Source organism: Sciurus carolinensis, chromosome X (genome assembly GCF_902686445.1).
Source record: "Sciurus carolinensis chromosome X, mSciCar1.2, whole genome shotgun sequence".
Lineage (NCBI taxonomy): Eukaryota > Metazoa > Chordata > Mammalia > Rodentia > Sciuridae > Sciurus > Sciurus carolinensis.
In genome coordinates, this window is record NC_062232.1 from 108,903,189 (window position 1) to 108,975,277 (window position 72,089).

Sequence of the window (72,089 nt, forward strand, 5' to 3'; positions counted from 1 at the left end):
AATGGAGCTCACCAGAAATATTAATCCAAAATGGCAAACAATCCTAAAATCATTGCTTACAAGATAACAGAGTCAGCAATGCAATTTCTCCTAAAGTTAATACTAGCACATGGTCAACATTCAACAAGTATTAATTGAATGTGAAATAAATAAAAGGATCATTTCATTTAAAGGAAACATGACATTTGTGGTTATTCAAACTCCTTCTTTTGTCTATACCTGCTTGGCAGAGGGGCAGTGGATTATGCTAGAGAGCTCTCTGAACTGGAAGGAAGTGCATCTTCGCTCTGGTCTTGGCTATACTAGTAATTCTTTCTGCGACCTTGGATAAGTCATTGCACTTAATCTGAAAATAGCACACACATGAGAGCACAAACAAGCAATATGGACTATATGATCAATATGTTCCTTTCAGCTCTGTCGTTCAACATGGCCTGTATTTTATGACAAATAACTATCGTGTCTCTTATTTGGACATGAAACTAATTCTTTCAGCCAAGTTGAACAGCCAAATAGCTGTTGATATATAGCCAAATAGACAGTCACTAGCTGAAAAGAGAAAGAAATGTGGGTTTGAAGAAAGTATAAGGGCATGGAATGTGAAGATAATTCTGCTCCATGTTATAGAGATGTAAAACCACTTCTAAATCAAGGATCCCCTCATTTCCTGGCCCATGATGGAATGTGAGCTCTAAATTCTAACTTATTAATGGATTAAAAACCACCTAATACTAGAATAAAAATATTCGAAGGTCTTGGACAGACAAGTCATAGAAGAAATAAAAATGGTAATACAGGGAAGAGAAGAAGTGAAGAAAATGTAAATTCATGATTAATCAAAGAAATATAAACCACATGGAACTGAGATATGTTTACAGCTATCAAATTACTGTACCAAATGTTTACATTAGATGGACTGAAGCAGGTTCTGATACATTGATGGCAGAACACACTGAGACAGCTTTTCTGTAAAGCAATTTGACCATATTTACCAAGAACTTTTAAAATAGCATTCTCTTTGACACAATAATTCCACTTCTAGTAATCTATCCTAAGGAAGTTCATCACAGCATTATTTATAATAATGAAAAATTGGAAACTCTTTAATATCAGATTCTAGGAGGAAGGTTATGAATGTTTTGTGGAATCATTAAGAAGTACTTTCAAATAACTTTAAACAACATGGAAAATACTAAGCAAAAAAGCAGATTTACAAAACTATATTTTATAGTTGAATTCCACTTATGTTTAAATGTATACATGCCAAAAAAAGACTAGGAAGAAACACACCAAAGCATTAACAGTGATTACTATATCTTGGTGATGAGTTTATAGATTATTTTTTTTAAATATCCTTACTTTTCCTGTACTTTCCCAATGTTCAACAATGAGCATATTCTACTTTTAAAATTTTAAATAGCACATTACAAGTGTGAGGAGAGAGACATGTGCATTTTTTTCTGACTAAATTTTACAAATATTTTGAGTGAGAAAGGAATCTCTCTGAGGGTTGGCAGCATAGGTCATTGGTAGAATGCTTGCCTAGCATGCACCAAGCCCTGGGTTTGATCCCCAGCACCACCAAACTGGAAAAAAAAAAAAAAGATAATCTGGTCCAATAGTTCTCAACCCTCGCAGTCCCAATGCTCCCTTGCTAGTTAACAGTATTTTAAATGCACCCTTTACCCCACCCCAAAATGAACTTCACAGTTAATATAACCCGATTATACGTATAATTTCAAGAATACCAATGTAATGTACAGTTATCTCTCGGTATCCATGAGGAATTTGCTCCATTGTTCCTTCCACACCCCAAGAATATCAAAGTCCATAGATACTCACATAAAATGGCATAGTATTTGTATAGGAATTATCCACATCCTCCTGTATGTTTTAAATCATATCTAGATTACTTCTGTTATCTAATACAATGTAAATGCTACATGAATCATTGTTATACTGTATTGTTTAGGGAATAATGACATGGAAAAATGTTTGAATATTTTCCACCCAAGGTTAATTGAATCTATGGATGCAGAACCCACAGATATGGAGGGCTGACTGTACTAAGAAAGTAATTTATAGTATAATATGTATTTTAATATAAAAATACCTAGGCAAGAGTACACTAAAACATATAATAAAGTATAAAATTCTCCTACCTATCTGTAGAATCCCTGTTGAATGCAGGTGCTATAAATGTAGATTCATACAGGTAGGCTGTGTTAGCAACTTAAATACCCATGAATGGCACTACTGACAGTGACATAGGTTTTGAAAGTCATGAATAACTCATGGTAAAGTTTTGAAAAAAATAAAATACCATTTTTCTTCAGTTTATACTTTTGCATTTTTATATATATAAACATTTTGTGTTTATCTGTGAATTAATTAAGTCCAGGTAGTCATTCCAGTTTTTTCCACCTACATGCTTTGTAGGACATTTGAATGTTTTACAGATGCAGATTTACACTTCCCTTTCATATTTATCCAAAACGTGAAACCCACACTCACTCTCTCTCTCTCTCTCTCTCTCTCTCTCTCTCTCTTTCTCTCTCTCTGTGAGTTGGGCTTGCATTCTTTAAAACTAATGATATTCAGAATTTGCACCTTTGAGACTATTTCTAAAACCTATCACCTAACAACAGCAAGAGATTCCTAGAACGTATTCTCAAAAGTGACACAAATGCCTTTTGAATTATTGGAAACAAGACTTTCCTTTAGTAGCACCAAGGCATGAGAACAAATTATCATTTTTTAAAAACCATTTACTGTGATCCCTGGGTGATTTTCCCTAGCCTGGCCTCAGCCTCAGGAGTATAAAATGAACTGAACTGGAAGAAAAGGACTAACAGGGCCAGGCCACAGGGAATGTGGGGGCCTTGGTTGCTAGGTTACCACTTGAACCAATCCAAGTGATCCCAGAGGGGTACCAGATACAGGACAGGTCCTTCTCTTTGGCCCACGAAGTTGAGGGCCCTCTCAAAGGAAGGGGGTCAAAAGGTGGGGGAGGGGGTCCCAATCACTCACATTAGACACAAGTAAACAAATGAGGCAAAAGCACAAAGAAACAGACAGCCCTGTATTTCTAAGACCATTCAAGTCTCCTTCATTAATTGGCTTCCCCCCAAAAGAAAGATTTCTTTATTAAGAAATACCAGAGAGTGAAAAACCCCCAACACATACACATTTGTAGGCTCACACAAAAGTGCAGAGATTTACATATTAAATTGCATTTAAGTTAGAAAATAGATTTAAAAACAAAATACTTCTTTTCCCCAACAAAGTAAAGAGATTTGGTCAGTAGGAAAAGGGGTCTTAGGAGTAAAGGCAGGATGGTCAGGATGGGAAGAATGGAATCTAGCTGCTATAGAATTAGAACCCAACTCTAACCTAACCCCACTCCTGGGGGGAAATGTGAACAGGGAGATGATGATCTCAGCCAGGGCCAGGAGGGCTCCAGAGCCAAATGGACATAAGTTTCACCCACCCCTAGAAGTTTTCGATCAGTGTGAACCCTCCTGGCCTGGGGAAGTGGGGTGTATAGGAAGCATGAGGAATGGGAAGGAAAGGGGGAGTTGGAGAGAGTATCAGCCATTGAAAAGATCAAACAATATAAGGCCCTTTTCCCCCTGGGTAAGATCAACCCTTCAATCTCTCCTCTGATCAGAGCTCAGATTAGGGACAGTCTTGGCTGGTGTATGATATAAATGGGAAAGATCTTGAGGCCAAGGTCTTAAATATAGAATATTTATAAAGGAAAAGAAAGTGGGCTGGGAGTATGAAAAAACAGAAATGTTTTTAAAAATCATTTCACATTACAGATAAGATATTTCCATTTTGACCCTTTATATCAGAAAGAGAAAGGTTCTCTGAGTGACCTGAGGGTCAGCAGGAGAGTGGCTGAGGTAAGTTGAGGGAGGAGAGAGATCCATCCTGGCCCAAGAGAGGGAACAGGCTGAGACAGGATGGGCTGAGTACTGACTAGAAAGGAGTTCACACGAGTGACAATTTGACTGGAAAAACCTAATAAATTCCAAACTCTCCAGGCTTGGCCTTATTTTCAAATAATTAAAATCTAACTGAAAAAACAAAATTGAGAGAGCCAGAAAAAGAATGGGAAAGTAAAAGCAAAGAGGAGAGGGATATGAATCAATCTCTCTCCCATCTCTCTCTCATGCTAAATTCAAATCTTGCTACAAGAGTGTGAGGGAGACACAGAGAAAAATCTGGGAGCAGCCAAATTTTACTAATTCCGATTTACTGGGAAGAGTGAGCTAGGAATCAGTAAGGAGTCTTGATTACAGATCATTTGAAAAGAAATATATACCATCACTTGTAAAAGACCACTAAAATGAAATATTTCCAAGGGAAGGCCCTGGTGAGCCTGCTTTAATAACCAAGACTCATTTGCAATAAACAGTGCCCATCTGCTTGCAAACAATATCCTAATGAAGAACTTGTTCTCTTAAGTAAGTATAATTTCTCTACCCTCCTAATCTTGTTCACACTGTATGTTGCTTAGAAGTCCTTTTGTCATAGTCCAGAGTAAGATAAATCTCGGCCCAGAAGGTAGTATAGATCAATGGAGAGTTTGAGTTTGGGAGCTATCTCTCCAACCCAAGGGTACCCTGGAAAATGGAAGTATGGGTAGTAACAAGCAACCCTTCCAACCCCCACCCCCCACCCAACACACAAACACATTCACATCCCCATGGTGGTTCTTGAAATGGAAGGGGAAGGAGGAGGCAGGCAGTTTGCATTAGACACAGTTTAATTGCCTTCAAATAGATTAAAAGTTCTGGTTTACACTCCCCCCCCCAATCCCCATAAATCATCCAGACAGGACCCTGGCTTAGAAAGAGAAAAACACAGGTGCTTTAGGAAATATAGCCACATATAATACATAAATCTTCTTCCCTGAAATAGTGCAGGTCCTGAGCAGAGCTTACTGGGGGCCACAGCCCACCCCCAGGGTGAAGTGGCTCTGGGACTCTGACGGTGGAAGTGCTGGAAGAGTGGGGCTTGGAGGAAGCCCCTGGTGTGGTTACCATTGCCCGAGGTGGGCTGAGGCCTTGGAGTGGGTTACCCGGGAGGGCAGCAGTGCTGGGCTTTCCCTCACTCAGCCAAGGCTTAATGGAAGTACTGGTTAGCCTTTTTTTTTTTCTTTTTTTCTTTTTCTTTTTTTTTTTTTTTTTGAGGGGACATAGAGGGAGAGGAGAGGAGAGGTGAGCCTCTCTGTGCCTTGGTTTCCCCATTTGTGCATTCAGGGCCTCTGTAGGCCTCACACAGGGAATCTGAGGGGGTAGTGTTTAAGTGGGCACTTGGGTTTCCTCTGAGGAAAAGGAATCACCAAAGTGTAGACTTTTATTACTGCCATTCCTGCTCCTATTGGGAGCAAGAGTAAAAAGAAAAAAATTAAAATGGGCTAATGAGAAAGGAGGAGAGATGAGGCAGAGAGTGTGAGGGGCTATGCCATTGGCATCTTGTCAATTCTTATTGAGAATAGCACGGGTATTAAGAGTTCCTGGAGAATCTATGAGAACTGTAAATTGTAAGCTCTACTACAACTACTTACATATATCTAATGGGGAAAGAGTAGGACTTGGATGTTAGAGAGTGGATGGGGGACAAAGGAGAAGCTACATGAATAAATACAAGAAGAAGGTACCTGCCCCATTCCTAGAAGGATTGGCTGGCAATGCTGGCACTTTGTAGCCAGGAGAATCCTCCAACCTCACTCTCCATCCTTATCAATTCTGAAGGAGAAGAACCCAGTTAGGATTCCCTGGTCAGAGGTTTCTGTGTCTGCCTATGGACTCAGGACATGCAGCAGCTTGAGAGGACTTGAGCCAGTCTCAAGAATCGTTAGCCCCAGAATGAGAACAATGACCCCAAGCAGGAGAGCTGGGATCTGGTGGGAAGAGAGGGGAGTCCAAGGAGACCCCATGGCTGATGCCATGGGAAATAAGTGCCAGGGCCCAAAAGACCCATTTGTCCAGTTGCCAGAGGTGACTGACATCTTCTGCCACTGCCTTGAGTCCAGAAATTTAAAAAAAAAGCTTGCAGCAAGAAAATGCCAGTGTGCAATTTGGGTATCTAAAGACCAAAGGAAAATATTGAAAGGGACAGCTTACTTTCTCTCTGTCTCAGGTTTATCTTCTCCCCTGAAATCTCTCATAGCCCTAATTAAACACAAACAAAAGTCTCTTCCATAGATTGGCTACTTCTCAGCTTCAGCTGCATCCTGTGGTGGCTCTGGGGGCTCTGGAGGTGGCATCTCTTCCGGAGTGCTGGTGTCCTCCGGCATCTCATTGGAGTTCAGATGTTCTGTTGGGGCCTGAGAAGGAAAAGATATCAGATTCAACACAAAGCTCTCTCTCAAAATCCAAATGCAGATAATCCAGACACTGAACTCTTCATCAAAAGCCCTCCACCACACTGACGCTACAGATATGTAGCCACCATCACCAAACTCAGACCCAAGACCTGAATATCACATTCTCAGCAGAATAAAACTGAAGCTTATTTGAGTTCTATCCTCAACTGTCTGTTCTGGACAGATGTTTCCATTATTATTTGTGATAATAATAATAATAATAATAATAACCACAAATAATTAGATATCCCCTTTCACAACAGAATGTTATAATGTACTTAACCAAAAAGTGCTGACCCAATGGTTCTCAACCCTGTTTCTGCCCTTACACAGAACTCACTAGAATAGTGATTCCAAATCAAAGAAGGTGGGGTATCAAATGATCATATATGGTTTTAAAATGTCCGCTAAGTTATTCTAAAATACCATACTTTCCCTACATTCAATTGAATATCACCAACTTAAATTGCTATGGTTTGGGACCAGACTCATCAGAAAAACAATATTCAAAATCATGACACTAATACATAAACATCAGTATGCTGTTCATTAAAAAGAACATTCAAAATTTAGGAAAGGCAAAGTACAGAACAATGACCTACTTTACAAAACTATTCACATAAAAGTAGGATTCTATTTTAAAATAAAGTCTAAATTGACTAAAATATATTATTACTAATAATTTCAGCAAGATTTCAGGATATAATATTAATATACAAAGATCAATTTGTATACTTCCAATATACTCCAATGAACAATCCAAAAAGAAATTTTAAAAAATTCATTTATAGTAACATCAAAAGGAACAAAATACTTATAAACAAATGTTGCAAAAGAAGTATAAAATTTAGCCAGGCATAGTGGCACAAGTCTGTAATCCCAGCAACCTCAGAGAGGCTGAGGCAAGAGGATCATAAGTCTGAGTCCAGGTTCAGCAACTTAGGGAGGCCCTATCTCAAAATTTTAAAAAACAATAAAAAGTCCTGGGGGGCTGAGGTTGCAGCTCAGTGGTAGAGCACTTGCCTAGCATATGTGAGGCACTGAGTTCAATTCTCAGCACCACATATAAATAAGTAAAATAAAGGTCCATTGACAACTAAAAAATATCTTTTTAAGAAAGGACTGGGATGTAGCTCAGTAGTAGAGTATCCCTGGATTCAATTCCCAGTACTGTGAAAATAAAGTAAAAATCTAAAAGAATAAGTGTTCAACTCTGAAAACTATGAAATATTATTTAAAGAAATCAAAGACCTAAACAAATAAAAAGACAACTCATGTTAGTAGCTCAGAAAACTTAATCTTGTTAAGATGGCAATCTTCCCCAAATTTACCTATAGATTCAATGAAATCCCTATTAAAATGTCAACTGACTTCTTTGCAGAAATTGATAAACTGATCCTATGATTCATATGAAAATTCAAAGGACCTAGAATACTCAAAGCCATCATGAAAAAGAAGAATATAGTTGAAGGACTCACATTTCCTAATTTCAAAACTCACTACAATGCTACATTAACCAAGACAGTGTGGTATTATGGCATTTGCAGGCAAATGGATGAAATTGGAGAATATCATGCTAAGTGAGATAAGCCAATCTCAAAAAAACAAAGGACGAATGATATCGCTAATAAGTGGATGATGACACATAATGGGGGGTGGGAGGGGTTAGTGTTAGGGTTAGAGTTAGGGTTAGGGAGGGGGGCAAGAATGGAGGAAGGAAGGACTGTATAGAGGGAAAAGAGGGGTGGGAGGGGTGGGGGGAAGGGAAAAAATAACTAAATGAATCAAACAGCATTACTCTATGTAAATTTATGATTACACAAATGGTATGCCTTTACGCCATGTACAAACAGAGAAACAACATGTATCCCATTTGTTTACAATAAAAAAAAAGACAGTGTGGTATAGGTATAAGAACAGATATATTGATCAACAGAATAGAATTGAATTGAAAGTCCAGAAACGAACTTCCATATTTACAGTCAAATGCTTTTCAACAAGGGTAACAAGACGATTCTATGGAAAAAAGAATAGTCTTTCCAACAACTGATACAAAGACAACTGGATATCCACAGGCAAAGGAAAGAATGCAGACCCCCTATCTCACACCATATATAAAGATTAACTTAAAATGGATTAAATGGATCAAAGAGGAATGGGGTTGTGGCTCAGTGGTAGAGCACTTGCCTAGACTGTGTGAGGCACTGGGTTCAATTCTCAGATCACATATAAATAAATAATATATATATATATATATATATACACACATACACATACGTATATATATACATACATATACATATATATATATATACATATACACACACATATATATAAAGTCCATCAAAAAATAGTTTTTAAAAAAATGGATCAAAGAACTGAAATTAAGAGCTGAAACTATAAAACTCTTACAGGAAATCAGGCATAAATCTTTATGACCTAGGCAATGGTTTCTCAGATATGACACTGAAAACACAAGCAACAATAACACAAAAGGATAAACTGGACTATACCAAAATTTAAAACTTTTGTGCTTTAAAGGTAACACACCATCAAGAAAGTGAAAAGACAACCCACAGAATGGGAGATATTTGCGAATAATATATCTAGAAAGGGACTTGTATACAAATCGTATACTACTATAACTCAATAATAAAAAAAACCCACAATTTTAAAAATGGACAAAGTTTGTGAATAGACTCTTTTCCAAAGAAGATATACAAATGGCCAATACCTACAATGGAAAGACACACAACATCCTTAGTCATTAGGGAAATGCAAATGAAAACCACAGTGAGATACCACTTTACACCCACTAAGATGACTAATATCCAAATGTCAGATAATAAAGGTTACACCAAGGATGTAGAAAAACTGAAACATTCATACACTGCTAGTGGGAATGTAAATTGGTACAGCCACTTTGGAAAACAGTCCAGTAGTTTCTCAAAAGGTTAAACACAGAATTACCATGCACACCAGTAATTTCACTCTCCATCAAAAGAAATGAAAGCATGTGTTTATGCAAAAAATCTTATATAAAATTGTACAAAAATGTACAAATATTCATAGCAGCATTACTTATAATAACTAAAAGGTAGAAACAGCCCAAAAGTCTATCAACTAATGAATGGACAAATAAAATATGGTATAACTAAATAATGGAATATTATTCAGCCATATAAAGGAAAGGTAAATCTAAAGCAAAAGAAAAAGCAGATTAGTGGCTGTCTAGGGATGGGGCTAAAAGAGTTGGGAGGAAAGAGAGAGTGGTAGCTAATAGTACAAGGTTTTTGATGGGGAATATAATGAAACACTTTTAAATCAATTGTTGCAATGATCATACAACTCTGAATATACAATACCATGGAAACATACATTTTAAATAGGGATTATATGGTATGTGAATCATATCTCAATAAAGCTCGTAAATATATATAAACATAAATAAATGGAAGGAAGACTAGAAGAGTGGAAGACGGGGAATAGGAAGAGGGAAGAGGGGAGGAGAAAAGTGAAGTACCCAGGAATGTATTGGAGCAAATCATGTCATGTGCATATATGAATCTATCACAATGAGCTCCACCACTATGTATAATTATAATGCAGTAATAAACCATAAAAACAAAGTTCAAATAACTTTTTAGGATATTTTATGAAACATATTGAGCAGGACATTTGGGAGATTTTCCACATCTACATATTCCAGCAATGAACTCTAACATGGTCCCCTGACCCCACCTTTGCTTCTGTAACATTTTATGCTTCCTTCCTCAAGGTATGTTTCACAACATTGAGCAATGCCCTTTTTTGTTATCCCTTGTCCCCACCAGACAATGAGCTCCCTGAAACAGGGACATCATTTGCCTTGTTTACTGGTGTGTCCCCAGCACCTAATACAGTAGCTGGAACAGAGTAGCTGTTTACTATATGTCAAAGAAATGAATAAACCTTAATCTACCTCAAGGACACAAAAAGCTAAAGGCAATGTCAAGCAGAAGCAGAGACAGTGTTGCTGGAGAGATAAGGATATGAAATTGTCTAATTATATCTCTAAGCTATAAAGGTAGTGTACATGCTCTCTATCGCAGACTCAGCCATAAATCAGGAACACTTACTGGGCTCTGTGGCAAGAGGCTGCTACTGGTCTCTTGAGTACTGGGAGGTCGACTTCCACTTTCCTCCAGTGGCAAAATACCCCTTCGATCCAGCACACTGAAGGGGACAGGAGAGTTAATCAAGGACTTGGCATTCACTCCTCCACCCACCCAGGCCACTGAATTCTGCTGTGTATATTGGAAAACATAAACCTGCCCTTCAGCAATCTAGCCTGATCCAAGAACACACCTGCTATCCATCTTCCATTCATTTGTTTTTCTTCCACAAACCAGTGAATGTCACAATAAATAAGGAACAAACGAAATAAGAATGAAAGATCGTCTCTTCAAAATAACCAGCCCATAGTCTATGACCCATGTAGATATGGTGCCAGATGAAAATCCCTAGGAAGACCTATTTGACACTGAGAGTTCGCATTCAGAAGAGTTCATTGAACCAGGTAACAGGATAAGGTTATGCCACTCATCCCAGGAGTCCCAGAACATTTTAGTCTCTCGAGTACCTGGGGGGCAGGGGGCCACACAGGACTTCACAGCAGTTCTTCACAATGTTGCCATGGCTGTACGGATTCTGGACACGATTCTTCCCTGTCCATGATCCTTTGATCTGCAAAATAAAAGCCAAGGCTTACATTAAAAACTATGCTGAACGGGCTGGGGATATAGCTCAGTTGGTAGAGTGCTTGCCCTACAAGCATAAGGCTCTGGGTTCAATCCCCAGCACTACAAAGAAAAGAAAAGAAAAAAAAAAAACTGTGCTGAAGAAGTACATGGTGGCAGAGGCTACACAACAATGTGAATATGCTCAATGCCACTGAACTGCAATTTTAAAATGCCGAAGATGGCATATCTTACGTTGGGTATATTTTATCAAAATAAAAAAGAAATACGCTCTATAGAGACATGAAAATGTTCATAAGAGAGGAAAAGGCAGATAAATTAATATATTATTTTATTGAAAAATACAAAATGTATGCATGAACAAACATGAGAACAAGTCCAGACAAGTTTGGAAGACAAGTTTCATGACATTAATCAAAGTTACATCTAGAAGTTAAAATTACAGGGATTTATTTTCTCATTTCTGCTCATCTGTATTTTCTGATTTTGTACAATGATTGTGGATTAACTGGCACCTTTTTAAAGCAAGAATTTATTCAGTACTATTGCCCCTTTCCACTCCAAATCCAGAGGCATCAGCTAACTTCTAGGACCTATGAATAGTTAAAAGACCTTACACCCACCCAACTGTTTGACCTCTTCTTCCTAATGCCCTACATTCAGCTCCAAACAAAGCAGTGCGCCTTCCACATATCTGATTTAACATCTCCTACACCAGCTTTTATGCTGGCTTCAACCTTCCAGGCCCTGGAGACTCAGTTCTCTAGCAAGTAAAAAGAGAACAGACTTTTGGGAGAAGGACAATATTTGATGAGGAGAAGAGAAAGTTGACTCACGTCTTCATTGGTTGTCTGGTTGAGAGCCACGAGGAAAGTGTGAAATCCAGTTAGTCCCACCACGGACCAGAGTGTGAAGAAGCAAATGAGGACTTCTAGAACAGTGCGGTTAGGTTAAGGAATGTTGAAGAAGTCACACCAGGGAATCTGCTACCTCAGATCATATTCATGGCATCAGTCACATCACCTTTACCTCTTAGAACAAATGTCTTGAAAAGCGAAATATCCAGATGAATTCTAAACTTACTGGATAGATCCTTGATAAAAGAAGATTTCCCTTCAGTCTCTATTAAACAAATCTCTAGCTTCTCCCGTATATTTAAGTGTTTGCCTGTTTCTCTGTCTTTTGCTCTTTGGAGGGGGCCAAGGCTAAACTATGTTGGCCACTGCTGGCAGTGCAAATCTCATCAAAAAATAGAACTTTATAAATGAGATATTAGTGGGAAAAAAAACAACACGTGTTTTATAGAAACCTATATCTCATTTTCAGAAATGTAGTCACTGTACAAAATAAGATTTGATTATAACAGAAAGGTGGTACTCCCAGTAAATGATACACAAGATATTGAGGCAAAGTACAGCCCACTAAAGGAGACAGGTCATGCCTGGGAGAAGGACTTGGGAGGGAGGTGGCTGGGAAGGGGGTGAGGGAAAGACCTCCCTTTGAGCCCTGGTCATCTTCCATTCCAGTTGCTACCACTAAGACTACACTTTGTAATTTTGGTACTCCCTGATGTCTGGAAAACTAGATGTTGGGAGAACTGATGGGAGACAACATGCTGGAAAGTAGTTTTAGAAGGTTTCACAGGGACATACTGCCAGGGGAGGATATGTTCCAGGAGTTTCTTTCAACGTCTCCAGGAAGCCAATTTTCAGGGATTCTGTGAAATTGGGAGGAGGAGTAGACAGAAAAATTAGTGACTTTAGTAGTCTGACAAAGTATCCTAGTGCCCACTCGTTTCCTTCCCTCCATATCCCATGTTCCACATTGGCAAGAGAGTGGCTCTCACTCGAGCAAGGGTGAAGAGTCTCCTTTCCAAGCTGGCACTCTTGTGACTGAGGAGTTCACATTTCCAATGCAAGGCCAAGCACAGACTAGAGTTGAGCAGAAGCCAAGCATCAGGTTTCCTTCCCTTTTCCCAGCCCCCATATACAGACATGTATGGCAATATTAACAGATGAAGGAAACCAGAAACAGTGAAGAAAAATCCTCTCTCCTCACCTGTCAGGGTCCCTCCCTTGTGCAAAAGCCAGCTCAAAGCTCCTATCTTTCCCAAAAGCTGCCTTGATCAAGTCTACTCCCTTAACTTCACATCCCACCTGCCCTTAGATTGTTAGTGTATGCATATGGTGTGTGCATTTTCTATCTCCCAAGTGAAGCCCAAATTACTGAAAGTTATTCCTTGGGTAGAATCCCTTCTGCGGCCTAGCACAAGGAAGGAAAAGGGATGCAGAGAGCCAAAATACATCCCCAAACTTTGAGATCACCCCAGAAATGCCCAGTACTCTGGATATAGACCAGTAATTATGGCCCTGATCTTTAGCACAGGGCCAGAGAGAAGGCTGAAACACTCAGTAAATAATTATTGATGTGTGCTGAAGTCACCAGCCTGGTTCCAGGGCAGACAATACTGTTCATTTCTAATCAGACCTGAGATGCTTCACAATGGCAAAAGTCCCACCAGAAACCCAACCATCCCCCTAAGCTGTCTTCATGTCTTCTCCCTCCCCACCCCCACTCCAGTAACAGACTGCCCTGCATACTCACTGAGGGCCACATAGACGATGTTGAAGGCGAAGACATAAATTGTGAGGAGGGAGAGAGAAAGGATGAAGAGGTAGAAGTAACGGTAGTTCCTCTTTCCAACACAGTTCCCCACCCAGGGGCAGTGATGGTCAAATCGCTCTGTGGGAGAAAGAGAGAGTCCAGTGCCAGAGCCTCCAGAACAAAAGCAACCCCACCATTCACATAATACCTAATTAAGACTCCAGAGTCATTGCCTTCCATTGTGAAAAACATGGGTTTTCAGTCTTTACTTTTTCAAAATGATTTCACAGTTATTTCATTTGATCCCCATTATCATATGGGAAGTTACACAACAGAATGTACTCCCCATCTTACAGATGAAGAAACTAAGGCTCTAAGCAGTTAAGTGTTCTCTATTACTCAGCCAGTTAAGAGCACAGACACTGCTTTTTCAAATAAAAATCTTAGCAGGTAGGCCTGCTAAGTTTAGAAAGAATAAATAGGTGAAAATAGTACAGGAAATTTTGAAAAATGAGTAGTATAGTTTCTCTTGATCTTCATTTACTAAAAACATAAAATTATAGTGTATTTAAAATGGTATGGCACAGCTCAGTGAATGGAAAGGCCCAGAAATAGACTCTAGAACCTATAAGAATTTACTGTCTAATAAATAGAGCATTACAAAAGGAAGTATAATTTCATAAAATTATGAGATAAATTGGCTAATTGGTGGAAAATAAGGTTACATTTTTTCGCTCACACTATTTGGAAAAACAAAGTCCAGATAAATTAAGTGTTATAGGTAAAACAAACTGAAGTCACAATATAACTTAAAGAATGAATACACATTTATCCTCTGTATGGAGAAGGACTTTTAAGCACAAAAGTAATGGAGGAAAATACAGAGGAAAAAACCAGATTTGACTCAATAAACTTTAAAAAGTGATTTGTGTATGTTAAAAATACTATAAAGAAAATTAAAGAGAAAAAACAGTGTTTACATATTTAAATTTGAACCTGACTATCCTTACAAATTCTTACTATCTCAAGAAAATTATCAAAAGTTACCTGAAATTTACTAAGACAGAATTATGTGTCCTCGCTTAAATGATGAATGTTGATTAACTTAGGATAATGTTGGATATGTTGATTAAATTAGTTGTGCTAATTCTTACAGTGCATGCTTATTCAAATCACCACATTGTACTCATTCAATTTTGTCAATTATACCTCAATAAAGCTGAAAATAAAAATGAAATATGTACATAAAACAAAAAGAGGGTGAAAATAGCTAATAAATACCATAAAACATATTTGATTTTTTTATTTACTAAAAATTCAGTGTAATACTAGTAAAACAAGATAATTTTTGCCTATCAAAATAAGACTATAAATTATCATACCCAGTTCTAGTGATAATAGAGTAAAATGGACACTCTAATGTACTACTTATGAGAGTACAAACTAATAAAATCCTTCCAGAAAGCAATTTGGCAGTACATATCAAGAACTCTGCTGGGTGTAGCAGCGCACACCTATAATCCCAACAGCTTGGGAGGCTGAGGCAGGAAGATTGCAAGTTCAAAGCCAACCTCAGCAACTTAGCAAGGCCCTAAGGACTTAGTGAGATCCTGTCTCTAAATTAAAAATTTTCAAAAGGGCTGGGAATGTGGCTTAGTAGTTAAGTGCCCCTGGGTTCAATCCCTGGCACCCTCCCAAAAAAAGAATCTTTAGTGTTAATACCCCATTGGAAGAATAAATCATTTCCAATAATTTCTCATAAGGAAATAGAGATGTGCACATAAATTTAAGTTCAATAGTTTTTTTGTGGTAAAATATATGTAACATCCAATTTGCCATTTTAACCATTTCAAGTGTACAATTCAGTGACATTAGTTACTTTCACAATGTTGTGCAACCATCAGCACTATCTATTTCCAAAACTTTTACACTGCCCCAAATAGAAATTCTGTACCCATTAAACAGTAATTCTGGGCTGGGGAGATAGCTCAGTCGGTAGAGTACTTGCCTTGCAAGCACAAGGTCATGGGTTCAATCCCCAGCACCAAAAAAAAAAGAACAGTAATTCTACGTTTCCACATTTTCCCACCCCAGCAACCTCTAATCTTCTGTCTCTATCAATTTGCCTATTCTAGACATTTCATGTAAGTGGAGTCATACAATATTCATCCTTTTGTGTCTGGCTTCTTTCACACAGCATAAATTTTTCAAGGCTCACCAATCTTATTGCATGTATTGGTACTCCATGTTTTTAATGACTGAATAATATTCTATTGTATAGCTATTTGTTTATCCATTCATCTGTTGATGGGCAGTTGGGTTGTTTCTACCTTTTCGCTCTTATGGATAAAATGCTGTGAACACCTGTGTACATTTTGAAACCTTATTTTCAATTTTTTTGGCTATTGCTAAGGACTAAATTATGTCCCCCGGTCAATTCATGTTGCAACCCTAACCTCCAATTTGGAGACAATTAAGGTTAAATGAGATTAGAGTGGGGTCCTAATCCAATAAGATTGGTGTCCTCATAAAAAGAGGGGATGAGACATCAGTAGTGTGTGAATACAGAGAAAAGACCATGACAGGAATCAGCAAGAAGGAAGCCATCTGCAAGCTAGAGAGGCTTCACCAGAAATCAAACCTGTTGGCACCTTGATATTGAACTTCCCAGCCTCCAGAACTATGAGAAAATAACTTTCTGTTGTTTAAGCCAACCAGTCTGTTGTATTTTTTATAGTAGCCCAAGCAAACTAATATAGATATATGTTCAGGAGTGAAATTGCTGCATCATATGGTAATTTTATGTTTAACTTTTGAGGAACTGCTAAGCTGTCTTCCATAATGGTTGTCCCATTCTACTTTCCCACCAGAAATGTAAGAAAGTTCCAATTATTCCATATCCTTAAGCTTAATCATTTTGATTTCAGTGCTATACCAATGAATAAAATGAAATGGTGAGTAACATCTAATGACAGGAAACTAAATAAATTATAATAAAATTATATGATGGATTTTGCAGTCATTAAAATAATGTATTAAAAATATGTATTAAAGCCAGACATGGTAGTGCATGCCTGTAATTCCAGCGGCTCGGAAGGTTGAGGCACGAAGATCGTGAGTTCAAAGTCAGCCTCAGCAACTTAGCAAGGTCCTAAAGCAACTCAGCAAGACCTTGTCTCTAAATAAAATATTAAAAAGGGCTGGGGATGTGGTTCAGTGGTTAAGTGCCACTGGGTTCAATTCCTGGTACCAAAAAAAAATGTATTAAAGATGTAGAAAAAAGTTCAGGATATAATGTTAAGTAACCAAAACAGGATTTAAAACTCTATCATATATGGTCCCATTTTACAAACAAAGGACTGGAAAGAAATACAGCAAAATGGAGAGTGAGTTTAGGATTAAGTGTCATTACAGTTTTTATGGTTTACATATTTTCTTAAATGAATATATTTGAGTGAATAAAAAAGAAATCATTTTTAAAAAACCATCAGCTATATACTGGTCAAAAAGTAAGGCTATAAAAAATGGTGCATCTCCTAGTTAAAGGGGTACATCTTTTCAGAAAGGGAAAAAACGACAGAGGAAAGAATGGCAGGCCCAAGTATTTAGGGCAACATCTAGATCCAGAACTATAGACATATATTCACTTTAAGCAAACTTTATAAACATTGGGAAATTATAGGTTTATAGATATATGATTTTTACTGTACTTTAAATCACAATATTACTGATAATACAAGTAGTACATACTCATTGTAGAAAACTTGAAAATGATAAAATGAAAAATGGAAGAAACACAAGTTATCCATAATCCTACAAGTTATAAGCATTTTGGTGTACCTCCTTACATATTTCTTTATATACTGTTTAATTTTTTTAAATTGTAACTGAGATCACACTGTAAATGTAGTCTATCTCCTGTTTTATGTCATTTAGTTTTCGGATATGACCTTTCCCATAACCTATTATATGAATATTCCATAATTTATCTGACCATTATCTCTTGGTAGACTATTTAGTTGTTTCCAACTTTCCTTTTTCATAATAATCCTCAAGTAAACATTTCCATCCCTAAATTTTTCCCACCTCTTTGATTTCTTGATATATTACCTAAAAATGGAATCAGTGGCATCCAAAGGTATACACGTTTTAAGACTTTTGATGAATCTTATTCAGTTGCCTTACCAAAAATTTGTTCCAATTTACATTTCTACTGGTATAGGACTATATTGTCACATTTACCTTGCTAATGTTCTAGACTTTAAAAAAGGTTCCTCTTTTAATATTAACTTCTTTGATTATTAGTAAGAATAAACTTTCATATTTTCATGCTAACTGATCAATTATATTTCCTATTTCATGAACTGTCCACATCACTATTGGAATATTAGGAGTTCTTTACATTTAAGAATATTCATAAGGAGAGGTAATTCTTTATAAACCTTCAAATCAGACCTCATTTAAATATTGTTTCCTGGTCCATTTAAAATGAATTTTGAGCCAGGCACCATGGCACATGCTTATAATCTCAAGAGCTCCAGAGACTGAGGCAGAAGGATTGTGAGTTCAAAGCCAAACTTAGCAACTTAGTGAGGCCCTAAGTAACTTAGCAAGACCTTGCCTCAAAAATAAAAAAATAATTAAAATGGGCTGGGGATGTGACTCAGTGATTAAATGCCTCTGGATTCAATCCCTGGTATCAAAAAGAAAAAAAGAAATGAGTTTTGATTTATAGAATTCTATCCTACATATAGATTTCTACTATATAAAGCAATTTGCATTTCCCCACACTTTGGCTAAAGAATTGGCTAGTCAGAGGAAAGCAAGGACCTTGGAAATGCTGCATGACATGCGGAATGTTGGAATTATGCCCAGTAATAATATCAACCATGTTACACATGTGCCTATCAATTAGCACATCACCTCTTTCTGATCTTTCCCAGGGTTCACCATATAGTAGGCAGTAAGTCACATACATATGGGTGGAAGCTTAAATGTATTATGTACACCTACACTGTCCGCGCTGCAGCAGCAGAAGAAAGAAAAAATGAGGGCTTTTTCCATCTGTTCCAGCTTTATCTTGTGCTAATCACATGAGTTTATACAAAGGTACTTCATTATTTCTTCATCTGTTAAAGGGATAATACCAACTTTGGGGGTTATAAGTGCAGTACCTGGTGAATAGTAGGAACTTAATAAATGCTACCACCTTTCTTCTTGGGAATACTACTCTGACATAGGCCTTCCTTCCTCAATACTGCCCTCCAGTGGACAAGGATGCTCCTCCCTCTATGTAAGGTGGGCCCCACATGACATGGATCTAATGGAGGAAATCTAGATTTCAGAAACAGGTAAAGTTTATTTTCCAAAGTTCCAAGTTTATTTACCAAAGAGGTTGGAGTTTTGTTTGTTTGTTTTCATTTTAGACTAGAGGATATTTAAATTATGATTTGGTCTATACAAGTACAATCGATTTGCCTTTGTTCAGGAGCTTCTTTCCTATCTAAATCTATCTTGTTTCCCAGCTAAATTTATCTTCTCACCTCCATTGACTTTTCCCAAGAACTGATTACCCCGGGTCCCTTGTTCAATTCAGCCTTTTCCCCAGGCAATATCCCCTTGGTTTTACTCACCCACACAGTTGTCACAGATGCTGCAATGGGAGGCCCTGGGAGGCCGGAAGATCTTGCACGTATAACAGTATTTCAGTTTCACAATCTGGTTGTTTATTTGAAAATTCTTGATACGAGGGGGTGGTCGCTGGCCCTGGGGTACTGCACCATTGGTAGCTTCTGTAAATCAGTAAAGCCAGTTTAACTCACTACTAGCCACTACTTAAGCACCAAATCTCACCATCTCTCCAAAAGCAGTGAGGATCATCAGAGGTTCCCTAGGTCTGCTATCTTCCCCAGGTGAGCATTTCCAGATAAAATTTCAACATCACACAGCGCTTCCCTCCACCAAACTCCACTGATCACCATGCAATTTTGTTATGTACATGTGAAAAAGAGTTTCAAGTTTATTGTTGTTGTTTGATTGATTACAAAGAAAAACATTAATGGAAGGAAATGCAAAAAATATACAAAAACATCCAACTTCACTAATAATCAAATAAATAAAAATAAAAACACAAAGACAACATTTCCACGTGTTACATTAACAAATATCCAAAGGAATAAAAATACCCAGTGTAGGCAAAGGTGGGAAAAGGTCATTTTCATACCTTACCACTGAGCAACATGGAAACAGCTACCAAAATATTAAATATGTATACTCTTTGACCTAGCAATTCCACTAATAGGAGCTTGTCAAAATTACAAAGACAAATGCAAAAGATGTTCATACAAGATTTGCTGGGCATGGTGACATACACCTATAATTCCAGAACTCGGGAGGCTGAGGCAGAAGACTCACAAGTTTGAGGCTAGCCTCAGCAACATACCAAAGACTTAAAAAACTTAGCCAGACCCTGTCTCAAAATTAAAAATAAAAAGGACTTGGATGTGGCTCAGTGATAAAGCGCCCCTGGGTTCAATCCCTGGTACAAAAAAACGATTTTTCGGAGTCCCTTTTGATAGTGAGAAACTAAGTAACCTCAATGTTACAATAGAAAGTTGGCTAAATAAATAAATGCACAGAATGGTATATTATGCAGCCATTTAAAACACTATGGATGAATGGTAGCACAAGAAAATACAATATATTGTGAAATGAAAAATATATGCTAAAAATCTATAGGAATAAGATACTATCTTACAAGAATAAAATATATGCATAAAAAGATAGATAATAGAAAAACAATTACTAAGAATAATATATGCTTTTTAAAAAATACTTAAATAAGGAAAAATAAAAATTACTGACAGTCTCTCAACTCAGAGAGAGTCATACCTTTTATAATATTTTCCTCTTCTCTTAACAGATAAATAAACATTCATGACTTTTAAAAATTTGAGATCATATAAATGCAATTTTGTACTATGAATTATTACTTAACATAAAACTAGGAACACTTACCCAGGGTCATCAATTTTTTTCTAAAACATCACTATTAACAATATTCCATGATATGCATGTACTATGATTTATTTAACCATTTCATATTGTTAGGCATTTAAGTTGTCTCTGAGTTTTAACTATTTAAATGATACTGCATGAAAAAACTTAGAACTCTGTAGATGAAAGTCTCAATCTCCTTTGATCACTCAATCCTAGTCCACTTCTCAGTTCCCCAAGAATATATTCACGTGTTAAAATCAATTTCTAAAGCATAAAAGCATGCTGAAGTCTGAGCAGTAATATGTGAAGTTGCAAGCATTAAAATAGCTATATTCATATTAAAAAGAAAAATGATACACTAAAACTGCTTCTATAGTAATTTGTTTAAAATATCTGATTGTTTCCTTTAGCTAAACCCTTAGGGAACCCTTAATTACCAGGTCAAAGGGTATAAACTTTTAAAGCCTGTGTTACTTTTTGCCAAACTGCTTCCCAGACAGATTTATGAATTTCCATGCTGCCCATCCGTAGCATATGAGAGTCCCTGTCTCGTTGTGCCCTTGCCATGCAGTATAATTCTAAAAACAGAATATTTTTCAATTCACTTTGATTTTAAAAATATCTGCCATATGGAACATTTTTCCTTTTTCTGCAGAGTGGGGTAGGTGCCGTGAAATCAAACAATAACAGTGTGTCACAAGTCTTAAGAGGATGGGGACAGCTATTCATTAGAGGATGATATAAGTGCCAGCATGCCACCTTAATATTCCTTTGCATATGCTTTACATGAGGGTACCTGGGAAACAGAGTTCATGGTTCACTCTTCCCAGGAGGTGCTATGAGGCAAAGGAGTCACATGACTTCTCCCCCCAACACACACACACACACACACACACACACACACACACACACACACACAGCATACCCAGTACAGGGCTGACTGTAAACTGACAAATACTTGCTAACATAAACGTACACATCAACTAAAGAATGCACTCTTCTATCTGGAGAAACATGCTAAATGCAGAGGTCACAAAATGACAGCTTGAGTCTAGGCCCCAGGGCCAGTGACAGGGCAGAAAAGAGCTAACCTTGTTGCTGACCTGCTGCGAGATGCAAGAGACAAGTCAAGATACTGCCTTGACCCTCAGTTTCTCCATATGTGAATGGAAAGGGGAAATATAAAAGAATGACTGAGATAGGGGGAAAAAAAAGCACTCACAACTCTCCCTCACTGTCTTGCTCTTAACTAATCCCAGTTCTACCCTCAGGTTTCCCAGAACTGCAGTTGTGCCAACACACCTCATCTCTGCTTTCTTTCCACCATTCCCACCCTCACCCAACCCCTAGGTAGTTCTAGCTCATATGTGTGCATATCAATTTCTCCTTAGCTCAACAAAAACAGGCTGGGTTTTTCAAAAAGAAATCCACTAAAAAGCTGGGGGCAAACATAGGTAAAAACAAATAAGAGTAATATAAAAGAATGGAAGCCTCAAAAGCAGCCTCAAAGAACTAAAGACTAGTCACAGGTTGGCACTCTACTGGCATGGCATAGCTTCTGAGGCTTACAAGTCCTGTGTCCCTTTCTTCTGCTCTATCTGGCTTAGATGCTGACTCAAGCTACCAAGTGCCAAACTTGAGAACCATTTAGGTAGTCAGTGCTGCTGGTCAGGTGGGCTCCCATTACCTCCCCAGTACTTGTACCGCAGACTTCTTTCCCACTGTGAGCTCCCAGGATATCCCCTCTCTAGCCCTGGGATGTTCTGCTTCAATTCACAAAGCCATTCTGGCTCCTCATAGTGTAGCATATTAATCTCTGTCCCAAAGACTCTTCCTCTAAGTTGCAGACTGCACACTACTGAGCCTGCAATTGCTTCCTTTACCCCTCCTAGAATTCTTAGTGGTTCCTGGCACTACAGCTGCCCCCTCTCACCTCTGTATTTCCCTAAAGCAGGAATTCTTGGCCAGGGATGCTTTGGAAAATCTATGAATCCCTGAGATTATATCCAAAATTATATGTATGTACACATATAAAAATAGTTTAGCCAGGTACAGTGGTGCATGCCTGTAATCCCAGCGACTCAGGAGGCTGAGGCAGAAGGATCACAAGTTCAAAGTCAGTTTCAGCAACTTAGTAAGATCCTAAGCAACTTAGGGAGATCCTGTTTCTAAATAAAAAAATAAAAAGAACTGGGAATGTGGTTCAGTGGTAGAGCACTCCTGGGTACAATCCCCAGTATCAAAAAAAAAAAAAAAAGGATAGTTAATGGAGGAAGGTTACAGCTTTTATCAAAAAAATAAATAAATAAAAAACTAATGCTGGTAACCCCCCCAAAAAAGTAAAAAAACATCCTCTTGGGGACAATACAGCCAGACCTTGGTAATAAATCCTTCCTGCAATGCAACCCAACATGGGGAAGACAAAGCATGTGACTTTAGAATCATGTTATACCTGCCTTACCAAATTCACAGGGCGATCATGATCTCAGACTCAGAATCTCAGAAAGAAAAGGCTAGAATAGCAGACCCTGAATCTGCAAGCACTACTATGATTCCACCCCTTAATGAATAGGGCCACCCACTACATAGCAGTTTGCCATCTGGTTGGGAGACTCACCTATCTCCATTTCTATGAAAGCTGCTTCATCTGGTAGGGCACGAGGAATCACTCCAGGGTCACTGAAACTGGTCCTCAACAGTGTGGCCATGGAGAAAAGGAAGAGCATAGCAGCAAACACAGGGATGGCAGGAGACAGCTGAACAGCCAGGTAGCGACACCTGAAGAAGGCAAGCAATTCAACATTTAATTATACCTATCCTATGGTGATCTCCAATTGTAACAAGTATGTCAGTCTTGTCTCCACAACATCAGTAGTACCTCTTGAACAGGGACCATGCTTTTACTTCTCTTACTCTAAACACCTAATACATAGTATGAGTTCAACAAATACTCAATTGATTGATGCTACCTATAGTCTCAAGGGACCTCCCTTATCCCTAAACTAACCTATGCCTCCCAACAACCTATTGGGAGCCATATTTCCTCTGCCTCAGCAAAGAATCACAGTCACTAAGGACAGGGAAGCACCTGAATTTGGCTTTGCAAGCACCAAAGTTGATCCCACTCTGGGAATTTCCAGGGCTTTTGATGCCCACTCATCTGGCATTAGGTTTAAGCTTGATGAGGAGGGAGAGAAAGAGGACCAATCAGGAAGTAGGCTCACAGTGTCAGAGGGTATCTCAGCATGCTTCAAGACAATTGAAAAGATTCAGGGCTGCTGATGAGCTACAAATATTCATTCCTCAATTAGCTCAGCTAGTAGGTGATTAATGACCATCATAAAGTGAATAAGAAAATTGTATCTCCTTAGTGCCCCTTCCCAACAGCATATTCACTCCTCTCTTTCCTCATAATACACCTCTTCCTTTCTGCATATCTCAACTGTGCTCATCTTTCAGGTCCTGGTGACACTCCTGTCATCATTATAATTACAATTTACGAAGTACTCACCATATGCTGGGCACTGCACTAAGCTCTTTAAATACATACCTCATCCAATTCTCGCACTAAATCTATTTGATAGATGAAGAATTTAGAACTTAGAGAATCTTGCCTGCTCCAAAAGGCCTATGCTAAGCTCTTCTCTCCCTTCCCTACTCCCTGTACCTCACTGCCAGAGCCCTGTATTATTTCCTGGCTGTTTCTCAGCATGTTGATTGTATCTCCCCCAATCAGACTTCATAAGAGCAAGAAACTGGTCTTACTGAACCAGAAACTCTTGGGTTTGACTCCTGGCTCTACCAGCTCCTACTTGGGTGAGTCAGTTAACTTCAGTCTCCTTATCAATAAAAGGAGGATAATAACAGTACTTCATTGGATCACCATGTGGATCAAATGCACTCACATAAAATGCTTAGAGCTGCACTTGACATATGTAAATGCTAAATAAATGTCAACCATTAACATTATTGTGATGATTCTATATCTCCCACAACCCAATAACTGTAAGGAAAAAAAGAAGCTATCAATAAATACTTGTTGATCTGAACAGAATTTCAAATCAAATGAATGGGAATATCTGATGAGAGTTATCACTGGCCTATTTTTATTCTCCTCCTGAGGCACATTTCTCCTTGAAAAAAATATCTCGACTGGAGGCAGACTATAAGTGGATGAGCAAGGAGCAGAGGGAGAGCAGAGAAAGTAAGCTCAGGAAAAAGCTTAGCTCATCAGCATGGGGAGCAGGCAAATTGCAGTCCACTCAGGACATTTAATCCCAGGTTGTATATTCATGGCAGTTGCTGAACAACCCCTGTGAGGTCCGTCTCATGCCTCCCTGCCACACACACAACTGCATGGGGGATGCAAACCAACTGTCATATTAGGCAAGGCAGTTTGTGATGAAGGTAAACAAAAATGTGTATTGGATCTGGAATATGATTTTAGTGGCTTTTTTGCTTGTTTCCTTGCTTGCTTGTTTGTTTTTAACACAATCCTTGATCTGAGCTTGCCCCCCCCCCTGCTTTTTGGTACCAGGGATTGGACCCAGGAGTACTTTACCACTGAGCTCAATCCTCAGATCTTTTTATTTATTTTGAGACAGGGTCTCACTAAGTTGCTTAAGGTCTTGCTAAATTTCTGAGTCTGGCTTCAAACTCGTGATCCTCCTGCCTCAGCTTCCTAAGTCAACGAAATTACAGGTGTGTGCCACAATGCCCAGTCTTAGCTTACTTTTGAATCATTTATATCCTTCTTCTAAAAGCCAACTGTAGGAAAAAATTGAGAACTGAAGGATCTAGCAGCTGAGTTCAGGGTAATTAAAGTTCATATATATATATATATATATATCACTAGTTTGTGGATTACTCTCCTCTCCATTGCTCCCTTTCACAGGAATACATAGTAATAAAAGAAAATTCAGAAATGAAGATCACTGCCACTTATATAAGACCCAAAGGACACAGGAGAAGCATAAGGCTTTGTTTCATGAACAAGACAAGTGAAATCACCATACTAACAGAAAATAGCCATCTTCCTAGTCACTGCCCATCCCTAAGAATACTCCAAAAAACAAAGAAGTAATGTTCCAAGACTCCTACTACCCTGAGTATATAGTCTCCAACAAAAGTCTTTTATAAAAAAGCAGAAGCTGGGAGGATTAGCGCACACATGTAATCCCAGTGACTCAAGAGGCTGAGGCAGGAGGATCGTAAGTTCAAGGCCAGCCTCAACATATTAGCATTAACAACTTATTGAGACCCTATCTCAAAATCAGAAATAAAAAGGGCTGTGTATGTAGCTGAGTAGAGCACCCCTTGGTTCAATATCCAGTACAAAAAAAAGTATTGTTATAAGTCAAGCATGGTGCTGTAATCCCACCAAATTAGGAGGGCAAGGCAGGAGGATTGTAAGATGGAGGCCAGACCTGGCAACTTAGTGAGATCCTGTCTCAAAATAAAAAAAAATATAAAGGACTGGCGATGTGACTCAGTGGTAGAACACCCCTGGGTTCAATCTCCAGTACCAAACACACACACACACACACACAGCAGAGCTAACTGATCAGCTACCAAAAGGAGTGCAGAACAAGTGGAACAACCACCAAAAAAAATTCAAAGTTAATGCTGCTCCCCTGTACAGAAGGATCCAAGCTTAACAAAGTACGGTTCCAACACCTGCTTGTAGACCAGACAAAGGACAACTTAGATTTTGAATTATGCTATGCTATCAAGGATAAAGGTCTCTGTAATCTCCACACAGACTATCTTCTGCACCTGCTAAAACAATCCACTCTGTATGTCAACAACTATACAACAGGCTCATTGTATTGTTCTCCTCCAGAGATGAGGCTACTGGCAGCCAGTTGTCTCTAGTGAGTGGGTGTGGCCAGGAAGGCAGATGTGGAACCAGTAGGCCTTTCTACTCCAAGTAAGAGGAAACTTCGAGAGCCAGCAGTGATTGTGAACTTCAACCCATAGTGTCAGTTTTCAAAAATTGATTTTTTAAAAACTACCTCCCTAAGCGAGGCATGGTAGCATGCACCTGTAGTCCCAGAAATTTGGGAAGCTGAGGTGGAGGATCACTTGAGCTCACATGTTCAAGACCAGCCTGGTTAGGCATAGTGGTGCACACCTGTAATCCCATGACTTGGGAGGCTGAGGCAGGAGGTTCACAAGTTCAAAGTCAGCCTCAACAACTAAGCAAGGTCCTAGGCAACTTGGCGAGACCTTGTCACAAAATGAAAAATAAAAAAGGGCTGGAGGGATACGGAGGTAGCTCAATTGGCAGAGTGCTTGCCTCACATGCACAAGGCCCTGGGTTCAATCCCTAGCACCATGAAAAAAGGGCTGGGGATGTGGCTCAGTGATTAAGCTCCTCTGGGTACCAAAAAAAAAAAAAAAAAACTATGGTGGAAGGATTGAGGATATGTTGGTCAAAGAGCACAGAATTTCAGTACGGAAGAATAAGTTCAAAAGATTCAATGCACATCATAGTGACTATAGTTAATAGTAATTATTGTATGCTTGAAAATTGCTAAGAGAGATTTGAAATGTTCTCACCACAAAAAGACAAGTATGTGAAATAATGCATATGTTAAATAGCTTGAGTTAGCCATTCCACAATGTATATATGCATCAAAACATTGTGTTTTCCACCATGAATATATATAATTTGTATTTATCAATCAATGCCCCCCTAGGTTAATCCCATAATTGCAGTAAACTGTAGGTTGGCCTCTGGCAAGAACAAACTATGTGAAGATTTGGAGGTAATTTCCAAAAGTAAGTGATGTTTGTGTATCTTCAAATATTATAAGTGATGTTTGTGTATCTTCAAACATCACTAATTTGTCTTAGAGAATGACCAGATTTGTCACCAATGAATTTAAGCTAATTGGTTTTGAAACCCCCTAGTACTTTCTTTCTATATCACTTCTTGGGAAAATAATATCCATACACTTATGGGAGCAAAATTTTCCTTTGTTTTCCAAGTACCAAGAGGCCTTTCTCCCTCTAGTGGATTAGAAGTTCCAGTTATCCCTTGTGAATTTTATAAATGCAATCATGTCCCCAGTAAGTCTACATTTCTGCCACCTAAAGAGAAACATCATTTTAAGTCATTGTCTACCAACTTCTTGACTGGCCTCGGGCTTCCATACTGGGCTAGACAACTGGACTCCCATATGTCCCCCTGGGCCACATGGTGGTACTGATCAGCAGTAACCAGCAGTGCCAGGCTGGGCTGGTACGTCATGTCCCATCCCCCACTCCTAGCATGCTAGTTCGTTGAAGGGATGATGATAATGACACAGACTTCAATTCACATGAAAAACTCAAAAGAGATTCATGAGTGGAGCTGGTAAGGAGACCAAACAGATTCCATGGCAGGGCTATGCCTCACAGACTGGCAGCTTGAATTGGTGTTCTATATAATATTCTGCTTCTAAGTCTCCCTAATAGCTTCCTTGCTATGATTTTTATGTTTTGTGTGTTCTTTTATCAGTGCAATCATTCAGTCAAATATCTATTGGTTCGACAAAGGAAGAACAAGAGAAATAGGAGTTAATTTTGTTGGGGAAAACATAAGTAACATATGAAACAACTAAAAAATTAAGACCAAAAACAAAGTGTTGGAATGGTGATTCAGACTCAAAGGACTGTAAGTGGTCTGAAAAGAGCTCTCTTTGGGGAGCTGGGTCTGCCTAAAACTGCTCCAATAGCAGTTATTAAGGATGGCTTTAAAGAAAAGCTGTCCTTGGAACATCAGGTAAGACCCAAGATCAGAGACCCATGATGCCTTTGGTTCAACACGATAGGAATAAGCCTTTGTTATAAGTCTTCCCTGATATGGATAGAGGGCTGTTTTCTTACTTACAATCTACCTGCTCTAGACTGAATGTTAATATATCCACAAAATTCAAGTTGAAATCTTAACTCCCAATGTGATGGTATTCGGAGGTAAAGTGGGCCTTTGGTAGATGTTTTGGTCACCTAAGGCTCCACTTCTCATGAATGGGATCAGTGCCCTTTATAAAAGAGACTCTGGAGGACCGTTTTACCCTTTCTGCAATGTGAGAACACAAGAGGACAGCCATCTGTGAACCTGGAAGCCGACTTTCACCAAACACCAAATCTACCAGTGCTTTGATCTAGAAATCTTGCAACCTCCAGAACTGTAAGACATAACTTTCTGTTGCTTACCAACCACCCAGTCTATGATAGTTTGTTACAATGGCCCAAAACAGACTAAGAGTCTACCTCTAAAGCATGATAAACATGTAGAACCACCTGTAAGACAGTTTCAAAGTTCTTATGACAGTCTGCTGAGAAGGAAAAAGTTTACTTTAACACTAAAAACAAAATTTGAAATCAGCTTCCTCATGTAATGCTATGTGAAGGCCAGAGGAAAAGGCATAACCCTCTTTTGCTCCAGTAGCAATGCAGAAAATTAACCAAACAGGCATTTTAACTTCTGAAGTGATAAGCTGTCTTCTCACGGAGGTGGTTTAAAATCTGTATCCAAGCAAATCTATTCAGTAGTTGCCAAATTCCAGTTATAATAACAAATTTCAATTTTTAATTATAATATACCCCTACTTAAGAATTAAGAACAATTTCTTCCTTGCTGCCAACTATATTAAGCCCCAAATTCTACAGGCCAGTATTCTAAGGTTTTCTATTAACTGGCCTTCTCTAATCATCATCATGAGACCTCTATCTTCTCATTGCTCCATTCCAGAAACATCCCTCTAATTACCCTGAATTAGCTAGCTTCTTGCTATTGCAAGAGGCATGAGGTGTCTCATTTTTTCTTAAACAGAATACTGGTTCTGGCATATCTGAGGAGGAAGATTTAGGATGTCTCTTCTTTCCCTCAATAAGCATCTCAACCAATGTCAGCATGCTTGGGGACATCCCTGTTCTTTGTGCTTCCTTTTCCCAAAATAGAGGTTCACTATATTCAATTAAGACTCATTCTCAAAAGATGGGAGAGGTATTCAGTGGAGATTGACGATATGAAATTTATTACCACAAAGGTAGAAGAAGCTGAAAATGTTCACAGGAACTCTTGAATGAAGGGAACATTAAAAAACTGTTAAAGGAAAGCAAACTGCTCAGGAGACCTAACCCAACCCTTCCTCAGGGAGCATGCTTTATCAGGAGTAATTTTAGCTAAGTATTTTAACAGATTAATATCAAAGAGGCCGCTTCTTTCTAAAATTGTCATTTGATTGGCCAAGTCACATATAGAATCCTAGGCTAGGACCTCCATAGAGTTATTCTCCAGGGAATGCTCTCTTGGCTAGAAACCAGAGTAAAGTCACCCATCCCTCTTCCCAATCTCACCTAAAGATACTCTTTAGGAACCTGGGCCTTGTCACTATAGGCCTGTGCCATGTCAAGTTTGGCTCTGGTCTCTATAGTCCTGTTTCCTCAAAACTGCAACTATGTATTCTCGTAAGATCTGTTTTTCTGTTGCATCTGTTCACAAGGACATGGTGCCCCTTTCATCAGGATCACCCACAGAGTAACAAGGTAGGGAGAACACACTGCTCAATTTTTCTCCAAGTCATCTTCATCCTGGCAGCAGGACCTAGGAGCAGCCACAGAAGTGATGATCCCTCATTAACTCACAAAGCTCCTTACATTGTAAGTTCCCATTTAGAGATGGGCCACTGGTTCCTGCAAGGCTACCTGAAGGCCATGCTGAAATGCTATCAGTTTTCCACAAAGATGCTTCCATTTTCTGGGAGTATGAGCTTAGGAGGCCCAAATAACCTAGATAACACACACACTAGTGGGCAAGAACCCAGAATATGCTGCTCTAGCATTTGGCACCATGCACAGCTTTAATAATGTGAATACCTTTAGGATCCCATAGCCAAAAGGTGACCATGAGTTGAAAGGTAGTATCATACAGAGACACTGCTTGGTCAACTGGTGAAGTAACCTCACTTCTGTGAACCTGGTTTCCTCACTCACAAAAGAATGCAGAGTATCTCCAAAGTCCTTTCCATCTCTACCATCCTGTGATTCTGTGAGTTAAGACTGTTAAATTTTAAGTGTATCCAGACTGTATTCATTCAGCAACATTTATTGACTATCTACTTATAGAAAGCCTAGTGAAGGACATTGTGGGGGCTACACAGACATAGGAGATAGTTCCTGACCCTGAAAGAGCTCCCCTATATCTTTGGAGGACAAAGGAAAAATATAATCACCATAGAATTCAGAAATATAAGAAATGTCAGGGGCTGGGGAGATAGCTCAGTCGGTAGAGTGCTTACCTTGCAAGCACAAGACCCTGGGTTCAATCCCCAGCACCGCAAAAAAAAAAAAAATGTCATGTAATTTTTTGTTGCAATTAAAAGAGCTTGAAAGAGGGGTAGAATTTGGATGGGCTAGGAGAAGTGGAATGATTAATAAGCAGTGTTACAAAGCTTTATTCGGTTCATCCAAGTCAATGACTCCTCTGCCAATATGTACATCATAAGCATCAATGGGGACCAGTACAAGAGAAACTGGTCTGATGGCACCTTAATATGATTTCCTCCATACATGGCAAAGTGAAAACATCAACACTGATCATAGTAGCCAACTGCTTCTATTTCAGGGGTCAAGGGTCACACAGTCATTCTTGCCACAAGAAAGTCTGGGGACCTTGGATGTATTAGAGGTCTGGTTACAAAGTTCAAAGAGAAAGCCAGGCAGCTAATTCCAGAAAACTGTGCTTGGTTCTTTCCCAAGGATCACACTTTTTTTGTGTGTGTATACCAGGAATTGAATTCAGGGGCACTTAACCACTGAGCTACATTCCCAGTCCTTTTAATTTTTATTATTATTTTTTTATTTTGAGACAGAGTCGTACTAAGTTGCTTAGGGCCTCACTAAATCGCTGAGGCTGGCCTCAAACTTGCAATCCTCATGCCTCAGCCTCCCAAGTCACTAGGATTACAGGTGTGCACCTCTACGCCTGGCCCAAGGATCATACTTTATCAGGAAGTCGAGTATGCCCAAATACTACAATAATTTTTCAGTAAGCTGGACAGCTCACAAGTTGTTGGTGTCATTCCACTACAGTGTCCTGACACTCTAAGACAAACCAGTGACTATGTGTTCACCACACAAGCTAAACAAGGTTTGAACAGAAAAGACTGAAAATGGTTCCTGTGCTCCAAGCTGAAACTGGCACACACACTCACAATTCCTCAATACCTCACCCCCTGAGAATTAATTAGGAAAGCCATCTTCTTCAAGCATTGTACAATTTTCACTCTGCTTTTAAATTTAAATACATTTACCAAGAATACAACTACATTTAAATACAGCTACCTACTGGTAATCTACACTCTGCTTTTGTGTGTATTTGAATCTTCTAGTCTCCGCGTTATATGCAATTTCAGGTTCTCAGAGTTGCAAGAGGTTTAGTGATTATGCAGCCCAATTTCCCTGAGGGATGGCCATCCAGCTTCTTCAGAAATACTTCTAACAATACAAAGCTCACTGGCTCCCAGGTGAATGACCTTTTTTCTGTTTTGTTTTGTTTTGTTTTATATATTCAACCTTCTGTCTTTCCACTGAAAATTATAGCTCTCTCCTTTGAAAAGTCAAGGTCCATAAAAGCAAAATCTAAAAATACAGTGGTAGAGCACTTGCCTTTCATGTGTTGAGGCACTGGGTTCGATCCTCAGCACCACATAAAAATAAATAAATAAAATAAAGGTATTGTGTCCATCTACAACTAAAAAAATTTTTTTAATCCTAAAAATACAAAACTATCTACTACTAACCAATACTGTACCTTTTTCATTAAAGGGCACCCATGTGCCCAACCAGACTTTTCAAGCCATCTGACTGACCCAGGGTTGTGCCACAGGCGCCATAAATCAACTCACATTTTTTCCTAAGCACTTGCTACAGAGCAGGTCTGTGTAACTAAAATGCACATACAGATGTGTTCCAAGATCTGAACTATCTCTACAAGGCAAAAATGCAGCTGTCAGAGGATATGGAATCTATGCTCCTAGACAATTTAAGAATGAAAACAGACAGTCATTCATCTATTCAAAAACCCTCACCTGCTTGAAGGCAGGAAACTAGTTCAGCTAATTTCCTGATATCTCACTGAGTTCTAACACTGACAATGAAATCCATATTCTATCCCCAAAACTCTACCCTCCACTAAGTGGCTGATAGTAAATTATAGACTCAAAGGAAAAGGTCAACCAAAGAGACTTCATTTCTCAGAAGCATGCCAGTGTGCCTTGTACAGCCTGTCACTGGCTAAGTAAAAAGCAGCCACCACCTACAGCATCTGTGTGTCACACACATACACATTCAAATGCAGATTCTACCATTCTCAGTTAAAAGAATTTATCCTCAGGATCCTCTCAACTATGGTCAGATTTATACTTCCCCATTCCACTTTTCAGCTAACACAATAACTTCCTTCTGTCCTCCCTATTCCAGCCCTACCTTCAAAATATTTACTCTTTTATGCAGACAGCTGGAACTCAGAACAGTTTTGCAAAAAAACCACACCCTTCCTATATATAGAAAAAACACAAGAAATAACTTGTAAGCAGTCAGGTGCAGTGGTCCATGCCTGTAATCCTAGCAACTCAGGAGCCTGACAGGAGGATCCCAAGTTCAAGACCAGCCTCAGCAACTTAGTGAGACCCTGATTCAAATTAAAAAATAAAAAGGGCAGGGGATGTAGTTCAGTTGTAAAGTACTTTTGAGTTCAATCCCCAGTACCCACACCCCAAAAAAAGAAAGAACTTGCAGAGGAAAGTTGTCTTGGAAGAAAATTTGACCTGCCTCTGTCAAATAGTAACTTGGCTAATTACACACTTCATCCCATAGGCAGTTTTCTTCAGAGGCCTGCAGGGGCCTAAGTGGAACAGATGTTAGTCAGAGTCTCTCAATGGCTCCCAGATACAAAAAGAGTCAAACAGCAATGGCTTCAAATTCCAAGTTCCCCTGGCCAGTCAAACCAGAGGTTTCCTGAACCCAGAGCTACCAACTCATTCAGAGCCTAGAAGCAAATCTCATCAGTATCATGAATGATTCCAATCATAAAAATTTAACTGAAGAGGTAGGGGGGGCAAAAAGAGAATCACAGTAGAGTTCAGTTTTGCCCTTCCAAAAAGAAGCAAGGCAGGAATAAGTCAAGAAAACTTGAGAGAATGATGAGAAGAATGAAAACAAATTGTTTCGCATTGTGCATATGTCTGTCCAGCTATACATGCTCACTCATACCACACATAAGCATGTGGTGTATGCACACGGGCATACACACATTCAGTCATGAAACTCAGACTGGAAAGCAGCTAAGAAACCCTCAGCAACCTGCCGATTTCACCAAACACTCCACAAAGTCAGCAGCAAAAGCAATAGTAAAAGGACCTTTAACTAAGAGTGCCTCTGACCTTACTTCCATAGCCCTTTATAAACTGGGGCCCCTCTCCCTGTTGCTATTACTCAAGTCAGATGTAATCATCAAAAAGTCAGGCAAAAGTCCCCAAATACTCTGGATGCACTGGGAAAGCCTATAGCCCATAGAGAGGGACAAAACTGTGCCCCAAGGGACCAGAGTTCATTTTAATTACCCACAAAGCCTGGCCAAGGAGCCCCCTTCCTATATCCCCTGGCCACACCCCAACATGGGAGCTCCATTTCCAGATCACCCACGTATATGAAGCACAGCAGGCTCCCATCAGGTATAGCTCTCAGTCAATACGCACACCTCCGGTTCCTCGAGGCCTTCCTTACAGTAATCTCAAAACAATTAACACTACTCTCATCCCTAGAGTGTAGAGCATTCTCAGCATACCCAGTAGTCATGCCACAGTGCCCTAGAATCCAACTGGCCACCTCCCTAGAGAAGTGACCTACACAGACTTCAAACAGTAGCTCTAGTACTAGCTATTACATCACAGAAAAAAAATAACTCCAAGAGAGGTGTCTGTCATACAAAGAATAGAGAGTTGTGTACATTGAGCGATTTTGAGGGAAATAAAGAGTAACTCACTTTTTTTTTCTTTTGGTACTGGGGGCTTGAACTCAGGGGCACTTGACCATTGAGCCACACCCCCAGCCCTGTTTCGTATTTTATTTAGAGACACAGTCTCACTGAATTGCTTAATTTGAACTTGCAATTCTCCTGCTTCAGCCTCCTGATCCACTGGGATTACAGGCTTGTGCCACTGTGCCTAGCCAGAGTAACTCACTTTTAAGAAGTACCTATGTGCCATGTCTCCAGCTTGTTTATGGTACTTCTGGGCCTGAAATCAATCTTCAGTGAACTGGAGATCCCAATACAGTTGGCTTTTCCATTTACCAACCAGTTGAGAACTGAGATACTAAGGAAATAGGACTAGAATAAAGGTCAAGTATTGTTGGATGGTATTATAATAATGAGGGCTACCCCTAGACTTGAGAAGAGTGGAAAGGAAGCAGTTTGTCACCAAACTCTTGTCATTGAAAGAGGGAGGTATCTCCCTTATTCCCAAATTTGTCAGGGGTAGCCCCAAATTAATACTATAAAATTGGTATCAAAGGTCTTAGTCTTTATAGGAAGCACATACTCTGCTATAACCACAAAGCAATGAATTCAGTTGGTAAAAACTATAGACATTGTTCAAGAAGACAGTAAAAGTCATCCAAGGACTGGCATCAAACTCCTCAGAAAGAAGGCTCCTCCCCTGGACCCAAAGCAATCATAATTAGGCAACTCAATGGAAACTCACTCGAAAGCAAAGAAGAGTGTGCAGGTCCCCAGGATGAGGAAGAGGGTCAAGTAGAAAATGCCCTTTTGCCGGGCCATCATGACCCGGCCATCACAGCAAAAGGTGTTCCTGCCTGGGAGTTTCTCCCATTTCCGTGTCACCTTCTTTCTCACCACCATCACAGACATGATTGGAATTCCTGGTCCAAAATGGGCTTTGTGATTACACGAGAGAAGAAACGGAGGCTGAGACCAGCTTCAAAATCAGGTTGCCTGCTATTGCTGCTGCTGGGTCAAACATCATCAAAAGTCCAATTTCTAGCCCTAAGAAAAAGCACAAAAAGGAAAAAAATGAGGTAAGAATGAGAAAATGCATATTAACCCTCCTTTCCCAGAGGCAGAGAGGTGAACACTGACCAAAGAAGTGGGGATAGGAGAAGTTCCCTTCCAGCCTACGTTTGTCCTTTAAAAGGAGAAACAAGTAAAAGTTCTCCCAAAAAAGAAGTGGGCCAGCATTTCTTAAACCATATGCTTCCAAACTAATACTGATTAATTGATAATCATGGAACTTTGGAACAAAAAGGATTTTATAGGTGGTAACCCTGATTATTTGTAAATGAGTAAACTGAGGACCAGAGAGGAAACAACTTATCCAAGATCACAGCAGCAAAGTTGAAACAAGAAAACAGGCTTGATGACTTCTAGTCCAGGACAATTTCTACTATTCCACAATGTTCTTTAATATTCATTAAGAGGACTCTAAAATAATAGTAGAGTTTCTGTCCTTAAGGGGCCATTCCCGTCCCTCCTCCACTTCTTCACCTTCTTCAGTTAGCCACTCAAATATGAATCACAGCAGGGAATAAGTCACCCTCTGGCAGGGCCAGGAGGTTCTGGACACTCTGTACACATACACACATTGTATTTACACAAAACAGATTTCCCCTCATCAGACCCTTTGTAACTTCCTGAGTCCGGGAAATGAAATAATCTTGCTGGTCTAGCCTAACATTTGTGGGAGTCTTAATGAAACCACATTACAGAACTATAGGTGAAAGGCCGACTCAAGCAGGAGAGATTCTAGAACGGTTGGCAACTGAGATGGGTGGTTGTGGGGGGAGGCAGCTGAGACAAGTCATAAGGACGCTTTCTGGGACATTTCTTAAGTACCATCTCTGCTCAGCATCCTGAAACCCCAGGCCTAGCCTTTCTCGGCCACTGCCATCCTCCTCTTCTCAGGTGTGGGGCTGTGGCCTCTATTTACTGACACGACATGCCCCACGCAGGCAAGAATAAGGCGGAAGCCTGCAGTCCCACTGACTGAGAAACAACCAACTCGAGATCATTCCCGGACTGGAGAGGGCAAAGGTCCAAAAAGGGACTAAGAGGTGAGCCGGGAAATGAGAAGGCATAGGCTTGAGAAAGGGGAGGGGGCACCAGAGGTGCACAGAACACTTCCTTTGTGTAAAACTAACCTGGAAAACAATCTCCTCCTGATAAACCGGCCCAGCAGGAGGAGAGAGACCAGGAAGGAGAACCCGGCCTGGGAGAACAAAGATCAAAATCCGTCGGGAAGCAGCAACCAGCCCACTAACCGAGCGTCTGAGGCCCGAGTCCGGGGCCCGGCCGTGGGCGCGGCCTCGGGAGGCCCGCCCTGCCTCTGCCACGCAGCGGACCACCGCCCCAGGCAGGTTGGGACGCGCGCCACATCCACACGCACACGCATCCGCACACTCGTACACACTCACACACGCCCCGCCACGTGTAGTCACCCCGGACCAGGGGCTTGGCGGCTGTCGAGTTGAGAAGGGCGGTGCCAATGTCCCCACGCCCCGCTACATCTGAAGGGGAGGCAGCCCATCATGCAAGCCGAGTCCAGGAGACCCCCACCCCCACCCCTTGTTACCTGAACGAGAGAGACCGAACTCGGCCAGCTACTGAGGGCAGGAAGTGCACTGTCCCAAGGGACCGCGCCGGCCGCCAAAGGTGGCAGCGAGTTTTCCTCCCTGGCTGGGAGGCTGCCTCCTCCTGACAAGGGGCCCCAGTAGTCGGGGCCCTAAACCAGCTGTGGCAACCGCCCACCGCTGGCCAAATGGAACGCTCCTCACGTCACCAGGTCGCTCCAGTAGTTGCTCGCCCTCCATTGGCTAAACAGCCTCAGCACCCCCGCCCCTGACGCTCCTTCCAAGCACTGCCATTGGCTATTCCTGACGCCACTCGACGGTGCCTCCGCCCACTCCCCCACCCATCTCCCTGCTACATGCCCACCTGCCAAGCCGCTGCCAAGCCGCTGCCAACCTCTTTGGGGTCCGAGCGCCAGTCTTTGAAGTGTTGCCGTCTATTAACATAGCTACCCAAAGACATAGGCGAAGGGTAGTGCCGATTGGACAGAGAGGGGCGGGAACCAGCCTCCCCCCACTTACACGCATGGTGAGATACTGAAGCCAACATTAGCTCACAGATCCGGATGCTCACCCCGAACTAGGTCCGCCCTGGGCCTCCCAGTCCCATTCACATTTAAAATCAACCATAACTCCGGGTTTTACTCCTCGTCGTCAGAAAGACGAGTCTTCCCCCTCCCAAGTCCCATTCAGTAGTCAGGCACCCTGGCCAGCATTTCTAATTCTTTCAGAACAAAACAAACATAAAAATGAAGTTGAAAGGGATAACTGTCCTCAAGAACACAGTATCATTTTTACAGTACCAAAAAACGATTCATTGACATTAAGGGACATAGAGAAATTCCACTAAGATGACAAATTCTTCCAGGTAAATAATGAAGGTTGCCAAAAATGTTGTAAATTTCTATTAGATTTGAAGAGTTTATGATAATTAAGGGGGAATCCAAGGCAGAATTTCTACCCAACCAACCAGATTGATTCTTTCCTTCTGTCACTCTCCTCTGCAGATACTGCCACCATGAGCCACTGCTACCATCCTAGTGAGTCACATCCTTTAGAAGTTTGAGATTGGAGTGGGGAAAAGAGTTGAGAACCATAATATTATTTTATAGTGTGGACTTTACAAAGCATCAGGTCTCTTTCCACCAGACTGGTTTTTGCCTTCCAAATGTAAGAGGGAACATAGGAAAAGATTCAAGGTGGCCTCTCCTTATCTGCCACACTGTTGAGAGAGTGCCTTTGTCACCAGCCTAGGTTTTCCTGAGCTTTACAAAAGTTTCTGTAGAGTGACGGTATTGGAATTAGTACAGAAGAGATTGCCAAATCTCTTGTTTCCAAGGCAGTTTTTTGTTGGTTTTAATGAAGGACCACATACATGGTCAAGAACCATTTCTCCTTTATAGTATTTGGATCCCATACAATATGAAGCAAAAAGCTACATGCTGATAATTATATTTGACACTTTCATGACACCTTTCAATAAAAAATTTTAAAGGATCAAAAAATCACTAAGTAATTCTCTCATGAGAGATGTGCTATAATTAATTTGTAGAGGAAAGTATGTCGTTATAAAGCTTCTATTGTTCCTGTGCACTCATGCTGATTATAATCATCAGTTTATTCCTTATGAAGCATATGATCAGTATTATCTCCTCCCATTCCACCCCTTTGAATTCTGGAGGGTTCTGGGATTGCACACACTTGGCATGGGAGGGAGAGGAACTTCCCTCAGCCCCATCAGCTCTCTGGATTCCCAAGCCTCTGTATATCAGATGCCCTTAGAAATAACATGGTCATCCCAGCTGCTACTCTTGTGACTATAGAATGGTCAAAACTCTGCAGCTATCCAAACATACTTTGTCCATAGCTCAGGTACAGGCGAAGCCTGGGAAGTCCTGGAATCCATGTGTCACAGCAACGCATTCCTGAGTTCTGCCCCTCCCTGCTCTGGGTCACATTCCCTCTTGGATTAAATGGCTATGTAAATCAGACTTGGTTTATTACAAGCTGCTATTAATCTTGCTTACTACTAGAATAAAATTAAGGAAAATTTACGTGGAAAACATTCCATAGCACTTCCCTCTCTGTAATTACATCATTTTATGTAATCCTTAAAGTCTTTTTTTAATTCCTTAAAGTCTTAATAGATGTACATAACTAAATCGTGACTATAAACTTAGATTTTTATTTCTTTTTCTCTTTTAAACAAACTTCCCACTATATGCATCCAAATCAGTGTTGATTCTTTTGAAGGGGAGTTATAATCATACAATGAGCACTAGAAACACCACTAAAATCAGGGTGTAACCTTTCATTTTATAAGATAGTTCATAGTTTGGCAGCATATATTCTGGTGTACTTGTGTAAAAATCATTCTCCCTATTTATGGTTCATGTGTGTGTGTACAAGTATAAAGTGCTGTTGGAGGCCTCAGATCCTGAGTGCCACCAATGGGCTGAAGCTTGCCTGTAAGTGTTGCGCCAGAGACCATTCAGTGCTACAGCCCGAGAGAAACACAAAATCAATCTGCACCCTGCATTTGAGCTCATGATGGCTTCTTTTCCTCTATTTTCTTTAGTCTCAACCTTCTTATGTCTCCTTGCCTTCCTTCCCACGCATATGCCCCTTCCCATCCCACCTACCTGCCTGATACCCTTCTTCCTACCTTCTAACTAGACAAAAAGTATGTATTTGTAGACTGAATTGATGAGCAAAAGAAAGAACCACAGTATGTCCTGCCCACATATGACCAGCCCAATATTCTTAAGCAACATCTCTTTCTGTGAGACCTGAGCTAGTACTGCTGGCATAGAAGAGGCAGGATGGTATGTAGCATAGAAAGAACATAAGTTTTATGGCCAGACAGACCTAGCTTCAAATCCTGGCTCAGCAACTTAGTACCTCGTGTAACCTACAGCAAACAATTTATCCATTCTGAGCCTATTTCCCCATCTGTCAAACAAAGCTAATACAGAAGGCCCTCCATGTAAATCAGCTGCAGATCAAAAATAATTTGAGGAAAATTACACCTGTACTGGACACGTACAGACTTCCTTTTCTTGTCATTATTCCCTAAATGATGCAGCATAGAAACTATTTACACAGAATTTACATTATATCTGGCATTATAAGTAATCTGAATATTAAAGTATATGGGAAGATGTATGTAGATTATATGAAAATACTACACCATTTTACATGAGGGACTTGAGCATTGGTGGATTTTTGTATTCACAGGCGTCCTGGAACCAATCTCCTATGGACACCAAGAGACAATTGTACATACCACACACAGTTATAAGGGGAATAAATGTCTGGCATGTAGGAGAAACAACCAATGCTGAATATTATAATGGTATCTATGCAACTGCCATCTCTCACTTCCCTCCTTCAGCCACATTGCTGACTGGGAATGAAGAGGTAAGAAGAATGAGACCCATTACTCATTTCATAGAGCCTGGGCCATCCATATTCCACCATGTTTTCATAACCTCTAAATTAATTGCTGATTTTAGTCCTTATCTGACTGGCTGCTTGGTTTCCCAGTCCCTCACCTCACCCTGTGATTGGGAAAAGCTTGGGCAATAAACTTCTTCTGGTCAATGGCTACTCTTTAGCACCATCTTCTCAAGTGAACCCTCTGCATTGCTGCCACACTATCCATTTCAGTAGGTGAGAGATAAATAGAACTGCTTTTGTTAAGCACCTCCTATGTTCATAGCACTATGCTGGGATTGTTGGCTCTTCTCTAAGACTAAGTAGTATCTTTAAAATGCCAGGACATGAAAGCCAAATATAGAAAAAAAGCCAATAAAAACTGCCCAGGGTGACAGGGAAAGTGTTCATCACAGTGCAACTGAGACTCTGTTCCAGGTGTCAGAAACCCAGCCCCTGTTTCTGTCTCTGATTCCTGGTTGCTCCTGCTGGTGCCCAAATTGGATTAATCTGTGGATTTCTAACTCCACTCAGAAGAGTTTTAGGTATTACACTTAAACCCTCAATACTAACCCTAAGAGTATACTCCCACTAAACAAAAATCCTAACAGCAATGGAGACCATTTATTCAGGACCTTCTTTGAACCAGGGATTGTGCTAGGTGCTTCGTACAGATAAGGTTCCCAGATTATGGTCTAAATATGACGGCCAAGTGAGAGCATTTGATACTGACTTGGCACATCCCTCGTCTGACTCTGCCCAGCCCTCTCATTCCAGGAGCTGACCTCAAAACATTGTGTAGTCCAAAAATATAAACCGGTTTATCAGTCAATCATCAAGTACATATTGAGCACCCACAGTTGCCCAGCCTGTACTAGGAATTATGGGAAATACCAAAGAAGAATATGACATGATGCTAGCCTCCAAGGAAATTAAAATATTCTAAGGGAGAAAGCACCCATGCAGTCATTAAAGATAAATACAAAACAGTGCAGAGTAAAATTCTCAACTGTGCATAGCAGAGTCTCCAACCTCTTAAGGAGAGCTTGCCTCAAAGGGTTGTACCCTTTTGGGCTGGGGCTGTAGTTCAATGGTAGAGCACTTACCTAGCATGCACAAGTCCCTGGGTTCAATCTCCAGCACTGCAAAACTTTAAAAAAAATCGTTATACTCTCTCAAATATTGTTGGTTGAAGAGTAAATTAGTATAAACGAAATCTTTCACTAAGGCTATTTGGCAGTACAATTGACTTAAGTATCTTATTTCACCTAAAAATACTGGTACAAATGTTCAAAAACACATACTCAGAGTTGATCACTATAGCATTGTTTGTCATTGCAAAAATCAGCAAACAAAAAGTCCATTAACTACTACACATCCATTATGGAGTACTATGCACAATACAAATAATGAGATTACCTAGCTACTCAAAAAGCTGAGGCAGGAGGATTGTGAGTTCAAGGCCAACCTGGACAACATAGTAAGAGAACTTCTTTAAAAATTAACAATAAGAAGAAGATTATAATACACATATAGAAAAGAGTAGACCATCACTTGTATGTCTGCATGTATATTCCAGTTTTTTTAAAGTTTTTGTGATACTGGGGATTGAACCCAGTGGCCCTCTATTACTGAGCCACATTCCCAGCCTTTTTATTTTATTTCAAGACAAGTTTTTGCTAAGTTGCTGAGGCCAACCTTGAACTTGTGATCCTCCTGTCTCAGCCTCCCCAGTCAGTGGGATTACAAGCACGCACCACCATTCCCAATTTTCAGTAAAAAAATTTACATTAAAACTATTTTCTTAAAAATTGTCTATGTGCTAAGATGCCAAAAGTCCCAAATATAAGTTAAGTTTGAAAAATAGGTATCTAAACATCCTACTGGTATCTAAAATCTAACTTTTCTAAAATAAAAAGTATGTGTGTGTGTGTGTGTGTGTGTGTGTGTGTGATTTTATATATGTATACTTACTTCAAGAGTCTAGAAGTATATTTAGCAAAAAGGGTTACCTGTGGGAAATGGAGATAGTGAGAAAACCTTCACGTTTTACATTGTACACTTTTTATTATCTAATTAGTTACAAAGGGCATGTATTAATTTTAAGACTTGAGTTATTATAAAGCTGTACAAGTCTCAATATGGTAAAATAACTATATGCATTTATCTTCTTTCCTTCCTGAGACACCATTAGAATTATAAGATGGGGATTGAAAAGCTATAAGACCACCACAATGAAAAGAGTGCTATCAGATGATAATATATTCCACAAACTTTTAGAATATAGAAATAGAAGGGGAGGGTGTCAACTGAACACACAAGAATTAAGGCTGATTATGGAGCTGACTAGTCCAGGGAGAGACTTTAGAGAGCATAAAAGGAAGACTCCAGGTAAAAGGGAAGTCAGCAAAAGAAATGGTAAAATTAAGAGCTAGGGATATTGAGGATACAATAAAGACACAGAATGCAGGAAACAAACAAAAAAGGAGGCAGTAAAGAAATGCCAGGAAAAACAAAAATTATACAAGAAGTTCATGGATCAAAAGTGAAGAATCAGTTTGAATTAATATAGTAAGACAGGCACTGTGGTGCACTCCTATAAGCCTAACTACTCAAGAGAATGAGGCAGGAAGATTGCCAAGTTTAAGGCCAGCCTAGGAAACTTAGCAAGCCTGCCTCAAAATAAAAAAATAAACAATAAAAAGGGTTAGGGATGTAGCTCAGTGATGGAGCATTTGCCTACCACGTGCAAGGTGCTGGGTTCAATCACTGCTACCAACAACAAAATTAGCATAGGAAGTGGATTTCAAGAAGAATAGAATTTATTCTGAGCAATAAACAAGATAAAAAAAGAAGCTGGAAGATAGCAGAAATGTAATAAAGAGGACATATATTTAGTTTCTAAAGCAAAATCAAAACAAAACAAAAACAAATAAATGGGTTTAAGGAATATCCAAAATTGTCCCAAAATGCCATTTTCCAATAATAAATGATATAGAGTGATAAATGGAGGTTGTGACATTGGAACTATAAAGAAGAAAATATAATCAGGGCACAGCACAATCTTTATAATGAAAAATATTTACATATTCACAATAATGTAAACACTATATTTGTTAATTTACAACTTTTGGGATCCAATGCAGAGACAAATCACAGGAAACTTAATTATGATTACAAAGTATAAAGTAAATGTTAACATACGATGTAAAAACATAGCTTGCAGAAGTTAAAAAATAGAATTAGAGGAGGTGGAGGGATATGTAGAGGCACTAATATTCTAATTTTAGGAAGTGTGGAATCTAAAGATACTTTCTACAGATGAACAAGAATTAGAGTTTTTTTTGTGTCTTATTTAAAGGCACGAATATAGCCAATAAAACATAACCAAAAACAAAGCTGCAGATTAAAATGGATTTTTGTGTGGAAGGGAGCTAAACAGAGGAACTAAAAATAGTGATGTATTAGGAAGAGAGACAGTGCTAGAGTCTAAGTGAGTTAAATCTCCATCTATCAGAGAAGGAAGTCAATAAATGATGTCTAGATCTGGTAAACCAAGGAAGGATGTAAAAAGAAAGAATTATTGCAATATTCCCCTTATTGGTCTCCCTGCTTCCACCCTTCTCTCTTTTGGTCTATTATTATCACAGCAGCCACATATTTTTTAAAACTTAACTCAGACTTTGTCACCCATGGCTTGTCCAATAGTTTCCCATCTCACACAAAACAAAAGTCAAAAGTCGTTACACTGGCTCACTAAGCCTTACACATTCATCTGTCTCACCATCCCCCACGCTACTCCCCTTGCTCATTCCACATCAGCCCCAGTGACCTCCTTACCATTCCTTAAACAGACTAGAAATGTTTCCCCCTTGCCACCAGCTATTCTTTCTGCCTAGAATTATCTTTCTTCAGATATTAGCATGACTTGTTCTATTACCTCCTTCAGGTCCTTTCTCAAAATGTCTATTTCTCTAGCAGATATTCCCTGGTTACCCTATTTGAAATTGCAGCCCCTGTCCAAGAACTCCCTATCTCCTTTCCTAGCTCTTTCTCCATAGCATTTGCTGCATTTTAAAGTACTAAGTATTTTATTTATTTATCTTGCTTATTACTGCTCTTCCCTACTAGAATATCAACTCAATAAGAACAGGTATATTCCTCTGTTTGGCTTGCTCCCCTGTTCCCAGTGCTCAGAAAAGTGACTGGCACACAGTAGGTATTTGTTATGGGCTGAATTGTCTCCTCCCAAAATTCATGTGTTGAAGTACCAACCCTCAATACCTCAGAACACAACCATACTTGGAGATGTCTTTACTGAGGTGATTAAATTAAAATAAGGCCATTGAGGTAGATTCATAGTCTGATATAACTGCTGTCTTTAGAAAAGTAGACAAAGATACCAAGGATGCATGTGAAGAGGCAGCAAGAGAGCAGCCATCTTCAAGGCAAAAAGAGAGGCCTGGGGCAGATCCTTCCCTATGGCTCTCAGAGGAAATCAACACTTCTGGCATCTTGATATTTGACCTTCAATCTCCAGAAACGTAAGAAAATAAATTTCTATTATTTAAGCCACCTAGTCTTTGGTGTTTTGTTTTGGCAGCCCTAGGAAACAAACACAGTGCTCAATAAACAATTAACTTTAATGAATGGAAAAACAGGTTATATTCATCAGTTTTCTGTTGCTATAACAAAACATGTGAGGCTGGATGCTTTATAAAGAAAGTGGTTTGAGTGGGGTTTTAGCTCAGTGGTATAGTGCTTGCCTAGCAAGTGCAAGGCATTGGGTTCAATCCTCAGCACCACATGAAAATAAAGGTGTGGTGTCTATCTACAACTAAAAAAATTTTTTTAAATAAAGTGGTTAATTTAGCTCAAATTTCTGGAGATTCAAAAGCATATACCAGCATTTTCTTGGCTCTTGTAAGGTCCTTCTGGCTACATCATAACATGGCAGATGGGATCATAGGGGGAACACAAGTGAGAGGGCAAGATCACTTGGTAAAACAGAAATCCAAAGAAATTCAGGTGCCAAGCATATTCTTCTTACAATAACCTCATCTTAGAGAAGCTAACTAGGACCCTGTGAGAACTATATTAATCTATTCCAAGTGTGATGTCCCCAGAGACTTAATCACCTCCCACTAGGCCCTACCTCTTAAAGGTTCCACCACCTCTACACCACCAAAATGGGGATAAAGCTTCCAGCACATGAATCTTTGGGGTGAAAAAAATCACATTCAAACCATAGCATGGGTGAATGGATATGGCAGGACCATTAGGAAAATCCAAACCAAAAAGATAAAAGTGGTAACCCTTAGAGAATGAAACTGTAGGTAGAGAGGGATGAGGCAGGATATAGATAGTTGCTTTTCATTAAAAGTAAATTCTTGGCTCAGTGGTGGAGCACTTGCGTATCATGTGTGAGGCACTGGGTTCGATTCTTAGCACTGCATATAAATAAATAAAATAAAGGTCCATTGACAACTAAAAAAAACATTTTTAAAAAAAGTAAATTATTTGGTACTGTTTAACTTTTGCCTAAATGAATGTATTATTTTGATAAACATTTTTAAATGTTAATTTTAGAGAGTTTTTTACAGAATAATAAAAATACGTTCATGGGCTTTTATATTAGTGATTCTCCATGAGGGCAATTTTGCCCCTCTCCAGAATGTATTCGCCAATATCTAGAAACATTTTTTGTTGTCATAACTCTGGGGAAGTACTACCAGCAATGGGAACACTGCTAAAACTTTCACAATACACAGGACAGCTCCCTGCAACAAAGAATCATTGAACCCAGAACATCAGTAGGGGTGAAACTAAGGAACCCTGTTTTACATAAATGTGCAGATGTAGCATCATTACAAGTTATTAAGGAAATTTGTTGCTGTTTAGTAAATGGAGTCAACATATGAGAATATAATGTAGAAAACTTATGACTGTCCCACAATCCTTCTTTAATAGCTCTATTGGAGAAAAATTCTGAGCTGAATGATAGTTCTTATGGCAGTGCTAGAATATAAGAGGCATAGGGAATGTAGAGAGACTAAAATCTGTCCACAGATCCTTAAAAAAGCCTTCACTATCCATAAATGCAAGTGGATGGTTCAGGTCATATCACATCACTCTCACTTAATGGCCTCTTTCTTCCAATCTAATCCATCCCCTTTGCTCTTCACAAATCAACACCAAATGCTGACTTCTTTCTTTTATCTCAAATCCCAAATCCAACCTTTCTCCCAGACCACAACTCATGCTAGTTGCTCATTTTCTGCATCTGTGAGCCAAGGGTTCACCCTTCTGTCATTTACACAGCACCTCCTTGATGAAATCTTCTCTAATTCCTTGGAAAATAGTGAATGACTTCCTAAGTGATTCCATTGTATTTATTTACTTATTTTGCAGTGCTGGGGATCAAACCCAGTGCCTCACACATGCTGGGTAAGTGACCTACCACTGAGACATATCCCCAGCCCTTTGCTAATTCCATCCTGCTAAAAACATGACCAACTCCTTGTCCAATAATCTATCAAAAACATCTACTTTCTTCCCTATATGAATTTTTATTTTTTACTGGTTCTTTTTAGTTATACATGACAGTAGAGTCTATTTTGACATAATCATATATGCATGGAATATATCTTGTTTTAATTCAGACCCCAGTACCTCTCCTTCCCCACCACTCCCCACCCCCTGCTCCCTTCCCTCTATTGATCTTTCTGCCATTTACCCATAGTTATTTTTTTAGTTAATTTCTTGTAGATGTACACAATGGTAAGATTCACTGTGGTGTATTCATCTATGAATATAAGAAAGTTATGTCTGATTCATTCTACTATCTTTCCTATTCTCGTCCCCCTTCTTTTCATTCCCCTTTGTCTAATTCAATGAACTTCTATTCTTCCCCTCCCCACTTCTTGTAGGTTAGCTTCCACATATCAGACAGAACATTCGACCTTTGGTTTTTTGGGAATTATTTCACTTAGCTTATTTCACACAGCTTATTTTGGCTTATTTCACTTAGCATGACAGTCTCCAGATCCATCCTTTGACCAGCAAATGTCATAAGCATCTACTTTTTCACATACACACTAAGGAAATAGTAAATGTCAGGATCTGATAGGCCTATTGGTTGCTGTGTGTTCATGATGAATGTCTATGTTAAGGTTTTGTCCAGCTAGAAATGATTTATACAAATGTCTGGTGACCTGGTATAGAAATAGTTTCCAAGGAGGGATTTGAGAAGGATCAAGGGCAGTTAATATTCCATGCTATTACTACTCAGAGCATTAGTTTTCACCTCCAAGAGCAGCATTTTTGCACTAGCAGGTAGGGAGAGCTTGCTAGGGAAGGGGAAATATCCTGTTTCAGAACCAGTGCACTGTGTAATATCTGCAGAAGGAAACACATGGAAATAATAACCATGGTCAACTTCAAGGGAAGAAAATTAGGAGAGGAAGAAAGAGAAATGTAATTTTCAGTGTATATTCTTTCATAATTTTAGGATTTTGTTCCACATTAGCTATATAAAAAAGTATTTAATTTTATATCAGTATACTGTACAAAACTACAATATTTGAATCGTAAACCAAATCCCTACCCACTTACAATTGGATGTAAGAAGATTATATTTCAGGCCCAGTGCCATAGCACAGACCTCTGGTCCCAGCTACCCCTGACACTGAGGCAAGAGAATCCCTTTGAGCCTAGGAATTCAAGGCAAGCATGGACTACAAAACAAGACCCTATCTCTTAAAAAAAAATAAAAAAATATATAAAATCATTGTATTTCTTATAAGACGTATTAAACATATATTTTGGCACTCTATTAGACTCTGAATTCCATACTGAGAAAAAAAACTAAAAAGAAATTAATGTCTGCAATGATATGTTCTTTGTTGACAAGATTTTCTTAAAATTACACGAATATGGACAGAAGAAAATTGACCTGAACTGTAATGTCTATACATATCAATAAAGCATCAATTTTAAGGATAATTGGAAGCTTGAAAAAAATGCAGTGACAAAATTTGGATTACATCTTAATGTGTAATATTTAATTGTTTGAGCAGAAGTTTGTAAACACTGTTATAGATGAAAAGAGAAGGTCATTCTATCCAGGAATAAATATTTCCCTTCCTTATTTTAATTTGGATAAATAATTATAGAGACCAAATTCCTTAAAGTGAAAGAATGCTTTATTAAAAAATAATAAATTGTAGATTTCAAAATGTTACAAGAAAGTATTTTGAAATTTTTTGCCATAAAAAAGATAAAATGTTTGAGGACACAAGTATGTTTGTTTAACCTGATTTAAACATTACATAATGTTAATCCATTAATATGTACAATTTTATGTTTTTATGTATCCATTAGAAATAAATTCAAATTTTAAAAAATATTTCCTCTTCCTCAAAATCCCCATGTTTCCCCAGTGACTGTAATACTGAATGTGGTGCATGCCTATAACCCCAGCAACTCAAGAGGCTAAGGCAGGAGGACTGCAAGTTCAAGGCCAGCCTCAGCAATTTAATAAGGCCCCAAGCAACTTAGTGAGACCCTGTCTCAAAATGAAAAACTAAAAAGGGCTGGTGATGTGGCTCAGCAAGTTTAAGTGCCTCTAGGCTTAACCCCAGTAGAAGAAGGATGAGAAGGAGGAGGAGGAGGAGGAGGAAAAAAGAAAAAATGTAAATTTCTCTTATCTAAACATAACCTCTAACATGAAGATATGCCTCTTCTTCATTTAACCTCTAAGACTTGAACTTGAGGTATACACCAGACCTCTGGTTATTCAAGAGAAATAGTCCTCATTTTGAAGTATTTTCTCCAGGCCACTCCAGGAAGTTGATTTCACTCTCATTGATGAGCCTCACCCTATTAACAACTCCCATCACATCTTGCTTCTAATCTCTGAATTCATTTGCACAAAATCTAAACCAAAGACTAATTTTCATTTTTCTTTTTTGGTACTGGGGATTAAACCCGCAAGCTGTTTACCTCTGAGCAACATCCCCAGCCCTTTTTATTTTTATTTTTATTATTTTTTTTTTATTTTAAGACACGGTCTTGCTAAATTGCCCAAGCTGGCCTTGAACTTGCAATCTTCCTTCTTCAAATTCCTGAGTAGAGTAGCTGGGGTTACAGGCACATGCTACCACACCCAGCAAGAATATGCATCTTAGCCCCTCTCTTTTAAAAGGAGAAGGAATTGGACTAAACTAAATTCCATACAGGGTATATACCTACTGGAGTTATTCAGTATTCTTTCTGTCTTTGCTCCCTGTGTTTCTCTTCTGGGTTGAATAGATATTCTGGCAGTTATTACATTTATCTATAGCAATTCAATCTCTGTTATTATAAAATTAAAAAGTCATCTCTTCACCCTTACAAAGTCTATCCCTGTCTAATAAGAGCTTAATTGGTTGTGCATGTACACTGGCACATTAGCCAACTGAGACTGCCATAACAAAATATCATAGAATGGGCAGCTTAAACAACTGACACTTATTTTCTCACAGTTCTAGAGGCTAAAGTCTCAGACTACTCAGTTCCTGATTAGAGCTCTCTTCTTGACTTGCAGATAGCTGCCTACTTGCTGAGTCCTCACATGGCCTTTGCTCTGTGGTGTTCTGAAAGATAGATCTCCGGTGTCTCTTCCTTTTCTTAGAGTCCTATCAGATTAGGATTCCACTCTTATGACCTCACATGACCTGTATTACCTCTTCATAGGCTCTATCCCCAAATATGGTCACATTGTGCGTCAGGACTTAAACATATGAAAAGGGCACAATTCAGTCCATAACAACTGGTTTAACAGTATAACAGAACTTTTCATTTTTTTAGTAAATTAGCAGGTTATCTGAGATCTATGTGATGGAGCATGTATCTATCTACATATATACAGCTGGCCAAGAGAAAAAAAATGAGCAGATCATTTTGGAATTGGTGGAAATGGTGAATAGATTGCATTTGGGGAAAGAGGAGGTAAGGTGCTAGGAAGGAATAAGAGAAATCTTTTGGTAGAACAAGAAAGAAGGAGTAGCACCATCCTATACTCATAGTCTTTTACTAAGGCAGAGTGGAGACACTAGCAAAGTCTCTCACAAAAATAAACACATTACACAGGATTGTGTAGGTTTCTTTGAATCCTCACTCCTCATAATATCCACTGGGTCAAAGCTCCGTCTGGCAGACTAGAATATAAACATTCCCTAACCTGTCCCATCATGATTGCAGGCTCACAGGAAAATGGCAACTATGTCCATTTAACTCACTCTCTACAGTATTGTTGAGCAAAGAATCATTTAAATGCTTTTGATGGTGATGATTATAGAGAAAAATGGAATATAAATGGTTGCTGACAAGTTTCATTGTAGCAACTTTTATAACCCCATTATTAAGGAGATGAATATCTTCATATTCCTAAACAAGAGGTAATCACATGTCTAAAGCTTTTTTGCCCCTCACTTATTTTGTTAAAATGCTATTCTCACTTATTCTCCATCTCTTTACCCTTGGTGTGCATTAGTTACTATGGAAACATCAGGATACCATAGTTTGAGCATATCAATGTTCTCAAGTTCTATTAGAGTACGAAGGCAATTCTTATCAAGGTATTTGGGGAGGGAGTTGTTGTTGGAGATTACAAATGAATGAAAAAAAAATGCATGGCCCTGCCAGACAAATGTGGACCTTATTCAGATAGCAACAGAGAAGAGTTAGGGTTCATCTCCTGTGCCCACTCTATGTACTGGGATTACTACTGTAGTATCAATGAGGTTCACCAAGTAAAGATTATTTCTCCATAACAACACCATCATGGTTTCCTCCAACTCAGAACTTTAGAACAACAATTTTTAAAATTAGTCAAGGGTTAAGAGAACAATGCTATGGAATCAGTTACATGCACATTACTGAACAATTGACTTTATTATGAACAGACACAGCACACACACACACACACACACACCAAATACTAAGTCCATGTTCCAAATACAAAATTAACCTACCTACATGTATCTGGACCTACTCTTTCTGTCTTTCTTCCTGTTAGGATACATGAGAATCCCTGAAGAACTCAATCATCCTCATGATTTCAATTATCACCCATATGATGGAGATTCCCAAATACATATTTGATTCTTTGCCCACTTGTCTGCAAGTACCTACTGTACAATTTTACCACAATGTCTCACAGACAATTAAAACTGAATTTATTATCTGGATTAGTCAAGGTTCTCCAGGGCTCCCTAGAGAAATTATATATGTACATGTGTGTATGAAAATGTATTATAAGGAATTGGCTCACATAATTGTAGAGGCTGAGAAGTCCCATGATGTGCCATCTGTAAGCTAGAGACTCAGGAGAGCCTGTGATATAGTTCTAGTCCAAGTCCAAAGGCCTGAGAAACAGGAGAACCAAAGATATAATTTCTAGTCCAAGCACAGAAGACCTGTGTCCAGCTTGAAAACAAGGAGACAAAATGAATTCTCCCTTATTCTGCTTTTTGTTCTATTAATGCCTCCAACAAATTGGAAGAGACCCACTCTCATTGATGAAGGCAATCTGTTTTACTCAATCTATCATTCAAATGTTAATCTCATCCAGAAACATTCTCATAGACAAACCCAGAATAATGTTCAGCCAAATATCTGGACACTCTCTGTTCCAGGCAAGTTGACACATGAAATTAACCATCATATCATCTTCCCTCCTGAAGTGGATACTATTACACATTCTTTACCTCAGTTGTGATACCACATCTACCCACTAACTCAAACTAGAAACCTGCAAATTGCCCCTGCCTCTTCCCTCTCTCTTATTCACTAAATTAAATCAATCACCAAGTCCTACAAATTTTACCTCCAAATAAATTTCTCAAATTTTTCCCTTCTCCCTATTTCTTTTTTATATTGTCTATTAAATGCTATGAGACAATGATTAAGCTCTCTTCCTCTACTACTGACCCCCATTTGCCCTTTCCAATACAGTTATAACATTATTTTTTATTTCCTTGGTTATTTTTTACCTTAAATAATATGCACAAACTTATATTTTCTATTTGATGTCAATATTTCTATTTGATGGTCACATAACTGGTATCTCCTGTCTATTTTGCAAAATAAAGTCATTAATGTTCCCTGTTTCTCTCCATCTCTTCTCACCCCACCTTCCATTTCTCCACATCTCTGTTTCACCCTTTTCCAAGTCATCATCTTAATAAGTCTCCTATCTGGTCTCTCTACCTCTATTTTCTCTCATTTTAAATCTACACACAATAGCCAAAGTGATCTTTCGTGAACATAAATCAATTTCTTCTCCCATCAATGGCAGACTAATTTGTTTCACATTAACCATCCCCAAGAACAACTATAAAAACTGACACATAAAAAATTGTTCAATAAACTTTTTCAATAAAAAAAATTATATTTCATTCATTTCAGGGCAACCAAGGCAGCAAGGAATTGAGAAGTCAAGATTCTGGCAAGGAGGAAACCTAGAGAAGCGAGATGAATCAGACATCTCATTACAGTTTTGCTTTTAAGTAATTGCCAATTTACAATCTGTAGGTAGAAAGGTAAGAACTTGAGCAAAAAAGGATATAAAAACAGTGGTCTAGAATCTGAGAAGATGAGCAGAGCTTTCAGAAGTGTCATGGAACTGAGAGGAGGGAACATGGAGTTCAGGGCCCATGTAGAAAGAGAAGCCCCAGTGAATACAACAGAATCTTAGCTGGGCCTTCCAATGGTCTGGAAACAAGAGACTGGGAAATAGAACAACCCCATAAAGCCTAAAAACCCAGTCTCAATCTCTAATCAGATTAAGATAATCTATCCTTGTCTTGAGTTCTTGCCAGAGTAAAGAAATAAATCCTGTCTGGAAGAATTGAATATCAGGCAGCAACTCAAATTATCACTTCAACTTTTATATTGGGTTCAACATTCAATTAATATTAACAAAGCATCCAAAAATATAACCACTGACCAAATATCAAGAGAAAAATAGACTATAGTTTTATACACACAGAAGAATCAGATATTGGAGTTCTTGGACATAGACTTTAAAATAATTGTGATTGACATATTCATGGAATAATGGAGAATTTTGGCAATGGAAAACTGATTACACAGAGGATTATATTAAGGAAAACAACTATAAAAACAGGTTTTTCACTGTTAATCCATTGAGAGGGCCTGGAAGTAGCAATACACAAATAACAAGGAATGCACCTAGTTCTTAGATCTTGGTTTCTAAATACCATTCTCTACTAAAAGGAATTAAGACTCCTTGCACATAAGGCTAAATACAAGGACTGGGACATAAAAAGAATAAGATGGATTTGAAATTATTTTGCCCCTATAAATAAGTCCTCAAAGAAAGCTGAGGAAATGTTAAAAGAACAGAGAAGCCAGCTTCAAAGAGTTCCCACTGACTGAATTTGAACATCACAATAACAGATTAAAACCCATTTAAGGGGTTGGGGTTGTGACTCAGTGGTAGAGTGCCCGCCTAGCATGCATGAGGCCCTGGGTTCGATCCTTAGCACTGAAAAAAAAAATAAACAAATAAAATAAAGGCATTCTGTTCATCTACAACTTAAAAATTTAACAAAAACCATTAAAAATTAATTTGATCTCATACTAGACAAAGGGGCAATGGAGAAAAGATAGCCTCTTCAACAAATGGTGCTGGGAGAATTGAAAATCCATAAGCAACAAAATGAAACTAAACCCATATCTCTCACCATGCACAAAACTAAACTTAAAATGAATTAAGGACCTCAGAATCAGACCAGAGACCTTGCATCTTATAGAAGAAAAAGTAGGTCCAGAGCTTCAACATGTCGACTTAGGACTAGACTTCCTCAACAGTACTCCCATAGCACAAGAAATAAAAGCAAGAATCAATAACTGGGATAGATTCAAACTAAAAAGCTTTCTCTCAGCAAAGGAAACTATCAGCAATGCGAAGAAAGAGCCTACGGAGTGGGAGAAAATCTTTGCCAATCATACTTCAGATAGAGCACTAATCTCCAGAATCTATGAAGAACTCAAAAAACTCTACACCAAGAATGCAAATAATCCAATCAACAAATGGGCTAAGGAAATTAACAGACACTTCACAGAAGAAGATCTACAAGCAATCAACAAACATATGGAAAAATGTTCAACATCTCTAGTAATAAGAGAAATGCAAATCAAAACCACCCTAAGATTCCATCTCACCCCAATTAGAATGGCAATTATCAAGAATACAAGCAACAACAGGTGTTGGCGAGGATGTGGGGAGAAAGGTGCACTCATACATTGCTGGTGGGGCTGCAAATTAGTGCAGCCACTCTGGAAAGCAGTGTGGAGATTCCTTAGAAAACTTGGAATGGAACCACCATTTGACCCAGCTATCCCACTCCTTGGCCTATACCCAAAGGACTTAAAATCAGCATACTACAGAGATACAGCCACATCAATGTTCATTGCTGCTCAATTCACCATAGCCAGATTGTGGAACCAACCTAGATGCCCTTCAATTGATGAATGGATAAAGAAACTGTGGTATATATATACAATGGAATATTACTCAGCCATAAAGAATGATAAAATTATGGCATTTGCAGGCAAATGGATGAAATTGGAGAATATCATGCTAAGTGAGATAAGCCAATCTCAAAAAACCAAAGGACAAATGATATCGCTAATAAGTGGATAATGACACATAATGGGGTGTGGGAGGGGATAGTGTTAGGGTTAGAGTTAGGGTTAGGGAGGGGGGCAACAATGGAGGAAGGAAGGACTGTATAGAGGGAAAAGAGGGGTGGGAGGGGTGGGGGGAAGGGAAAAATAACAGAATGAATCAAACAACACTACCCTATGTAAATTTATGATTACACAAATGGTATGCCTTTACACCATGTACAAACAGAGAAACAACATGTATCCCATTTGTTTACAGTAAAAGAAATTCATTTGATAAAGGGTAGAACTGGGAAGTGATATTGTCCTATTGATATTGTTACACTGTGTGCATATACAAATGCATAACAACAAATCCCACCATCATGTACAACTATAATGCACCAATAAAAAATGTGGAGAGAGAAAAATAATAATAATGAAGGGTATGAAGTCATGAGTCCCTACTGCTAATATGAGTGTATTAATGAGAAGGTTGATGAATATGAGAAGTCTGATGAGTTTGATGATTATTTTATACAATACATATATATATATATATATATATATACACACATATACATATATTCCAGTTCCTCACCAGCTATAGGCATATAGAGATAGATGGATAAATACAAAGTCCACAACATAATTAATAACTGCAAAAACAAAAAGAATAACATGCCAGGCATGATCACACACACTTGTAATCACAGCTACTCAGGAGACTGAGGCAGGAAGAGTGAAAGCTTAAGGCCAATTTGGAAAACCTAACAAGACCCTGTTTCGAAATGAAAGGTAAAAGGTCTGGAGATATAGCTCAGTGGTAGAGCACTTAGCTAGAATTTTCAAGACCCTGAGTTCAATCCCCAACAGAGAGAGAGAGAGAGAGAGAGAGAGAGAGAGAGAGAGAGAGAGAGAGAATAACTTTATAGTGGAGAAGTTCAGAAGACATCCCCTTAATCAAATGAACAAAGAGAACATCATCAATAATAGAACATAGTGAAATCATGTACTCCCTGGCAAGATGCAATAAAAGAACAAAGCATAATTTCTTTGGTGTTCCTGCCAAAAATTCATAACCAGATTATAATCATGAGGAAACATCAGATAAACCCAAGTTATGGGACATTTTACAAAGTAACTAGATTGTAATCTTCAGGTCATGTGTTATGGTTTGGATCTGGAATTTCCAAAAACAAAAACATGTTCTAAAGGCTTAAATGCCAGCTTGTGGCGCTATTGGAAAGTGGTGGAAACTTTGGTAAGACTCAACTATAAATGATGTTTACAAGAACTATGCTTTAAAGGCTGGGGATGTAGCTCAATGGTAGAGCACTTGGCTAGCATGTATGAGGTCGATCCCCAGCACCATAAAAATCAGTGTATACTTTAAATATAAAGGCAAATAGGTTGAAAGTAAAAGAATAAAGAGATATCCATGTAAATATTCAGCATAACTAATGGCGTGGTTACATTAACATAAGGCACAGGCCCAGTACACTTCAAGACAAGGAGTATCACCGGAGATCAGAGATAAAAGAGGATCATTTCATGATGATAAAAGAGTCAATTCACTGAGAAGACAACAATCCAAAATACTAGTAAACTTAATAATAAAGCTTTAAAATACATGAGCAAAAATTGAAAATTATAGAGACAAATGAATATACAATCACAGGTGGAGATTTTAACATGCCTCCCTCAATAATAATATAAGTGCACAAAAATATCTGTAAAGCTTTATGGAAGATTTGAACAACAGTATCAAATAATTTCACCTACTTGACATACATGCAGAAAGCTGTACCAAACAACTGCACAATGCCTACTCTTTTCTAGAACACATGAAACATTAACCAAGATAGACTATAACTAGACTACAACTAGACCACAAAACTCAATAAATTTAAAAGGCTTAAAATCTCAGAGAATGTCCTCTAACAACAATGGAATTCATTTAGAATCCAGTCACAAAAAGACATCTAGAAAATCCCCCCAAATTGCTTTTTCTGTTTCTGGACAAATTGGATTTTAAGTTATTTGATTTACCCTTCTACCTGGAGCAAATAAAGAACACAGACAATACATATGAAATGGTTTTCAAGACACTGGATATCAAACAACAAAGGGCAATGATTCACGAGAGATGAGGACAAAATGAGAGTATACCTATAATTACTCTATCTTATTGTCTGGAGAGTTTCAAGGCTTAGGTACAGAAAAGAGAAGTCAAGGATGAGGCCTGCAACTCCCTAAGTTGACATGGAGCTGAGAGTCCGAGGCACTACTGTGATTAAAGTTTTCAGAATGGAGAAGAGAAGAGAACTGCACAGAAATAGAACTTCAGAGATCTTTAGAGTGCCCTTGAGGATACATATGAGTAGTAACCACTACATGTATGTGAAGAAATCACACAAGTGGGAAAGAACCATCCAAAAGGATTAGAGGTAACATTTTCTGCATTTTCTGACACTCTCATAGATCAGTGAAATTGACTGTTTATGCCATATCAGAAAACTCAAGATTTGGCTGGGGATTTAGCCTAGTGGTAGAACACTAGCCTAGCATACATGAGGCCCTGGGTTCAATCCCCAGTACTGCAAGAAAGTAAAAGCTCAAGATTCACAGAGCAGATTGACTCTGCTGCTGAATAAAGAAGAACTTGCCGATCAGGAAAAAAAAAAAAAAGATTCACAGGGTATTGAGTAGAGTACAAAGACAGGTCTTGCCTCCGTAGTGAGAAATAATTAGCACTACACTAAGCATTACTCCAGTCTCACATAATGAATCTTAGGCAGGGGATGTAGCTCAGTGGTAAAGGGCTTGCCTAGCATGCACAAAGCCCTGGGCTCAATTCCCAGCACCACAAAAAATAAATAAATAACATAAAATAAATGCAAAACAAATCTTAAACACAAGACTTAAAAGAATCCAACTATTTCCTAGTAACTTAACTACATCCCAAAACAAACAAAAAAGAAGAAGATTCATAGGAATACAAAAACATACACCTCTCAACAAGGTAAAATTCAAAATACCTATCTTCTGATCTAATCAAAGTTATTAGGCAGCTGAACTTGGTGGAACACGCTTGTAATCCCAGCTATTCAGGAGGCTGAGGCAGGAAGACTACGTTTTGAGGCCAGTCTGAGAAATTGAGGAAGACCCCGAATCAAAATAAAATTTAAAATGACTGGGAATACAGCTCTGTAATAGAGCATTTGCCTAACATGCTTGAGGCTCTGGATTCAATCTCCAATATTGAAAAAAGTTACTAGGCATGTTCTGAAATTAGATTGTGTTGATGGTTGTGCAATCCTATAAAAAAATTTAATGAGTGAATTATATATTATATATGAATTATACCTCCCCAAAATGGTAAATCAGGAAAAACCAACATCACAACTGCCTATAGATATAATACTGACCAGAATATGACAAACTAGTGAAAAAATTTAAAAGGAGAGCTGGAAAATGAGACAGTCATAAGGGGCTTTGATAAACTCCTGTATCTTCTGTTGGATCTGGAAGTCTGTGTGTGTACACAGAGCTACACACATGCTCAGAGGGGAGCAGAGATGGCCCCAATTATGCACATATTTAGTGCTTTCCTTGAGACCATATGCAAGCAGAAAGTGAAACCCAGAGAAGACTTGTGTGTGAACTGTTTGAACTGTGAATAAGTATACCAACACATGCAAAAATTCCGTATAAAGAAAAGGGTGGCAACATTATTGGTTCAAGGTGTTTAAGCAAAGTCTCTGACTAATCTGACTAAAAACTGACTGACCACTAAGCTAAGGTGACCCAAGAGTAGATCATAAGCAGCTAAACTTCAATAGAATTTGGATTTTTTTTTTTACTAAGCAGAGATTGTAATTGTCAAACACTGCAGGAGAAAGCACATCATTAAACAAAACAAAAAATATAATAGAAAAAACCACAAACTCTGAGGACGGAGAAATCAGAAGCCAGAGATTTTATGTTCCGTAAAATATCCAGTTTCACCAAACTATGCAAAGAACCAAGATATGGCCCATATACATAAAAAGCAAGCAGTTTATTTAAATCCTCTCCAGGAGGATACAGATGAGAGATTTAGTACATAAAGTCTTCGAATGAGCCAGGTGTGGTGCCATACACCATAATCCCAGCAACTTGGGAGGCTGAGGCAGGAGGATCATAAGTTTGAGGCCAATTCTCAGCAACTTAGCAAGACGCTGTTTCAAAATTTAAAAAAAGGGCTGAGGATGTAGCTCAGTGGGAAAGTTCCCTGGGCTCAATCCCCAGTACCAAAAAATAAAAAAAATAAAGCCTTCAGGTAAACAATTATAAGTATATTCAATGAACTGAAGGAAACATTGTTTAAAGAATCAAAGGCAGTGTCCGGCGTGGTTTCCGTGGGATCCCTTACGATTAAAACTATAAAAAGGTGGTAGAATTATTGCATACAATTTAAAATATTCCTCAAATAAAATATTTAATCAAATATTGACAATTTTAAAATCTTATCAGTACCATAAATATCCTTTTTTAATATTAGAAAGGGATAAAGAAAATTAGTACGTGTTGAGAATAATATAACAAAATGTATAATAAGACCTAAAATATCAAATTTAACATTATTGTAGATAGATTTTATTTCAACTACAGGGAGAGGATAATGGTGGAATTGCTTTTAAGATGTCTGGTATGAAATGACAAACCCAATTCTGAAAATTGGATTTTAATTGATATTGTGAATCAATATTAGTTCCTAATTTTAATAGATTTTAATAGATATTGTGAATCAAACATTAGTTCCTAATGTTTCAAATGGTGTTGCTTTTGACATTTTAGATAAGATAACTCCTTTTTTGTAGAATGTTGTGTGCACTTTAGGATTCTCACAAGCTCTGCCCTACTCAAAACTGAATGTTCTTGCCAACCTAGAACTTTTGAGAAAAGCCCCTGCATATTTACAAACCTGTGCAGAGTAGGTTGGGGAGAAGGCAGGAAAAAAGGAAGAGGTCTGTCTTGCTCCATTACTAAACACTGCTCTCTGAGGACCATACCTCTTTGCTGTATGAATATTCTGATCAATATGCAATGTATATCTTATATTCACAAGAAATTGTAAGTGGGCCCAAGAAATGCTTTCAAGCACATGAATTTGCGGTTATTTTCTATGAAAGGAGAGCCATTATGTATATGTGCCTCACTCTAAATAGGGCTAACATTGGAGAACTGAAAAAATTTTTGTTCTAATCTGAATTCATTTATACATCTATTTTAATTTTGCAATTATGCATTAGTAAAAATAGTTTTTAAAAAGTTGTTATAAATTATATTCATAAAAGGCAAATAAACTAAATATTAAGTTTAAATGAAGTACATATCAGTGATTTAAAAACTCTATTTGAAATATATGTTTGGTACCTGATGTATTAAATTAAATATGAAGAACTCTAACTATCTTGTACTAACATATTATGTATGTATATTATTGCTTGTTTGTTTTATATATATATATCTAAAGCTATGATTAGCTTGTGTGAAGGATTCAAATTACCTTGTACTAACATAGTGTGTGTATGTATATACAGATATATGTATGTATATATATATATTATGTTTATTATACATGTTAAAACTATGAAAAAAAGAATCAAAGGCATATGTGATAGTGATGACTCATCAAATAAATAATATTAATAAAGATACATAAATTATGAAAGAGGAATCAATGGAAATTCTGAATTTAAAAGGTAGGACAATTGAAATGAAAAACTCATTCAAGAGGCTCAACAGCAGATTTGGGCAGGCAGAATAAATAATCAGCAAACTCAAAGATAGATCAATAGACATTGCACATCTGATAAACAGAATATAAGAGCAATGAAGAAACTAAAGACTTGAAAACCATGAACCTGGTACATCCACCTGTAATCCTCAGGAAACTGAGGCAGGAGGATGGCAAGTTTGAGGCCAGACTCTGTCTCAAAATAAAAAATAAAAAAGTTAGGGACTGTAGCTTAGTGGTAGAGTGCCCCTAGGTTCAATTACCAGTATTAAAAACAAAGTGAGAGAGGTCGGGATTGTAGCTCAGTGATACAGCACTTGCCTAGCTCGTGTGAGGCACTGGATTCAATCCTCAGCACCACATAAAAATAAATTAAATAAAATAAAATGAAGGTATTGTGTCCATCTACAACTAGAAATATTTTTTAAAAAATAAAAAATAAACTGAGAATATTTTTAAAAGGATCTCGAAGACCTGTGAGACACTATCAAATGTACCAGATATGCATAATAGGAGTCCCAGAATGGAAGAGGACGAAAGGAAACATTAAAAATATTAGAAGAAGAAATGGGTTAAAACTTCTCAAATTTAGTGAAAAATGAATCTCCACATGGAAGAAGCTCAATGAATTCCAAATAGAACAACTCAGACATTTACACTCAAACAGATCATAAATCTTTATTTTTTATTTTTTATTTTTGCAGAGCTAGGAATTGAACCCAGGGTCTTGTGGATACTAGGCAAGTGCTCAACCACCGAGCCACATCCCTAGTCCCAGATCACAAATTTTTGAGAGTCAAACCCAAAAAAGAAAACCTTGAAATGAGCAAGAGGAAAACAACATGTCATGAACAAAGTTACCACTGATTTCTCCTCAGAAACAATAGAGATAAGAAGGCAGTAACATGGCATATTCGAGGTGGAGAGGGGACTGTCAACCAACAATGCTATACCTGAAAAATTATCCTTCAAAAACGAAAGGAGGGAGGGAGGGAGGAAAGAAGGAAGGAAGGAAGGAAGGAAGGAAGGAAGGAAGGAAGGAAGGAAGGAAGGAATGAATGGAGGGAGGGAGGGAGGGAGGGAGACATTCCCCACACACGCACTTAAAGAAAAGGCTAACAGAACTAATTGCTGGCTGGCTGACCTGTCTTAAAGAAACAAGAAAGAAAGAAAGGGAAGAAGGAAATTCTTCAGGCTGAAAAGAAATTGTAACTCAATTCCACATAAGGAAATAAAGTGTACAGTAAAAGCAATTACATAGGAAGACTAAAATGCAATATCAACATACTGGGTTGGGTTCGTAACTTAGTAGTAGAGCACATATTTTTACATACACAAGGCCCTGGGGTTCCATCTCCAACATCAAAAAATATTAATACATTATTATATTTTTCTTTTTTTCTCATAACTAATTTTAAAGACATGTGTATAAAATGATAATTGTTCAAATATTTTTGGGTTTGGAATATATAAAGATGACAATAATAGCATAAAAGAGAGGAGAGGAAAAGAAACTGTTTTGGAGCAGTTTCTGTATAATACTGAAAATGAGTTATCATTAATGTCAAGTATATATTTTTAAGTTTATATACATATATATATATGTGTGTGTGTGTGTGTGTGTGTATATATATATATATATATATATATATATATATATATATATATTTGGAGAGAGAGAGAGAGAGAGAGAGTAAATCCCAGATAAACCACTAAGAAAATAATTCAAAACATAGAGTAAAAAGAATTAAAGTGGTACCCTAGAAAACACCTATTTAATATAAAAGTAGTCAGTAAAGGACAAATAGTGTTATATGAGACAATACAGCAAAATGCTAGTTATAAATAATTATATTACTTATATTTATATTTATATTTATAATATATTTATATATATTTATAATATATAATATATTTATAATGTATTTATATTATTTATTTATAATATTTATATTTATAATATATTTATATTATATTAAATGTAAATGAAATAAGCATTATGATCAAAGAGAAGGGATTGAATTTAAAACAAGATCTAACTATATGTTGTCTAGAACAGACATACTTTTTTATTAGTTCATTTTAGTTATACATAATATTAGTGTTCACTTTGACATAATTATACAAGCATGGAATATAATTTTCTCTGATTTAGTCCCAAGTACTTCCCCTTTCCCTCCCCTCCTCTCTCATCCTGTTCCCTTCCCTTTATTCTATAGTATATTTTTCAATTCGTTCCTAGTGGATATACATGAAGGTGAGAGTTACTGTGGTACATATATGTACATAGAAAAATTAGATTAAATATATTCCACGGTTCTTCCTTTTTCCCATCCCTCCTCCCTCGCTCTCAATCCCTTCTCTACTCCAATGATCTCTTCTATTTTCATGAAATTCCCTCTCACCTTTTCTTTTCTTATTAGATCCAATACACAAATAAGTTCAAAGGATGGAAAATAATATACATGAAAACAATAAAACAAAAGAGCTATTGTGGCTATACCAATGTTTTAGATTTCTATTGTTGTTATCATAATTACCACAGACATAGCAACTTAAAACAATACCATTTACTACATCACAGTTCTGTGGGTCATAAGATCAGACATGCTCTCTACCTAGTGCCTAGAAAATCAAAGTTGTTGACCAGGCTGAGCTCTTTTCTGGAAGAACCCACCTCCGAACAACAACAAAATATCAGCTTCTGAGTTCATTCAGGTTGTTGACAGAATTCAATTCCTTGCACCTATAAAACTGAATTTTCCATTTCCTTGATACAAGGTCCCTACTAATATCAAGAAAACTATATATAACCAGATCTTTTTTGTGTTTTGAATCTCTAATGACCTTTTTTGTCACTAGTCAGAGAAAACTCAGTATTTAAAGGTTCACCTAACCAGCTCAGGCCCATAATCTCATATAATAAGGTTAACTGACTGGGGATTTTAATTATATCTGGAAAATTAATTCCTTTATAGCAGTAACCAGATCAATATTTTAATTTGTTTTTAATTGATGAAGAAAAATTATATATATTCATGGTATACAATGTTATATTTTGATGAGTATACATTATAAAATGATTAAATCAAAATGATTAATATCAATACACATACTTATCATTTGTGATGAGGGTACAGTTGTCCTAATAGCATTTGTTGAAGACTATCATTTCTATATTGAATTGCCTCAGTACCTTTGTCAGAAATCAATTGACCATAATATAAGGGCTCATTTACTTTTCAAGGGTTCATTTATGAACTCTATTTTGTTCCATCAATCTACATTTCTATCCTTATGTTAGTATCATATTATCATCATATTATCTTTATTACTGTGACTTTATATTAAGTTTTGAAATATGGAAGTAAAAATTATCTCATTTGGGTTGGGGTTGTAGCTCAGCAGAAGAGCACTTGCCTAGCATGTGTGAGGCACTGGGTTTGATTCTCAGCACCACATATAAATAAATAAAATAAAGTCCATCAAAAACTAAAAAATAATTTTTAAAAATTCTCTCATTAGCTCTTTTCAAAGTTATTCGGCTATTCTGAACCATTGCATTTCCACATACAATTTAGGGGCAGATTGCCAATTTCTTTTTTTAACCAGCTAGAATTTAATAGTGATTTAATTTAATTTAATTTAATTATCTTACCAATTTATCAATTTGGTAAGAATTGCCATCTTATCAATGTTGTTTTTCAATTCATGATCATGGAATTTCTCTCCATTGATACAGATCTTTTTGAATTTCCCTAAGGAATGAATGCATTATAGTTTTTGTGTAGTAAGTCTACATTTTTTGCTAAATTTGTTTCTAAATACTTTATTCATTTTAAAGCTATTGTGCATAGAATTGTCTTTCTAAATTTATTTTTACCTTTTTCATTGCTAGTGTAGATATATAATTCATTTTTATATTTATCTTTTATCTTGTATCCTAAACTCACTTATCAGCCTAGGAGATTTTTGGAGATTCCATCTGACTTCTTATGTCAACAACTATCATGTGCAAAATGATCTTGGTTTACTTCTTTCTTTCCAATTTGCATGTTTTTTCTTTCTTTTCTTTCCTGGTTGTACTGGTCCAAAACCTCCAGTACAATGTTTAATACAAGCGATGAGAGTAAACATGCTCTACTTATTTCCAATCAGAGCAAAGTGTTCACTCTTTCACCATTGATTCTATTCTTGTGCCCTTTATCACTTTGAGAAACTCACCTGCTATTCTAGCTTTGTTGAGAAGAAAAAAAAAATGTTTTTGGTACTGGGGATTAAACCCAGGGGCACTTAACCCACGGAGCCACATCCCCAGCCCTTTCTTATATTTTATTTAGAGATAGGGTCTTGCCGAGTTGCTTAGGACATCCCTAAGTTGCTGAGGCTGGCTTTGAACTCACAATCCTCCTGTCTCAGCCTCCAGAGTTGCTGGGATTACAGGTGTGCGCCAAAGTACCTGGCTAAAACCATATAACATGAATAGCTACCTATTAAAGAAATTGAATTTGTTGTCAAAAGCAATTCCACAATATGCCCAGAGTCTAGCGGCTGTAAAGTTCTCGGGCTGCGTGCTTGCTTGTGGAATGTTCACCCTCTTCTTTCAGGTGTGGGGAAGTCATGTCTCCTCCTGCAGTTTACAGACAAGCGGTTCCAGCCTGTCCACGACCCCACAATAGGTGTGGAGTTTGGAGCCCACATGGTCAACATTGATGGAAAACAAATCAAACTGCAAATCTGGGATACGGCTGGGCAAGAATCCTTCCATTCTATCATTCATTCCTACTACAGGGGAGCAGCTGGAACACTGCTGGTGTATGACATTACAAGGCGTGAAACCTTCAACCACCTGACCTCATGGTTAGAGGATGCCCACCAGCACTCTAGCTCCAACATGGTTATCATGCTGACTGGGAATAAAAGGCAAATGGCATCAAGATTGGGCCCCAACATTCAATTTCAGCATCACTGGGACTCAGCGTTTCCCAGCAGAACTGTCATGACATAGGGTCGAACTCTGGCTGCTGGTGAACATCTGACCTGAACTCTTTGGTTTTTTTTTTTTTTTTTTCCTTTTCTTCCTGGAACAGCTTCAGATCAATAGGCTTAAAGAAAGAGATCTTACTTGCTTTGACTGAGAGCAGCCTCTTTTCAAGATGTGATATTTTGCTTTTCCACTTAAAGAACAGGGGAGAATTTGGGCCCTTACTGACTTGTCCTTCTTCAGGGACGTGAACATTCCCTATAGATTGGGGTTCTTTGCATCCTTGTTTTAATGTGTAATATGTTAGGATCAAAGTTGATTGTCATCATAGTTCAAAAATAAAACAATTTTATAAGCATATATAATATGCTTCCCACAAAGAATTAGTAGCAAGGGCCAAGTATATTCTGCTTGATCACTTGAGATGACCAGGATCTAGCTGGCCTTAGGATATTAGATCTGTTGCATAGGAATTTCATTGAGTTTTTTAACTTCTTTGCTTTGGGGAGTTCACTTGCCACTTTGGACAAGTCCTTGCAGAAGGCAGCTCCTTCTACTTCTCAAAGGAAGCTGAGTATTTCTCTATTCTTCCATTGCTGGTTTCTGTCTCTTACTTACCAAACTTGAGAGAAGTGGATTTGGTCCTGGACCCGTGGCCACTTATCCTTACCTAAAGAAAACATTCATTCCCTATTCATTTTGTTTACGGACCAGATCTAACATTGCAGGATCTTTCACTGAATGAACCTCTACTGTTTCATCACACTCACTTCTTAACTAGATGTATTTGGACTCTAATCAAGCTTATTTGCATACTGAACATGGTATATTTATTCCTATTTCTGTACCTTTGCACATGCCCTACTTTCTACTAACACTATACTTTTAAAAAGTCCACCATTTTTTCCTTTAGGAAGTCTTCAATGACTCTCCTAGGGACTTCTAAGCAATCATTAACATAGTACCCCTTAGCCTTCCTATGTTGGATATTCATATGTATATTTATATGTATGTATGTTACTTTGTAAATATATTTTATAGTAGTTTTATGTGTAGAATTTGTCTCCTCATATAGGTTGTAAACTCTGTAGAGCAGGATCCATGTCACCCCTTTACTTTTATAAACCACTTCCCTCACCATTTCTTCACAGGTGACCAGCACTACTCATGATGTGATTGTAGAATTTGACTGACATACTTAAAAACTTAAGGCTTATTTTAGACTTTAGAGGAAACAAAAGGCCTTAGAGTCATCCCTCTGTAATTCCTACTCTCTTCCATCTATTTACCCTGGGTTATATATTCTTTTCCTTTCCTGACTTCCTCTGGCTCATAGCCTCCACTCTGTGCAGCATTCAGTGAGGCTGCTTGCTACCAAGCATTCAGATAACTGGTTGCTTCTCCAGCCCTTCTCCTTTTCAGATCATATAATACTATCCTAGTCATATTTGCCTTTACTTTTGCTCATCATATTACCTTCTGGTTCAGCTGCTTTTTTTCCTTGATATCTCACCTTCTTCCACAGCACTAAGGTCTCATGAATTTTTATGATTTTTTGTTGTCAATGAATTCATTATTAAATATATGCATGTATCCAAAAAAAAAGTAGTTCCACAAACAAAAGTTAAATGGCTTCTCTAGTGAATTCTACTAAACATTTAATGAAGAAATAACTCATATCCACTGGAATCAAAATGACAGACAATAAGAAGTTTTGACAAGGATGTGGGAAAATTGGAAGCTTTAGGCTGGGGATGTAGCTCAGTAGTAAAGTACTTGCCTGGCATGCACAAGGTTCAATCTCCAGCACCAAAGATGGACAGAGAAATTAGAAGCCTCATACACTACTGGTGAGAATGGAAAATGGTACAGCCATATTGGAAAACAGTTTGGCAGTTCATTATTATTTGACCATTAAAATATACCATAATAGTCAAAAAGTGGAAACAATACAAATGTCCATCGACTGATGAACAAATAAATAAAATATGTGTATGTATACAATAGAACATTACTCTGAAATAAAGATATGAAGTACTGATACATACTACAACATAGGTAAACCTTGAAAACATTATACTAACTGAAAGAAGTCATTCTAAAGTACCACTTATTGTAGTTCCACTCATGAAATGTCCACAGTAGGCAGATCCATAAAGATATAAAGTAGACAAGTGGTTGTTTATGACTGGGGGCAAGAGAATAGGGAATGACAGCTAAGGAGACAGAGCTTCTTTAAGAGGGGACAAAATGTTTGAAAATTAATTGTGGTGATTACTGTACAACCATGTGAATATACAAAAACCATTGCATTATGCACTTGCAATTGGATGATTTGAGATTATCTCAGCAAAGTCATTAAAAATTCTAAACTGGGCTGGAGTTATGGCTTAGTGGTAGAATGTTTGCTTGGTATGTGTGAGGGCCTGGGTTCAATCCTCAGCACCACATATAAAAAATAAATAAACCAAATAAAAGATCCATTGACAACTAAAAAATATCATTAAAAATGATGGCATTTGCAGGCAAATGGATGAAACTGGAGAATACCATGCTAAGTGAGATAAGCCAATCTCAAAAAAACAAAGGAAGAATGATCTTGCTGATAAGCAGATGATGACACATAATAGGGGGGAGGGGGGCAAGAATGGAGGAAGGAGGGACTGTATAGAGGGAAAAGAGGGGTGGGAGGGGTGGGGAGGAAGGAAAAATAACAGAATGAATCAAACAACATTACCCTATGTAAATGTATGATTACACAAATGGTATGCCTTTACGCCATGTACAAACAGAGAAACATCATGTATCCCATTTGTTTACAATAAAAATAAATTTTAAAAAAACACCATTAGTAAACTCAGAAAGAAAAACTCAGGAAATACAAACATTATTATATATACATATATATATATGTATATATGTATGTGTTTTGTACTAGGTATATGTGTTAGCATATATAATGCATAATATATATTGTTACTATGTATATGCACATATATAATATGTATAATTGCTATTATATTACTATAATATAATACATGTAAATGTATATATAATATACATATATGTATGTACATATTAAAGAAATATTATTTGTATTATATATACATGTATATATAATCATATACATGTGTACATGTGTATATATTATAAATATATTACATATATACATATAAACATAATAAAATACGTATCTATCACCGATAGTGTTTATTTCTAATAATTGTGTTTTCTTCTTTTTCTCTTTAATTTTTCAATGAGAAAATTATATTCATTTGAAAAGAAGGTATATAAAATCATGTTGACCCATAAATAAAAAAAAAATTTCTAAACAACAGTGAAATGCCACATCATATACAATTGCAAGAATGGGATCCTAACTGGAATAAATTATATTCCATTTATGCATAATATGTTCAAATACTGTCATGTATATCTAAAAAGAACAAATTAAAAAATTCTAAACAAAAGTTGATCAAATCAAATTCAACAATATGTGTGTGTGTGTGTGTGTGTGTGTGTGTGTGTGTGCACATGTAATGAAGGAAGCCTGGCTTGGTGGCACATACCTGTAATCCCAGAGACTCAAGAAGTTGAGGCAGGAGGATATCAAGTTGGAAGTAGCCAGCCCCAGCAACTTAGAGAGAGTCTGTCTCAAAACAAAAAATAAAAAGTACTGGAGATGTAGGTTAATGGTAAAATGCCCGGGTTCAATCTCCAGTACCATAAGTAAATAAATAAATATTTTAAAAGGAGAATACATGATGACCAAGTGCGGGCTTTTCCCAGGAATGGAAACTTAGTATAATATTAGAAACCCAATCAATGGAATTTATCATATTAAACTAAAAAAGAAAAACCATGTAACAATATCCACAGCTACAAAAAAATCATTTGACAATCCAAATTCATTCCTAATAATAACTATTAGTAAACTATAAACAGAAAAGAATGTTCCTCAGCCTGATAAAGGAGATCTTTAGGAAAAAAAACCTAGATTAAGTCACACTTAATAATGAAAGAATGAATGCTCTCCCTAAGATCAGCAGCAAGACAAGAATGCCCACTGCTACTCCTTTATTCACCATTTATACTATACATCCTAGACAATACAATAAGATAAACAAAAATAAATGAATGACATGGAGATTGAAAAGGAAGAAGTAAACCTATTATTTTTGCAGATGATATAATTATGCAGAAAAGTGGATGTAATCTATAAACAAAAGGTACTATGACTAATAAGTGGCCTGGAAAAGATTATAGGTTAAGAGATCAATATACAAATATCAATATCAACTTCATTGCTTTTTTAAATTAACTATTGATGCCCACAGATCAGAATTGTATTTTAGCATTTCTATTAACTGTTGATGGACCTTTATTTAATTAATTAATTTATTTATTTATGGTACTGAGGATCAAACCCAGTGCCTAACACATGCTAGGCAAGCACTCTACCACTGAACCACAACCCCAGCCCTCAATTTCATTTCTATATACTAACAGAGAACAATTGGAAATTGAAATTTAAAAAGTAATACCACTTTAAGTAGCACAAAAGTAATAAATTTTTTACAAATATATCTGGCAAAATACGTCCAAAACTTACATCCTGAACACTATGAAACAGTAATGAGTGAAATTTAAAAAGATCTAAATAAATGAAAAGACATGCCTGTTCATGGTTCAGGTGGTAATCTTGCCCAAATTGATCTACAGATTCAACAGAATTCTAATCAAAATCACAACAGGCTTTTAAAGAAAAAAACTAATGACCTGATTCTAAAATTCATGGAAATTCAAAAGACCTAAATAACAACAAAATAATTGCAAAAGAACAAAAAAGCAACACATCTAGCTTGGTTTCTAATATCCTTCTCTAATAAAGAGTCTGTCTGCCTTAGAAAAATGGTTAATTCCAAGACTGGGGCAAAAAATACACAGGAAGAGCCTATAGCATTTGGTAGTGCCAGAAAGTAAGGAAGTCCTGAAACAAAACAAAGCAAAATTTCTTTGATTATGGTATGTTAAAGGAACATAGGAACCAACAGAAAACTTACCAGTGATAAAAGTTGTAGTAATTTCAGTAACAAAATAAAGTAGTATTGGATTATAAATCAAAATATAAAATAAATATCCACAAGTTCATACTGGTATTAATAAGTGACTGAATATTAACAGATGGGATAGAAGAAGCAAATCCCAAGTGCAGAAGAATCCCACATAATTTATGTAGACACTCAGTCCTCAAGGAGGGGAAGCAGACTTTCCACTTGTTGTGTGGGCTATACATACCAACTCCCTTCCAAAAAATACAGTATGCAAGACAAGGGGAAAAAAGAGTCATTTTCCAACAGAAATACCTGACAAACACTATATCAGCCAATGATCAAGGACCCCATCAATAGTGAAAAGGCACACTGATAATATGTACTTTTCATATTTCTGTGGTCTTTCTCCCTTAACCAGTTTGTCCATGAAGAAAACAACAGATAAATCCCAACAGGGGGTATCCTACAAAATATCTGACCAATACTCCTCAAAATCGTCAAGGTTATTGATAACAAGGAAAGTCTGAGAACTCTCACACAACCAAGCGGAGCCTAAGGAGTCTTGATGACTAAATGTAATGTGATATCCTGGATGGGATTCATTATAGAAAAAAGGTCATTAGTAAAAACTAAGAAAATCTGAATGAAGTATGGATTTTAGTTAATAATACTATATCAATACATTATTATAATTTTAGGAAATCAATTCCATAAATATATGAAAAGGATGACCATGTAAGGTTTATCCCAAAACTGCAAAGTTAGTCAATATTAAAAAATCAATGAGTCATGTGTGGTGATG

General features: G+C 37.9%; 2 protein-coding genes across 3 annotated transcripts; one reads left to right on the forward strand and one right to left on the reverse strand.

Moving 5' to 3' along the window:
- Nucleotides 1-3,045: 3,045 nt before the first annotated feature.
- Zdhhc9 (zinc finger DHHC-type palmitoyltransferase 9) lies at nt 3,046-37,557 on the reverse strand. 2 transcript variants are annotated; one of them, XM_047536877.1, is made up of 10 exons: nt 36,928-37,082; nt 35,475-35,776; nt 23,339-23,499; nt 19,356-19,514; nt 13,723-13,860; nt 12,787-12,835; nt 11,955-12,057; nt 11,001-11,104; nt 10,498-10,594; nt 3,046-6,340 (listed from the first exon to the last, which is right to left on the reverse strand). In XM_047536877.1, the coding sequence occupies exons 2-10, from the start codon at nt 35,639-35,641 to the stop codon at nt 6,224-6,226; spliced, it is 1,095 nt and encodes a 364-aa protein (XP_047392833.1). In that variant the 5' UTR covers nt 35,642-35,776; nt 36,928-37,082; the 3' UTR covers nt 3,046-6,223. The 2 variants fall into 2 exon arrangements, with proteins under 2 accessions (XP_047392833.1, XP_047392832.1); XM_047536876.1 differs by lacking the exon at nt 36,928-37,082 and adding an exon at nt 37,359-37,557 and having other exon boundaries at nt 3,047-6,340.
- An 18,698-nt stretch (nt 37,558-56,255) lies between these two features.
- LOC124971650 (ras-related protein Rab-2B-like) lies at nt 56,256-66,280 on the forward strand. The gene is given in 3 exon segments (XM_047535314.1): nt 56,256-56,262; nt 65,857-66,168; nt 66,171-66,280. Coding segments are annotated over 3 exon segments (429 nt in total).
- The last annotated feature ends 5,809 nt before the right edge of the window (nt 66,281-72,089 follow it).

Excerpts from the sequence above, each read along its gene's own strand:
- Zdhhc9 (XM_047536877.1), bottom strand. The coding sequence starts at position 35,641 with ATGTCTGTGATGGTGGTGAGAAAGAAGGTGACACGGAAATGGGAGAAA. Across the intron at positions 19,515-23,338 it reads TTTCATAGAAATGGAGATAG|AAGCTACCAATGGTGCAGTA; the intron begins GTGAGTCTCCCA and ends ACTGATTTACAG. Across the intron at positions 11,105-11,954 it reads ACCAGACAACCAATGAAGAC|ATCAAAGGATCATGGACAGG; the intron begins GTGAGTCAACTT and ends TTTATTTTGCAG.